The following is a 64820-nucleotide window of genomic DNA, read 5'->3' on the forward strand; positions in this document are numbered from 1 at the left end:
GGCTTGCACACCGAGCAGACACAGGCCACGTTCTGGCTGCAGATTGCACAAGAAATGCCAAAATCAAGATCTTAATCTTTACCATTTGCAAAGCACATGGCTGTGAGCCTGAATTCGGATTCAGGACTAACTTGACCGCCTTTCTTCTGCATTTCCCTGCGGAGTCCCCTTGTCACGGTAGACACCCAACAGGCGCCGGATGGCGAGAGCTTTCCCTTGGCCGTCGCCGAGCCGCTGGTCGGGAGCGCCGGAGCTGCTGGCTGTGCGGACCATCGACTGCTCCTTCCCCAGAAACCCCCTCCACATCCCCACTTCCATGGGGAAAGTTTCCCAGCCTTGGCTTCATCCCATGACTCTTCTGGGTATAAACCATGCATCAAGTGCTGTAAGGAAAGGGACAATGTTAACATATTGGGTGTTACTGTGTTTCTAGATTGGCTGATAGAAAGTATTCCTTCTTTGCCAAAGTGTGTTCATTTCTTCACATCTGATGTCCATTCTCCCTGCGGGTGTTGTATATACATATATATATGTTTTTAAACACTGGCATCAAGAGAGCTAACAGTGTTACTTTTGGCATATTTTATAAAGCTCTTCTCCAAACACTGTCACTGAAGCAGTCACTGGCGGGTCTGGCTACACCCTGCCAACCACCTCCCATCTCACAACCTTCCTCTGGCTATGTTCCCTTACAGTGGGAAAGCACCATCATCTTCCTCCCCCTGGATCCCCCCCATGTGAGGGGGACAGCAGGGGCTGCCCTGCAGAAGGCTTCAGCATGGCAAGATGTGAAGATGGAGAGCTGCGTTTTTCTAACGCTCCTACCCTGAAGTCATTTCCAAGACAAAAATTCTCCCCTTGCAGTCCAACCGGAAGATGAAAACTTAGATCAGGGAGCCTAAAATTTTTGTAGCCCTCCACCAACAGCCTCTGCTTCCCAAAACTTTATCCATTCCAGCCTACCCAGCTCACCATGAAAAATGATTTCCCATATTCCTCACCTCCTGCACTGTCTTAAGGTGCTTTAACTGTCTAACATCTGCTTTCCCCATGACCCGAGATAATGTTCAAACGCCTGGACGGGACACACCTCGCACACCCTCCAGCCTGTAACAAGAACCAGCCGGAGGTGTCCGACCGCACTGGGACTCGCAGGTTTTCCACCGCCTCGTCCTGCGCAATGGCTCGGAGCATCGTCCAGTGACTAACATAGGGATTGCTGCCGGCTAGAAATAGAGTGGGGAGGTATCTGAAGCTCTCGGCTTTATGGCTACCTAAGCAATAAAACTCAAGCAAGTTGTGTATAATGAGAAATAGGAACCAAGCCAGGGAGTTCTGTGTCACTGAAGATCTGAGAGATGGCTCTGGCACGGGGACAAGCTCCAGATGCGCTACTTAACAGGGTGCAGCACCCAGACATGCTTTTAAATAAAAGTGAGAGCCAGGGTGTCAGAGATGAAGGCACAGAGACAGTGCCTCCCAAACCCCGAGTGCCCCCCGCCAGGAGCCGCGTCTCCCAGCAGCGGTGCACCCCAGCGCCCCTCTGCACAGCGGCTCCTGCGGCTTCGTGCCGTCCCATCTCAGGAACCCCTCTCCTCAGCTTGCTCGGAGCCTGCAGCAGGTTTTTGGAGGCACCACTTGTTTCTGTTTCATACCTTTCCCACAAGCTGCTTCCCCTCGTGGAGCACAGCACGCAGAGCTCCGCTTCCACGTGTGAATCCACCGCCGAAGCTTGAAATTCCCCTACCAGCTCCGTGCGAGCAGGGAAGCTGGAATTACCCCGGGCGAGGATGGCTAGGTACAGCGACGCAAAGAGACCGAGTGGTTTGATGCAAAGTCGCACAGGGTGTCAGGCTGGGGCAGGAGTGGAGCATCTCCCAACACTCGGGTTGTGCACAGCGAGGTTCTGCTCTTCACGCTTCATCCCTGAGCCGGTAACGGTCCACGGAGCCAGGAGACGATAATGGTCCATGGGGGAAACCCGCCGTGCCCGGGAATGCAGATCTACCATGGGAAAACACAAAAGAAGCGGTCCTTCCTGAGCAATAATTAGCATTTTCTCCCAAAACAAACAGACCTAAGTTATCACTGGAATGATTCTGTCCCCTAACAAGGAGGCACCATAAAAGGGCTCGGAAAAATGAGGGTGCTTGCAGCGGAAAAATAGCAGATGTGAGGGAAATTCTCACTTTGCCTCCAAAGAAAAAAAAAAACCAAACCAAACCAAATGATACCTGGCTTTCTTCAGCAGAAAACAGAAAAACTTTGTCTGCAAAATGTAGAAAAAGTTGTTCAGAGGAGAAGAGGGAGGAAGCAGGACAGAGGAGAAAGAAGAGGGCAAAGCTATCTTCCATAAATCACCAAAAACTGGACAATTCCTGTGGGAAGCACGTCATTTATACAAATATTTTGGTTTGCTTTCAACCCCCTCTAATCCCTTATATTTTTAAATCAAATGTAAGATGAAAAACTTCACAGGAAGTTTTCTCTGCTCCAAAAAAAAAAGAAAAATCACAAACTAATAATTTTCTCTTTGTTAAAGAAGAAGGTTATGAAGCACACTGCCTAGGAGGATGAACTTTGGAAAGATAACAGGGAAGTGTCAGCCCCTCCATCAGGGCCAGCGGGACAGAGAACACAGCGACCAAACCAGATGTCGTTTTTGGGAAGTCCCACATCACACACACTGCATTCGATTAGAAAAACAAAGATTGACTACCCAAGAATGAACTTTAATTAAAATAAAAGTAGGCACTTCTTTGCTTCCAGAAGTCAGAATATTTAAAGGCTGGAGCATCTCATGATATTTTTTACCCAAGGTGAGTGAAGTGGTTTGGGTATCTATGTCTTAGATCCAAAAGCAGATTTCCCTTTACCTGCTTACAGGCTTGGAAAAAAAAAAAAAAAAGACTTTGACTTAGAAAGATTAGAAACGCTTCTCCACATTTCCTGGGCTGGGCCGGAATGAGAAATTAGAAATACTACCCCCTTTCACTTCTGATTTTAGCCAAACCAAACAGCAAGTACCAGAAATCAAGGTGAGGCGGGGGAAGGGAATGGGACACAAGGTCCCTATGTGAAATTTTCTACATTTTTGTGGTTTTTTGATGCACCAGAAATGTTCAAAAGACTCAAGTACCTTTCAACCAAGCCATCAACAAAATTTAGCCTCCCAGACCTTCTTGGATGGCTGCAGCAAAGCAACATACAGCACCGAGGTTTGATTTCAGGCAGCCTCAGGTGTCAGATAGGTTTGGACACATCTCCCTTGCAAGGGGATACCTCTTGCAGTAACCTCATTTCCTAGAACTCAGGTGACACAAAGGCTTGTGCTCTGTGAGCCGCCCGAGCTGCACTTCGTCCCTCGTGCTCGTTGCCACACTGAAGGCTTTGCTCAGCAGGTGAAAAGATGGGGAAAGTATTGGCGAGGTCCCTGGTGAAGCAGCACGCCTTCCAAGGTGTCTCCAGGCACCCAGGGTACCACGCAACTAGACCAGTTCAGACCCTTTGAGACAGCCATTATTTTGGATGCTTACAGAATACCATCTTAGCGGTCCCCGTCCCCCACCCCAGTGAATCTCTCCACGGGCTCCAAACACCACACTGCCCAGTTTGCAACGGGTGTCACTGGGGTCTCCATCACTTCGCCTCCCCTCCCTGCCAGCGGGAGCAGATGGCCATGTAGGGGACCCCTGACCTAGCTCTTAGTCAAGCTAATGGTGGACTCCAGGATCTCGTTGCCAACCAGCAGGAACACAAATGTGCTCTAACGCGAAGTAAACCAGAAGCACCCGTGCAGGAAGGGAAGACCTGATCTCTTGGTGGTTTCAGTCTTCGATCTACCACCAGCATTGTCCAAGCTCAGGACCAAATCTGAGCTCTTGAAGCTTGCAACATCTCCCCGTCAGCAGGCCGGGTAAGGCTGGAGCCGTGCCTAGTGCAGGAAGCAGAACTAGCGAAGAGCCTGACATTTAATGGCAGAAGTAACCATTGCCTGCACAGCATCTACAAAGAAAGGTCTCGGCCTCGAAACAACCCCTTCTAGTACAGTGATCAAACAGCTCTGTGTCATGTGAGATGGACTAATCATCAGGGCCACATGATCAGATTAATCAAATTTATCTTACTGTTGCAAAAGAAGATAAATCTGTATTATTCTGTGACTCCTTGCTGACTAAATAAACCATTAATTAATTCTGGATAAAAAATAAATAGGCCCAACACTGTCCTATTCTTTCTGGTGTAAGCCCCCACCGCCTCAAAGGCAGCTTAACATGAGTCTCTGAGCTTGTGCGCTATTCATCTCCTGTATTTCTTTTCTTTTCTTAGCATATGCACAGAACTTGATTTAAAGCATTTTTCTTGATGGAAGAAAAGCCCAGTTTCATACCTGCTCCCCTCTCCAGCACATGGGACCGCTGACACAATGGGGCAGATGGACCAACTCCTTACCGACAGGCAGACACTATTCAAGATGGTCCACACGGCTGTGCGTGCGCCTCCCAGAACTCATCGGTTAGAGCTGGGTGTCTTGAACCAAAGTCCTGGTGAGCCACCGGACCACGAACACTTTGGGAACTGGCTCTAGCTTTGGCTACTCCCTGCGACACTGGCTGAGCGGACGAGCCCGCAGCTTCGCCAGCGGCCCTGTCCCAGGGCGGATTTCTACTAATTTAAAATTCAATCTGTGAAGATGAGTGAAATTCTGCAAAGTAGCTCCTCTCCTTTATTTCTGACATTTTCATTCTCTGGAATAGGGAATGTACATAACGAGGAGCAAGTCAGATTGTTCTCGTCCTCCGAAAACTGTATTTGGTATGTATTTCAGATTATTTTCTTTAATAGATATGAAGGCACTGCTTAATGGCATCCTGTCAACAGTCAGCCGGATGTTCCCCCTCCAACACAAAACATGCCCTTTGAATGATGCAATTAATAAGCAACAACCATCAGGCAGAATTATACTGGAAAAATAAAAGAACAAATCCTTGCAAAGCCTCCAGTTAGGGATGCTGGGATAATGATTTTGACGAGTGGCATAAAAAGGCAACCCCTTTCCTAACACCTCTTTTCTTACCAGTATTTCCCACACAGCTGCAACCGGGTGCATCCATCCACCACCCATTTAAAAGTGCTTTTTAAATCCAAAGTGATGGTACCATCTTCAGGACACTTTCATACATAATTTCCACGCATGAACACAGAGGTCCTACAGCACATGCACGTTCCCTGGTTTCCTCAGCCCAGCTCCTCTCCTGTCATCCTCTACATCAAAATTTCCAATATACCTATTTCATAAGTTATTTACCTCTACAAAATATTTAGAGATGAAAGCCAGTATGCCTGCCATTTAGAATCACAGAATTATTAAGGTTGGAAAAGACCTCCAGGATCATCAAGTCCAACCCCCAACCCAACACCCCCAGGCCTCTGAGCCATGCCCTAAAGTGCCATGTCTATGCATTTGTTGAACCCCCCCAGGGACGGTGCCTCCCCCCCCTCTCTGGGCAGCCTGTGCCAGGGCCTGACCGCTCTGGCAGGGAAGGCATGGTCCCTAATCTCCAGCCTAAACCTCCCCTGACGCAGCCTGAGGCCGTTCCCTCTCATCCTGTCACTGGTGACTTGGGAGCAGAGACCGACCCCCCCCTCACTCCAGCCCCTCTCAGGCAGCTGCAGAGAGCGAGAAGGGCTCCCCTCAGCCCCCTCTTCTCCAGGCTAAACCCCCCCAGCCCCCTCAGCCGCCCCCCAGCACACTTGTGCTCCAGACCCTGCCCCAGCCCCGCTGCCCTTCTCTGGACACGCTCCAGCAACAGCCTCCAAGACTTGGAGCTGTGTTACCTGTAAAGGTGGCTCACAGCAGCAGATGGACTTTCCTCACTCGCAGGGTAAACAGTTTCAAAGAGTATATTTTATATACACTTTTTTTTTTGGTAAGTTGGAGTAGTTACTCTGCCAGTAACAAAAGGCAGAGCCACGAAAGAGAAGAGTGGAAACAGCTGATGTAAACTCCAGGACAAGCCCTTGGAGAACCTTGATCACTTCTCAACCACTTACATTTGTCTGGGATTGACTCACGCATTGTCCCGGGAAGCAGCTCCCTTTGTACCCTGTATTTAGAGGGCTTCAGGCCATGTTTAGGCTGAATTTCCCTGTACAATAGCGGTGGCTGGTGTGAGTCCTACTTGTTTATGTAGCTAATGGAAACTCATATAAACTGGCATCGCTCTCATGGCGTCCGTCACCTGCACCTCGCACCCAGCCAACACCATTTAGAGGCATTAACAAGCGACAGGGATCACTCAGTCACATCACGAACCAAGACGAAATCAAATACTTCGATGCGCAGAGCATCGTTTGTCTCAAATAACTAAAACATATTGAAATCTGAGTTGTTTGGAACCTTCCCATCGCAGCACTTTTGTCTCAGAAAACACGATTATATCGAATGGGGATTTCCCACAAGTACATTTGGATTTTGATTAAGTCACCCCATGTAAATATAAAATCAAAATAAAATGTTTCAGTTGTGCTTATTAAAAAAACCCACAGTTGAAATGAGCTGAAATATTTAATATTTGCTCAGCCTAGCTGTGACCTGTGTCCACTCGACCTACCATCAAGCCATGAAATTTCTACATGATCTTTGCACCCTCTGACCCCAGTTCTGGGGTCAGAGTCCTAAGCCAGACAACATCGCTTGTCACACAATCTATTTAACCTTTAATTAAATCTTTGTGCTACCCCATGGACGTTCATGACCACTAACGAGATTGTTCCCAAGGGGATGAAATCTGCTTCCCAACGTACCCTGCCCTTTTTCGCTATGAAGGAGCACCAGGGTGGGAGACCGCCCCCAGAGCGGGGCTCAGTGGAGACTCTTCTTATGCTGTATTTGGAAAGGATGACCAAAAAAACCTGAAAATTTGAATTTTTGTCTTCATACCTGACAAATCCTTTTATCTCCATTAACGCCCAGTAGCACGCTCACAAGATAAGAAGAAAGCGTTGAGACCAACAGTTACATAACACAGGTAATATTAAACAGTTGAGTCAGAGTAATTATGTCAAAATTTCCTGCGGAGATTGTGTTTCATTTGCTTCTGGGTTTGTTTGGTTTTTTTTTTTCCCCAAAGTTCATACAAGTACTTTTTCAAGCCCTCCAAAACCCAGCCAATAAGTGTAAGTTGACCTTCAAACGTGCGAGATGCTAGAACAGGTGAATTCCTCAAGACGCAGCGAGCCCTCGCCAGGAGATGTGGCATCACCTTCCTCCTGTCACACCCTGGCTCCTCACGCTTCAGCAGAAGCCGCAGCTCTCGGGAGCTTTGCTGACCATGATGCAGCCTGGTTTTTGCAGCTATTTTCGGCACCGCCGCTGTAGAGCGGCCAAGTTCACAGACGTATTTGTGTGATATTATTTTTTTTTTTTATAACTTCCTCCAAGTAGGTCTTTTTTTTTCCATACTGAGCCCAACATTTTTACTCTTCCTAGGTCAACAAGAAGGCATCTTGTCTTGGCATCACGCCTATCTGCCCGGCCCAGTTGCAGCATTTCTTACGAACGATGCCAGCTGGCGGTGGAGCAGGCTGGGAGGGGGGGGAAACGCAGCTTATTTGCTAAGAGCCCATCAAAACCTATCTCTGTAGAGCAGACTCAGCCCCTTCAGAGCTAAAAGGACAAGGCTTTGGGTGCTTTCCCACAGGAAGGCAGTTCCCAGGCAGCTTCCCACTGGGTGCACGCTTCGGGGACTGAAGGCGATGCTGTTTTTCTTCCATTTTTATGACTGTTGTTGAGCCTGCGTTGGGTTCCCCATCCTGCTGGGGACTTCACTGAGAGCTTGGTATGTGCCAAGGCTCTGAGCTACTGCCCCGCTTGAAAGCGGAGGAGAAGGTGGAGGAAATGACACCGGCGAGGTGTCAGGGCACAAGCACTGCGAGCAGACACACATCCCTGACGTCAGACATCCTGCAAAGCACAGAAAGCTCCAGCTGCCCTACAGCCCTCCAACTCGAGCCCACGGTACACAAGGTCCATGCAAGAGTCTTGGATGTACAGAAACGGCTTCAGGTTGCACCAGGGGAGGTTTAGATTGGATATTAGGAAAAATTCCTTCACCGAAAGGGTTGTCCAGCACCGGCACAGGCTGCCCAAGGAAGTGGTGGAGCCACCATCCCTGGAGGTGTTTAAAAGACATCTAGATGTGGCGCTTGGGGACACGGTTTAGTGGTGGGCTTGGCAGCGCTGGGTTAGTGGCTGGACTTGGTGATCTTCAAGGTCTTTTCCAACCTAAATGATTCTATGATCAAGTAAGTGCTGGTATCACTCTTACACATGCTGGTTTGCAACAGCAGAGGACTGATCTCTAATCCTCTGCTCTTGTACACTCATAAAAGGCTAACTGTAGGTTTGGAGCCGGTTGGAGGTGCTGCGAGCGCTGCGGCTGAACTCAGGCTCTGAAACCAGCTCTGGGTCCCGACAACCGCAGACACGGAGCCATTCCTGCAGGTTTTTCCCACATGCTAATTCACCCTGTGGGGTCCAGAGCTGCCCCAAGCTCCAGCTCCCCACCCCGAGAGCTCACCCTGTAGTTCAAGTTCAGAGGTTATTAATAACACACGTAAGGGGAGGGTGGAGGGCAAGCCATCTTGTGGGTTGGAAGCAACCAGGCTGAAACGCTCAGAGCATCAAACACAAGTGGACATTTGATGTACTCCAGGGTTTTTCTTCCCTTTTTCAATTGCCACTTTGATTCTTTGACATTTTCTTTTTTTTTTTTCTTTTCCGGCATGCAAATGTTACTTCACGCTCTTCCTGTTCTCACATCATGTGTATGCGGTGAGCTTTCTCACAGCAAAATTAGCTAAAAGCTTTAAAACCTAAAACACAGGGGGGTTGCCAAGGAGGAGAGACTTCGTATGCACCCTTGCCCGACACCCGCAGCTCTAGAAAAACACCCCGGAGGCTCCTGAACCAACCTGGCCCAGCCTTCAGCCAACAGCCCCTTTCCAGAGATGCAGATTAGGTGTTTGCTTTTGGGGCCAGACCACGAGCGCCTAATTCTCAGCTTCACTCACAACACTCGCTTCCTCATCCATGTTAACCACTTTGCCAGCTGCAAAAAAAACCCTAATCTGCTCTTCTTGGACTTGCAGCACTTGGCCACCAAGCCCCCACAAAAACCAGAGCTTTCCGGTTGATTGACACTGAAATCAGTGCGTAACCCTGGTTGCAGCCCCAGGTCCACTGTAACCCCCCCAGCACGGGCAATCCCACCCGTGCATCCTTCCCACGCGAACAAACCAGCCGTGGAATTACAGGGGTACGAGCACTAGCGTTAGAAATCCATTGCGATGCGATGGGAAACGCAGTGTGGTTACCCCGCTGCCAAAAACAAATGACCAAATAACTGAAACGCGGATATTGGCGTCGAGGCTCGCGCAGCCCGCGATACCCGGGGTGGTTGGTGGATGGATCTAAAAGCTCAAGAATCGCCAGCCTGGGAACAGCCCCGCAGACCTGGGGCGCCCACGCTTTACTTCCAGCTTCCTAAGGGATGTGGCTGGGCAAAGCTTTGGCAGACCCTCACGATGCCCTTTTTGCCCTGGGTGGCTTAACCTCAATATTCAGTTATAGTATTGGATTTTGGCCCTCAGGCTCCCGGCCCAGGCTCAGCCCTGGGTGAACTCCCTGTGTCTGCTGGCAGCACCCACCAGAAAGTACAAAAGGCAGGGCAGGGCTGCAGCAGGGACGGGGCACAGCCAGCAGCTGTTACGGCCCTGAGAAATAGCTGAGTCAGCCCTCCACGTGATAAACTGTTGACTCATATTTTCAGTTTCTTTTGGTTTTAATCAAAATGCATCTGTTGCAAATTCACGTGACGCCAGGCTCCCCCACAAAACCCTCCCAGACGGATTTGCATTATTTGGAGTAAAATCCACCCCCCTCCCATATTACCTAATTACCTTAAAATGTCCATTGCAGTGTTTTTCAATAGCAAATGCGATTCCTAAGGTCATGTTTGTTCTAAAAGAGCCCAGATACCTAGTGAGGATACAGATGCCGTCGAGGACGAGCTGAAACCATGGCTCGCAGCTCTGGCGGGCAGAGCACCCCACGAGCAGGGAGATCTCAGCCCTGCGGTTCTGAAGGCGCAGGAGAAAGCAAGAGGCAGTTCAAAGGCAATTAACACGAGAGCAATAATCAGAAATGGGAAACGGCACACATCGAGGGAGTTGACCACAGGAACATGCCTTCGGCGCGACCTGCCGGGACTGCAAATGCCAGCGGGCGAGTTGGAAAATGGGCGCGTTGCTGGAAGCCTCCACCAGCTTCGCAGCACTTGCTCTTTTATTTGTAGCACTTTGCCCTACGGGCCTGATCCAACACACACACGCGTATGTTTTCCTGCTTCCGTAGCAGGTTTGTTTCTATTTGTTTCTATTTTTCGAGACTGCAAAAGACTTACAAACCCCCCGACTCTAGAGAAACCCCTACCCGGGCGTTTCCCGCGCCTCCTCTGACACGCTCCGCATCGGCTCCTGGTAGAGATTTCCAGCAGCTCCCAGAAGCTGCCCAAGTAGCTGCCACTTCTGCAGGCTACGGGGGATGATGGGCAACGGCTTGTTCTGCGAGGCTGCTTGACGAGCTGTCAGCGGTGCCTCTTTGCGGGTGCCCGTGTATCTCTGTGCGCCCGAAAGCTTCCAGCTCCCATGTGACATACCATTGATTTTCAACTGTCTGAAAATTTATGTAGGAATAATGCTTCATCTCAGGAACACCTGAATATCTGATTATCACCTTAATCAAGCCTTGACTCACTCTAGCAATGAAATTAAAACAACAAAGCAAACCCAAGAGTATGGAGAAACCGAGGTTGCCCGACTCTCTAGCTAAGTAACTCCAATAATTTCATTCACCTTAATCATGTGAATCAACAATATAATGAAGGTCATCAGGGAACTGCTGTGCATCAACAGGAAGCTCGATGCAATGCCTAAAGCAGAAGATTAGGATCAGGAAACCTGCCACTATTTGCTTTTCCTCTCTATTCTGTACTTACACCATCTATAAAACAGGAACGCTGACATTTTTCCTAGCCTACAGATGCATACTAAAACACTTCATGAACGTTTATGGGGGCAACCGGAGAGGTTCAGGCGAAGAGGGATGAAGGTAGGAAACCACGAAAGGTTGCGAGTGATTCAGAAGAGCCGGTGCCCTGGGAAGCGCCGAGGGGCAGCGTGAGCGGGGGCTGCAGGGCTGCTCTGCAGGCAACGCAGGCGCCACGGCGGGGGCAAACCAAGCACCACAACGGGGCAGAAGTGCTCTGGAAACGAAGGAGAGAAGGCAAAAAGCTACGGCGAAGTACCTCGGAAGGTGTCCTAACCTGAATATTCCTTTTCAAATTTATTATGCTGCAATGCTGTTAGAGATCCGTAATGGGAAGGCTTTATTTCCCCCTCGCTGCCTCGAAGTCAGACTCACTTGGGCCCTTTCTTCCTATCGCTGGAGTCTGGGACAGGAAAAGATGCTCCACATGGCAACTGGAAGGGTTATTACAGGGTTAAAAGAGTAAGACTAAAATAAAACTAAATTATATAAATAAGTCAAAGAAATATTGGCTGTAATACAACTCTGAAATCAAAGTGCTAGCCGGATTTGTTAAACATTCATAATTAAATCAAATATATCCCCATTAGCAACTCATTATGCTGTGGAGCAGGATTAATTTAGCAAGCTGGCTCAAATTTTTTAGGAGTGCATTTTATAATACCTGGACACCAGAGCAGTTTTCTGCGCACGCAGTCCAGCAGTCAAAATTACCACTGCTGTTAGGTCGCAATTAATTGGGTAGAAAGCACTCTGCCCGCTTCATTGCGCAAGCACGAGGACGAGCCAAAATTTTCCTGTCAATCTGCAATTATTTTTTCGCAGAAAACTAAGTTTTTGACAAAGCAGTTTGCTTGCAGCCATTATTTGCTTTCCAAGGAAGTTCCCTCAGCAATGTCTTTTAATTTTTAGTGCGTTAAACGCTGATGCAGCTTTCTGTAAAAGAATTAAAATAGCTTTGTTTCGCCAGTTTTCTGGCGAAAGGGTATGGACTCGTATCCCACTTTGGGCTTAGTTGTCTTCTTTAGCCAGCCCAGCCTGAGACAGCCTCCAGCAGCCTGTTTGCCTCTCAGCTCTGCACACCTCTGCTGCTTCACCCTGATTTACGAGTAACGATATTTTATATCCTGATGACTCAAGGTTCCCGTAGCACATCATAACTCCTTATTTACGACACGCTGACCCTTTACCTGTCTCCAGCGATACGTGGCACTATCCACCTCGGCAGGTTTAAAGCGACCGTGGATGCTCCTCAGCACTGTAACCCTGATCATCGTGGTTGGGTCTGTTCCTTCAAACCACATGATTTACTCCCAGGGTGTCAAATCCCTGGTTAATTTAGCCTCTCCCATCCCCGTGGCCGGGCTTCCCTCCAGCCCGCCCGCCCGCGCCGAGCTGCTTCTCATTCACTTATTGCCATGTTTCTGTGCCTTCCAAGTTACCGTGAAACTATACAGGATTAGATTACATATTTCAACAGCGATAATGACCAGATCATGGGAGCAAGAATCAATGACCGAGCAGTGATAACCCCAGGCCCATCACCTCGCCTGATTCCTGCCAGCTCTCCATGCCTTTAGGTTCAATTTGCTGATCTGCTTCAAATCAACACTAAAGACAACCCAGAATAGTGCTTCATCCTGCTTTTTTTTTTTTTTCCTATGTTGTTTTTCCTTTCTTAGCAGGATGTTTTTTCCAAGATCACAACAGCAACAAAGGAGAGTCTCTGCTAACATGGACTCGGTCACCAGGGCTGTCTCTGTGTTTCCATCCAATCTGTTCTGAGAAATGGCAGCACCAAGAAAGGAACCAGACGCGTTCACAAATACACGTCCAAATCAAATATGTCAACGTTACAAGCCCTAACAAACAAAAAAACTCACTTGGAAGGTACAACCTCTCCCGCTCAAGGTCATAATTCGGTCGTGTTCCTGGGCTAACCTTGTTCGGACTGAAAACAGTCGGAAAGTCCCCAGCTGACCACGGGTGATGCCAGTGCCCAGCCCACACCAGCAGCCCAAGCCCGGCTCCCGCGGCGGGGCCACAGGGCACATCGGGAAAGCAAAATTCACCCCGGGGCACGCGCAGGGTCAGAAGCGTGGCGGTAAGGTCTGCAAAGCCAGCCAGCCGGTCGGGTGTATTTATAAGGCGCTCTGGCAAGCCTGGCTCCGCTTCTCCGGCTGCCTCCGTTCGGATGGAGTCCTGGATGCTCCAGTCCAGCCCAAATGCCCTCTGATGGAAAGCAGGGCATGAGGAGAAGGGGGGCAGGGCAACAGTGCACACCACTGCCTTGACGTGAAGGAGTCCCAGGAGCAGGACTTGTACAGCCCAGAGTGTGCAGCTACAGACATGATTCCTGATCCAAAAGCTGTATGACTTCAATAAAAAGCCCCATGTGTTAGCCACCAGGGATATTTTGGGTTTTTTTCCCCCCCATCATCTTTCCAAGGCAAAAGAACAGGCGTTATCGAGCAGGTTTGCTGGCTATAATAGGGAAATTCATATCACTGAACACTCATACAGGCTTTTTTTTTTTGCCCTTTGCTCTGTGTATGTTCTTGGTTCTAAACAAAGGAGAACAGGCAAGACAAATTAGGCGGGAAGATGTCCTTCAACAGACATATACTTTTTTTTTTTCCTAAAACTGTCTCGATTCTGTTTATACTGGCTAGGAGACAGCATCCTCCATTCTTCTCAAACGCACCAAACAAAACGCGAGCTAATGACAGGATTCCCGTAATCAAGGTCACAGGCCTGGTTTTGCTGGACCGTGCGGCTGAATGTTGTAGCCAGGGCGGAAGTCAAGACTTCATGTGAAATGGGCTAAGTATCAAAAACTTAAATAATTTGCTTAACAGAAGGAAAAGCACTTGGGGAATGCTTTTCTCCCAGAAGAAAGGAGGAAAATTGGAAAGCTCACAAGTCCTCCGAGTGCTTCACCTAGAGGCAGCTGCAGGCTAAGCTGCGATGCCGCTAAAGTCAACAGCAAAGCTCCTCTCCACCTGGGTGAAACGGGGATTTTGCTCATCTCCTTTGGGCTACAGCCAGCTAGGAAGGAGCGTAATTCAAAGAGAGAAAGGGTGGCTCATTGCTCAAACCCGTCTGCAAAAAACAAAAGTGATTTCTCAGCTGAGAAACTCACCTGGGGCATCAGTACCTTAAAATAGCAACCGTGACTCCGGCATTGCAAACAGCGGCCGCTCCCCGCGCACGCCGCACGAGAGGGATGCACGCCACGGCATACAGGTAATTTCTGTCTAAACAAGGAAACCCATATAAGAGGAGGCTTGCAGATTGGGTTGTTGACACAAGAAAAACATGCTTTAGCTCATAAGTCAATAGGTTGCTTGATACAGAAGAAAACAAACTGCATTTGAACCGAGCAGCCCCGGCGATAAGGCTCGGTAGCTCGGCTGGGACAGCTCGGGGCGTGGACGGAGGGGAGCGCGGGGCGCGGGGCTTTGCACCATGGCTGCGTGGGACAACACGCGGGCGCGAGTCCTCCCCTCCTCTCCCGGCAGCCCGACTCCGCCGCGCTGCCACGCGTGCCGGCTGGAGGGGGATGCCCCGGGCTGGCTGAGGCTCTCCGGGAGGAGAGAGGGGAACGGGTTTTCTGCAGGTGATTCCAGCTTAAGGTGTTTGTGAAACACTCTATCCCGGCAGGAGGCAGAGGTGGTTGGTCCTTCTCGAGGTGAGTTTGTGTGAAGCACACAAGGAAATACAACCATAGAAAACTGGCAAAGCTGAAACTACTACAGAGAGGGCAAATTCAGAGATGGGTTTCTCTTTTTCTGCTCCTAGACCCACGTTCGGGGGTGTGAGTAAGAGCAGCAGAATAGTCCCACGCTGAGCACTCTGAGGAAGACCATGGAGGCACCGGAGGGCTCATTGCCCCTGATGAGCAAGGCTGCACTCGTTTGGAGGACCAGCATGCTACTGCTGACTCTCCTCTTCGAGGCAAGGGACCCTTGCTCTGCTCTCCCCAGTAGACTTTGCATGGGGAATAAGAAGGGAACACAGATGATTTGAGTAATTTCTGCTGATCCAGTAATCAGGGGAAAAATCAGCTTTCTTTTCATCGCTGTATGCAGCAGGAAAGATAAGCAGAAGAAAAAGAAAAGCCACAGGGAATCCATCACAAGTTTCTTATAGCGCACTGCGCTTCATCTGTCAGAACTAATAAATCCACTTACAGCTGCAGGGTACATATTCACACAGCTGGCTAAAACATAACACTGTGAGGAAATACCTCATCAGCACAATTGGAATAGGCTGCGCTTTACTTTCAGACCAGCTTCTAGCCCTCCATATGATCCAGACGGGCGTGCAGGAGCATCCTCTAGGGCAGCCCCCGTAGCCTGCCCAGCACGCTCCGTGAGACCAACGCCTGGGGGCACATACTACGTAGACACAGTGCCTGCAACGCTTCTACACAGCATGACCTAGTTTTACGTGCACTACATTTCTGATATAGCTTAAAGCTCTTTTAGAGATAGGCCTTCCACAGCACCTTCATGCGCTGACGGACCTCCCGTATTTATGCTTGTTATCGCTGGCCCGTCACACACTACACTTTTATTAACCACAATACTTGTTCAGAGGAAGATGATGCAACGGCTGCATGGGAAGTGTCACAGCTATTTTGTACAATGCTGTTTATTGTTTCAGAAAAGAGACTTTCCAAATGGAACGATCACTGCCGTGTTTATTGACCTCCCCAAGAAGGCTTTTGGCCGTGCCCTTTCTTTTCTGAAAGGGAGGCAAAAACTAGCGCACGCCGGTGACGCGGCGAAATCAAGCAGCACTTGTCCCTGACCCATGATCCCCCTCCTCTGCACCCATTCCGGCTTCTCCTGGGGGCTGAACTCCAAGGGTTCAGCAGATAAGACAATCCTTTTTCTCTATCTAATCTCTTCTCTGCTGCGTTATCTCAGCATGAACACACGTTGGTTTCTCCGCTGCTCAGTTCAACTCTCTCGGTGGGAGCAGCAGCCGTGGCGCTGCCTGGGGTGCAAACAGGGCTGAGGGGGAGCTGGCATCCTCCGCCAGACGCTGCTGCCAACGAGCAGAGGTGGCATTGCTCTGCCCAGGAAAGGATCGCGTGGGGAACTTTGATCCGTGCAGGTAACACATGGGGAATTAAAACGTCTGCCTGTTTTCTTCTATGTAGCTTGAGGTTATCCTTCTCTCATAAGGGGAATAAAACCAGTCCAGCTTCATCAGTTCCAGCCGTCTCCATCATCACTAGCCCCACAGAGGCTTGCAGCGTCCAGGCACATTACATCATACATCGATAAAGGAAGGGTTTAAACTTCAGCATATTCTATTGATAAATTTCAGCATATTCTATTGATAAATTTCAGCATATTCTATTGATAAAAGCAGATGTAGGTGATAAATAGTAACTTATGAATGTGCATTAAAGCAGATGGGTAAGACAATAACTAATCAGTAGAAGAAAAGTTATTATTATTATTAAACGAGAAGGCAGGGCTGGGCCTCTTGGCTTTCGTGGGCGGTGGGTTGACCTGCTCTGCTCCGCAAAGGCATTTCCTCGGCGGCAGAAAGCGCACGTCGGGGTGAGCGCCGAGCAGACAGCAGCGGCTGCAGCGGCGTGCTGGGCCGAGTGGCGCGGTGTGAAGGAGCTGGCAGGCACGCCGCTGCTCCGATGACATTAAATAGCCAGTAATGTAACCTTTCCACTCTCTGGCCTGTCTGAGAGCCATTACCTTTTATTGCCCTCTGGAAATCATTAACCCTCTCTCCAAAAGTCTATGCAGACAGAAGCAGGATAAATAGAGACTGGTAGCACTCAATTTTCTCCAGATTAAAACTAAATTCAGTTTTCAGACTTCAAGCGCAGTCACTCTCAAAAGTGAAATTGTGTGGTGGCCGTTCACCCAGAGCTGCTTAATAACTCCTACTATATGCAAAAATCACAATTAGCCTGAGCAGCCACGGAGGCCTGGGTGCAGGTGCACGTGGCCTCCCGCCCCGTTTGCCTGCAGGACCTGCTGCCAGCCACGGCGGGACGTGGACCCCTGCGGACACACGTTCCTGCAGCGGCTCGCGGGGTTTTTGCCCAGACACGCATGGACGGCCACAGCCAAATTTATGCCTTTATTGCGCCTTTATTAAAGGCACATTGACATCACCTTAAAACCAATGTCACGCTTCCAGAAAAGCAACATCAGTTCAGCCCTTCCCACCAGTGGGTATCACTGGCTCCATAATGACACGAGGGTAATCAGCAGGCTGTCCAAGCCCACGCGCCGGCGGCTGGCAGGACCCCACAGCCCGTCTCCCCCACCCCAGCCTCGGTAGTCCCACAGCATCGTGGCTCAGCGGGATTCGGGCAGGGTGAAACTCATGACCCTTATAGCACCTTTAACTTCCATACCACAAGGTATAGCCCACATTCCCAGGAAGGAACGATGCCGTTTTTAAGCTTGCAGAAACGCTGCACGCCGCGGGATGTGGGGGCCACCATATTTCAGTAAGCCCGCGGGTAAGGGCTTTAGGCAGGCAGAATACAGCTCTGCCTTTTAACAGATACTCTGGGAAACCCAGAGAAAAGAGAGCACAGACTCAAAATTTGTCACCTCCGGATTTCCCCGTTCTGCACCTTCCACCATCAGAAGAGGCAAAGGCAAAAGCTGTTTGATCTCTAGAGCCAGGAGCAGGCGAAGCTGCTGAGTCGCACCCAGGCGACAGCAGACACCTCTGATTCACACAGCGCTGCTGCCTTATGAGAACCTCCAATTTAAGACCATCCCTTTCCTGTAAACGGGCGGCAGAACTGGTTTTGCAGCCCTTGGGTCATGTTAATTTGCTGATGGAAAACAAGGTGCTTGTAAGGGAGAGCAAGCAAGTGAGCCTTATTCGGCTTAGTCACGGGGTTAATTGTACACCAGAGGAACACAACTTAAGCTGTATAACTAGTGTAGAACTTCCTAAAGTAGGGTTCCATAAAACAAGAGCCTCTCACCCACGAAACCGTAGCCTTCTCCCCAACAGCAGGTGACTCACTCCCAAGAGCTAGCAGAGGTACAGAGAGAATCTGCCCTGAGGCTTTTCACCATGTAAGATCTATATATAGTCACACAAGGTGTTCCCCCTTTCTCCAAAAGGACACAGTCTCAGCTGGGAGAGACTTATTTGGGCTCTTAAACATAGCAGCATAAGGATAAGTTTGCTAAATATTTTATATGTAATTTATTTTTAAACTTAATTTTTTAAAAATAAAAATTTATTCATTGAATTCATTTAATATTTAGCGTATATTTTGCTAAAACAAATGCAAAGGCTCAATAAGGCAAAGGGGACTGACCCCAGCTCCTCTGAAGTCACTGAGCACTTTTACCGACAGCTTAATTGCTCCTCAGGTGAGGAAACCCCACCTCTCCCTGTAGATTTGCCTTTAGCAAGCAAAGGAAACAGCTACGAGCATTATGATGGACAAATGTGCGTGTTCCTGATCAGGGAAAACTCAAATGCAATCCATGCTGGGGGCTTAATGGGACATTGCATACAGAAAATAATAGGACCGTGCTGTGCTGAAGGTTTCTCAGTTGTTTTCCCAGCCATGGGAAGCGGACAGACGCCTCCGTGGCCATGCAAGGATGGCTGTGCTGGAGGAGGAATAGATTTTATATTGAAGAATTAGCGGGGATTGACAGGCTCATTAGCAGAGTAATTTAATGTGCTCATGAATGCAACGTCTATGCTACACAACGTGAACTGGGCAGCGAAGCGGCGGTTACCGGAGCTCTGTATCACGATGAAGTCATCTCGAAGCGGCGGCTGGATTGCATCTATGTAAACAGAGCTTCCTTTGTGTGGCCTCTGCTACTGACCCGGCAGGAAGATATGGCAGAAGGCGATCCCACAAAGGCAGCCGACGGCTCTGCTCTGCTGGACCTCTGCAAACCGTGGCCTTGGCGGCAGCGCCTGGCCTGGCCAGTAATAGCACAGTAACGAACTGGAGGCATTTTTATTAATCCACTGAAGGATGGCTGCACAGCGAGCGTATCTGAGCTAGAGGGGGAAGAACCTGCTCTTCCGTTCCTCAACCACAGCGCACCAGTGAGGCCATACAGCGCTTGACATCTCCTCGGCCTGTTTCTTCCATCAAATCCGCTTGCATTTTCTCCACCAGACCTGGCCCGCTTCTGCAAACCACTCTTCTGCATCTCACTTCTACAAGCAACCCCCCCCTTCCAGGCTCCCTCCTGCCTCCCAGACGGCAAAGCTCTGCCTGCAGTTGGCGTCCAGCGGTTCCCACACGATGCTCCATAGCGCCTAGGCTGAAAAGCCTGGAGCATTTAAAAGAAAAAAGTCTGTATTTGCTTTTTTTAAGCTATTGTAGCTGGGCTGGCTGCAGGATGGGGCTGTACTTGGCAGATGTCCGTGGCTGCTGTGAAGCGCTCGGCGTGGCTGCCCCAGCAGCTTGCCTTCCTCCGCAGCAGCTCAAGATGAGACAGGAAAGGGTGGGATGGGTGTCAGCTCTAGAACAAGCTGTGACAAACATGAGGCAGGAGACTGAAACTCCTGAGGTACCAGAGATGCAGAAAAGGCGACTGCACACCTCCTGGGCCACGACGGAAAGGAAAGGAAGCCCCACAGATCTACCCGGCACGTTATGGGTCGCAGAGGGGCACAGATCCAAAACCAGTTGTGTTTTTCATGCTTTTCTACATCTTTCTCTCCAGCCATGCTGCAGCCTACCTAAATGCTCTTTGCTGTCACACCATAGACCTGAACCTGACCTCTAGCCCTGGGGACAAACTCAACACAGGGGTGAAGCCAATGGCTTCTGTGCAAGGGTCCCAGGGCAGCTAGGAGATGTGGCTCCCACCCTGCAGCACAAAGCCACTGCTGGAGGCTGACTTCAGCTTCCAGAGGGGGAAAAAAAAAAATGGGTAGAACCAAAACAGGACCAGGCTTTTCAAACTGGAGGCTGGCAGCTGGAGGTTTGGGCCCCAAGGGTAAGAAAGTCATTGTGGGCACAAGCTTGGCACGGGCTTACAGCGGATGGCAGACACTCCCTTGCGCCTGTCAAGACAGCACAGCTATTGTGGATATTGGGATTAAATAAGAACAGAGAAACACTCTGTTGAAGAGCAGCGATTGCAAGCTGCACTTCCAGCAGGCGAGAGAAAAGGAGATGAGTAAAATGAGGTGCAGAGAAGGGCAAAGAGACTGGCAGTGAACCACACGCTCTTCCAAGTGCTCAAGGTAAAGCTCTGGCACAGGATTTTGATCACAGATGGGTAGAATTGAACACAGTGCATACATTTCTTCCTGACAGCTCTGATGGGACCAGCAGCTCTCTACCCTCAACCTGAGATCTTCTTCTAAGACCTCTCAGAGCTGCTTGTCTTCTCCCAGGACTCCTCAGGATCTGGAAGCTCTTCAGAGCATCTGAGTCTTCCACAAGCAGCAAGTGTTGGGGTCTCCTAGCTGAGCTCCTCCTTCAAACCCTTCCTCCAGATGCAGATGTGGAGGCTACCACGAAGTGGTAGACGACGGTGGGTGTCTCCAAGGTCTGAGACCACATGGCCTGATGACCACGGGGCCTCCTGGCTTGCATTTTGAGCATTGTCCAGTCTCTCTGCCTCCAAATCTCACCCCAGAAACCTCCACGTGCTCGTGCTGCACGGGCTCCACGTCCGCACCCTCACACCCTGCCCAGGCAGAAGGTAGCTGCTGCTCCCCTTGTCCTTTCTGTATGAGCACCTGCAAAGAGAGCCTGACAGGCTGCCAGACCCACGTCCTTGGGGGCGATGCTGGGGTGGGCAGGAAGGGATCTATGTGTGCTCTGCAACTGTTTTAACCCATGCCTCGCTTCAGGCGCTCGGAGACTCCTTCCCATGGGAGCTGGCTCCAGCAACCACGCCGGGGGAAGAAAAGAGAAGGCGGGAGGGAAGAGCGCGCTGTGCTTGGTTCACATCGCCTTTTGAGCCGTGCCGATCTTGGCCGTGGCTGTTCCTCGTTGCTGCGGGGCGCGGACCGTGTTCACCATCAGAGCAGCGTAAGGGAAGCATCACGGAGGTGATCACTTGTGTCTTGCCTTGAGTGGACGTTCCCTGCTGCCTTGGCAGAGAGGGCTGGCAGCCCGGAGCCTCGGACACCAGGGCAGCCCCCGACAGCCAGCAGCGAACCACCAGCACAAGCAGTAACTTGCAGAGACCCTCTGCTGAGCAAGGCAATCCAAGCAGAAAGACGAAGACCAGCGAGACACGCAGCGACCCACATTGCTGCCCAGGACCGCCCTACGGCTTCCACCCAGCCTGCCAGGAGTTGCTCTGGGGCAGTTCCCCCAGCCAGCACCCAGGGCCACCCATACTTCTCATGGGTGCCACTGCCCTCTGCAGTCCCCAGAGGAACACGCAGCTGGGACGTCCCTCCGGCGTCTTCACCTCACATGGGCTTCCCTATGAAAGTCCCAGCCTGGAAGATAATTCATCCGAAGAAAATGCATTTATCCCGCAGTGGGAGCACTGGAAATGGCGCTGGGGGCAAGCGGGGGCTCTGACCCCCACCCCGTGCATCGCACCGGCTGGGAACTCCCCAGACGAGCTGTGGTTCTTACAGAAGGTGCTGAGGAATGGCAGAAGCCTAAGTAGAGCGTGTGTTATCCCACACTAATCCCTGCTCGCAGGAAACCTTCCCTCTCACAGCCCGTCCCAAGAATGCAGCTAAATGCACCCCAAGCACCCAAGAGCGGAGCCGTGGCCACGCGTTGCTTCGGTCACGTAGTTTAGGGCACGCCTGACTCAGCACAGAAGTCTCAGTCTAAACTGGCTACTTTAGGCTGTGTTTATAGTCAGCAAAGACTCTGTCAGAGGAGTGTAACACACTTGGCTTGAGCTGGAAGTGGAAGCTGAAGCAGTCGAGATGAGGAGGCAGAGAGCAGTGCCAGGAGGGAACGCGCAGCAGCGGGCAACAGCTTCGGCAACTTGCGTAAAGGTCCTTGTTGAAGCTTTCTAGACCACGGAGACCCGGCTGGGTCAGGATCAGGGCAGGGCAGAGGGCAGGGCAGTGACAGCTCAGAGGAGCCTGAACGTCTTCAGCCACCCATGGAGATGCATTGCTCTAGAGGCAGAGCGGGTGAGCCGTCGGGACGCCTCGAGTCCCTCCAGCTGGCTGCTGAGGGAGGGGGCCACGGCTGGGAGCTCCCAGGGAGCCACAGGAGATGGCGATCCTTCCCCAGTGCTGGGTTTTCCCCTTTTCCAGGCACTGGGATCACGAGGTCCCAGCCAAAAGCATCTCTCGGGCTCTCTGAGGCTTTAGGGAGTGTGGCATCAGGCGGACGCCAGACCCCTGCCTGCCTCGCTGGGTGCTGCCCCGAGCCTCGTCCTGCCCTGCGCCAGCTCTGTGATGGGGGATGCTGCCCCTGCACGAGCCCCTCTCCTTCTGCTTGGCGTTGGTGAACCCCCTGCAAACTAAACCCTGTCCCTGCCACCGCCGTGCCGTACCCCTGCTCTGCAGGGCAGAGCTCCGCGCGCCCAGCGAGCTCCCTGGCTTTCTCCTCGCCCTGCGCCTGAGAAGACACACGCTCCCTGCAGCGCGGCTCAGAGCGAGGACCGGCCTTGCGAGCGCTGCTCCGAGCCCCTGCTCCTCCCCGGGCTGCACGGAGAGACCAGGAGAAATCCCCAGGGAGCCTGCTGGCTGCAGGGGACTGGTTTTGGAGGTGTCCCGGGAAGCACCCTCGCTCCAGCCCAGCCTGGCACTCCTCCCTGGCCACCTCGCAGACTGCCGGCCAGGACAGACCTTGGTCTGAGCACGTTGGCCATGCCGGTGAGTGAGCAGCTATGGTTACAAATAACCATTTCTGCTTTGAAGGCTTTTCTTAGTAAGTCAGTCAGATTATTACATATAAAATCTACACCTTAATGCAAAAAGCGGAAATAGAGCCTCTTATTTTACATGTGCATTAGCACGAACGCTGAGCAGTATTTGCTTTGTAGCAGCAAATTAATCATAAAAGCAGTCTAGCATGTGGCTTGTTTGCAAAATGGAAAGCAGAAGATAAGAAAGGGCGTCTGGGCCACGGGCTCTGGCACCTGAGCACTTTTGACATAGCTCAGAGACTAACACCACCCAACGTCCCCCCGCCACCCCCACCTCCAGCCCCGAGTGCTGAATGCCCCTTTACAAGCTCTGATACTATTGCTTTTATAAACACGACGAGGGTAAGAAAGACAGCGAGGCTGGGCTGATTCCTGGGGGAGAACTGGAAGAAGGATGTTCCCTGGCAGAGCTGGAACTCAAATATCCACCACTGCCCCCCGACCCCAGCGCAGCGCAGAGCACTCAGCTCCCAGTACTATAAACTGGTGCCGATTTTCAAGACCCAATAAGCTGAAGTAGAGCCTGCGGGCCAAATCCACCCAACGTTTAGTTGCGTCAGAGCTCGTACAGTTTTACCAGAGATTAATTGGTATCTTCGGGCACAGAACCATAACGGATTCAAGCACTCGGTGAACAAGGTTTCAATAGAGAAATAACACGATCCCGGTGACAAACTTGAACTCTGAACACTGAAATCCCCCAGCTCGCATCATTACAAGACACTTGGGCAACATACACACGTCTCTATTGTCCCCCGCCTCATCGCCGGCAGGAGATGTATGCTGTCCTCCGCATTGCTCAAGCCTGGCATTCTCTCTGGGCTGGTAAAACCCTGCTGTGGGGACGAACCGCATCGTCTCAGGTACAAGTTGCCAGAATATTTATTACACAGTTCCAGGGCTTGGCCTCGCGGTCTCATTTTTTGGGCCAAGACAGAGCAGTGACGGTGACGCTGCCATTCTAGTGACCAACCTACGCCACCTAATTTTCAAACGCCACCAACAAGCACGTTACACATCCAAAGCTCAGCTCTCTCGCTGCCCCGAGCACTCAGCACTCCTGAAGGAGCAGCTTGTCGGCTGCTGGTCCTGCCTGCACCGTCGCCACCAACCGCCTTGCTCGCAGGGTGGGCTCTGGAGACAGCCGCCGCCTCCAGCTGCTGCTCCCAGAGCTCCCTCCATCCCGGCTCCTGGCCGCAACGCACAAGCCTGAGACAGGGTTGTCAGAGCCACCTTCACTCAGCCACTGCCTGAAGCGTGTACCCGGCCCTGCAGCCTGGCTCTGGCTGTTTCGGTGCCTGCAGGGTAGCCGGGGCCAGGCGCACGCCTGGGGTCAGCACACGCCCTCCGTTTCGAAATAAGCAAACGTGAGCACATGGTGACACCCAGCCAGCGGTGCGAACATTGGCTCGACACAGACTGCCTTTCCACACACATCGTTGGCGGCGTAGTGAAGGGGATCTTCTCCCCAACTGCAGCACCCATTTTTTAGCTTGCCCCAACCTCTGCCCTTTGCAGAAGAAGCAGAAGGGTGTTACCTGCTCTTCACTAACCTAGAGCTGGGCTGTGGGAAAGGTAAGTCCTGAGCGTGACCTGGTCTGTTTGACACGCTGAGGGCTCTGTTCTCAAAGGGAGAGCGGGCAGAGACCACAGATGTTGCGAGAGGAACAAACTGAATTTTGCCTGCCAAAGGCAAGGGTAAAGCCTGGGGCGCTGGGCTCCGGCAGCACCCTGCCTGCAGGGGGACCCCATTCCCACTGGTCTCTATCCTCAGCGGCACCTAGGCTAGCTTTAGTCTAGCCTCAGCCTCACCCCCTTGTCCCAGCCCCCCAGTTCAGAGAGTTTCACACTGGTCTCCTCTAATCCACATTTATTTCCTCACCCTTTTCAAGTTCCTGACCTTGACCTATTCTTCCTGCTGTGGCACCACCAGCAGTGTTTACCAGAGCCTCAATTTATGCTTGACCTGATGTAGAACAGAAGGAAACTAAGCTTATCGTTTACTATAATTGGTGTAAATCAGCTTATATTTGGGCAACAGATCTTTACAAAATCTGTTCTCCATTTGCAAATGCAAATTCCTTGCTTGGAGCAGAGGGGGAGGCTGGGTGGGCAGCGCTGCTCCAAGGCAAGGTCTCAAGAACCACAGCCATCTGAGAGACAGGGGTCAATCCTTGCCTCCCTCTTGGCTGGAATAAAATAAATAAATACAGAAATGAAAGCCAAGCTGAGGCGGACATCCAGAATGGAAAATTTTCAGCTCAAACAGCTAAAGTTGGCAGAATTATAAGCAACTGGAAGCTTGAAAACAGGAACTTGCAGTGAGATAAACTGAATAACCTGAGCAACGGGCAGCGGTGCCCGTGGCAACCTGTTACCCTGGAACACACGCACAACAGAAAACTCCCCAAACGATAACTTGAAGATCAGCCTTTCACAGGTGCCAACTTCAACAGGAGCTCCCAGCAGTCCGAAAATCAGGCCCTTGGGGTGGAGGGCGCCTGCGGGACCCCGGGAGCTGCCGGACAGAGGCGGCGGGGATGGAAGAGACTTTATCTCTGTCTTATCTGTCACACGGGCAGTTATTTCACAGCTTCCCACAACAGAGGAGGAGAGCACGGAGGAGCCAAGAAGGGCACCGGAGGCAGCAGCTCCCCTCCATCCCCCGCAGCCAAACCCTCCCCGCCGGGGGCCGGTACCTATAGATCCACAAGCGCTGCCTCCCGCCGGGATCGGCCCAGCTCTCCAGCCGCACCCGGCCCTTTCCCTTGGCACCCTGACCCTCCGCTCCCCCCGTCCCCAAAAACCCGAGCCCGCCGGGGATGCTCGGGGACCGGGGAAAGGCGCAGCTTACCTCCGGCTGCCGAGGGGATGCTCCGGGGAGTGATGCTCCGAGGGATGGGATGCTCCAGCAGGGATATTCCGGGGTGATGCTCCGGGGGGGGACGTTCCAAGGTCATGCTCCGGGGGTGGGGGGATGCTCCGGAGGGGGATGCTTCGGAGGAAGATGCTCCGGGGGGGGCGATGCTCCGGAGGGGTATACTCCGGGGGGGATGCTTCGGAGGAGGATGCTCCGTGGGGGGCGATGCTTCGGAGGAGGATGCTCCGAGTGCCGGCCGAGCACCCGCCGCCCCCGGCCCAGCCGTGGCCCCACTCCGCAGTGACACCGCGCTGCGCTTTCGCTTTCCCTTTCCCCGCGGAGGAGGGGCGGCCCCGGCTACCGGCCGCCCTCGGGGAAGGGGCTGGGGGTGATGGGGTGGGGGTGGGGGGGCACCCAGCGGCGGGGCGGGGGCAGCCCGGGGGGAGCCCCCAGGGTGACCCGGCTGGGAGCCGGGGGCACGGAAGGTCGGCGGTCAAAGCAACTCCTCACTCACACGTTACAAAGTGAGTTTATTTCTTCCCGAGCTGCCCCAAGGCGATGAGCCCCATCTGTTGCAGCCCCAAGGCAAAGCCCTGCCTTGGCTCTTCACCGGGGAGATCAGAACCCCTGCAGATGTGGCACAGCTGGCCCCTGCCAGGTGATTCACTGCTTGGGACAGGAGGAAGAGATGCTTGGGATGCAGAGAGCACCTTCCTTCAAGGGAAAGCAGCAGCCTCGTAACAGAGGAGCGTTCCTCCTGGCCAACCCCTCTCCACAGTTGCAAGCCGGAGCTGTATGAGCTCTGGTAGCTTGGAAAAAGCCATCAGAGCCAGAAGACTTCCCACAGCTAAGGGCAATTCGTGAATGAATGAATGAAAACAAAATTAACTTGGTTCATCCCAGGGTCAAAGAACCCTCTGGATAACCACAGTTAAGGCACCTGAGGAAGCCTCACTTCCAGCAAGGAGCTGACAAAGAGCCTCCCCACACAGCCACGGCCAAGGGGAGAAGGACTGGGCCTTTCATGATCAATTATCAGGACAAGGAACCTCCTCCTCAGCTGTTCTGCTTCAGTCCTCCTGCACAGCTGCACGCTCATGTAACGACCACACACCTTACAGCTATTTTCTTCAGGAATTTAACCAGTTACCTGGTGCTCTTGGGCATTTCCTGCTTATCACCCTTATTATTTACCTTGCCTCGAGGTAAAGCTAATACAGGAGCTCGCAGCAGGTGTAGCTGCAGTTTTTCAGAAGGCAGGTGATGGAGGTAAGGTCTGCTAGGGTACCAGGTCAAAGATGTATGTGCAGAAAAACTGCCCCCCTACAGCGACGGACATCCACCCCCAGCAACTGCCCAGGCTCAGCAGGGTGCAGTCTCTGGTTTTGGGGTTTTTTTTCTTCTTCTCAGAAGCACTTGTTTCCACGCAGGGGTTTGCAGAATGCCGCTCACAGGCCCCATACAGAAGAATGATTCCAAATCTAAGAAGCACCTCAGCGCACGAGCTGCTAGCGGCACTAAGGATTTTACATTTTTAAAAGGTTTTTTTTTTCTTTTTTTCGCGAGGGAGGGGAATGCCAAGGGGAGGGCTCAGCCTTGGATCCCGGGCAGCAAGGCGTGATTGCAGGAGGGCTGCCGGCAGCTCTCCTCCCGGCTGGCGTGCACCCCGGGGCCTGCAGGACTGCGGCCATTTGGGTGTACGCAGTAAGACCAAGGATCCAGCGTACAAGCAGCCCAAGAGCTATCAGACCAGCTGTTAAACAGCGAAACCTCTCACTAACACTGTGTCAAAGAGGCTCTAGGGTGTATTTCTAAAATCTGTCACAACTGGGTTAAATGAAGCTTGGTATTTGATGAAGAAGCAATACCTTGCCCTCCTCAAATGACTTAGAAACTTGCAGAATGGTGATCCTTATTTTGCAGGTGGAAAAATTGATCTGTGGGAAATATGAGCAGCTTCCCAAGGAAACATTCCCGGAGCCTCCAGTCCCAGTGGGGCGTCCCATGGACTACACAGGTTTCCAAGAAGAGCTTAAGTGACCTGGGAATCCAAGGCACTGCTTTACAGGTGACTTGTTACCTGCATTCTAGCTACTGGGGGGACTTACCGAACCTTCAGATACCTAAATCATAATTGAAACGTGGGTCATGGGACCCACTCGCCCAGGCAGGCCGCCAATCGCCTCAGCAATACCAGGAGGTGCACGCATCAGGGCCGGCTTTACAAAGCACAAGTGCCGGGACTAAAGTTTCAGCCCGAGCCAAGATCTGTTCTTGGCTGCCAGAAGATCTCCTGGTGACACCTGGTGCACAGCTGAGACTTCTGCACCTCTGCAAGACTCTCAACTTTTGTGCTTGATGGAACTGAAGGGGGGAAACAGGGAACTTGGAATCATTTAGATTGATGGACGCAGAGGGAAGGAAGTGTGTGTATTTCGTGATATATTATTCATAAATGCCGTAAAAGACCTGGAGTCCTGCTTCACCCGAGTCATGGTTCTGGGCTTCTCCAGATATACGAGAGCAAAGCATGCTCTTCCCGCTGCTATCACAGCTGCTCAGGACAGCCTCCCCTCACAGGAGAGCCGCACAGCCGTGACCGTGCATCCCATCGCGCAGAGGTGCTTGTGACCCCTCTGAAATAAGTCAGATCTCTTCTACCGCGGTGGAGCTTTGCCTTAAAAGTATCCATTTCTCTTCACATCTCAGGATTGCTGCACTACAAACCTCTGCACTGCTTTGTTTATTTTAAAGGGGAAAAAAAAAAACCCCAAACCCAAGCCAAAAAACAAACCCACCACGAAGCTTTCACACGTTGCCACGGGGGGAATCTCATCCCCTGCGCTGCCCTGGGGCAAACGCTGCTGCACCAAGCGCAGGTCCTGGGGAGGAATGCCTGCCCTCACCTCCCAGCCCTGGTGGTCCTTTCAGACAAGGGTGGGTCTCTTGAAAGGGTTCTCCTCTCTTTCTGCTGGGCCTTGCCTCCATCCCTCCCTGAAGGATTCGAATTAGCAACGCCGGCTACCGACAGCAGGGGTTTATTTGTAGACGGTCAGCCAAGCATTTAGTTCTGTAAACATCTTAAGTAAATTCCTGCTGCCCCATTATCTCATCTGCATACTTCCTTACTGGTTTGCTGCATTCACTTAAAAGGAAGTAAGAAACATACAAGAGGAACAGAAGTGGCCCAGGTTTTAAGGACAGTTTGTGGAGGTTGGTCCAAACACAGAGGAGCTATTTCTTCACAAGACGGGCGACGATTTTTACAGATAAACCAGAAACTGCGTGTATCATGTACAAGATGGGCTAAATGCTGACCACAGAGAGAAAAAAAAACAGGCGATGATAGGCAGAGTCCCTAATTTCTTCAACCTCCTAGCGTATCAAACTCAGCTGACCTTGCCGGTGGTACTTCTGCTTCTCTACGAGCACAGAGCTTAACGCAGCACGCGCGGGGGAACTCCACAAAACCCCAGAGACTGAATCTAGCGACCATGTTCGCACGGCTTGTTGTCGCGGGCCACGTGAAGACTCCCATACAGTTTTCCTACAGACATTTAAGTAGCATCTCTGAGAAACCCCGAGCAATTTTTCAGTAACCTGCCATTGCTAAATCCGTGTTGCACTACCGGTTCTCTGTGTTGCTGACATTTGGAAGATGCTCCACGAGAACAGGCGCCACGAGACGACCTTTCAGCAGACGATTCTGCTGACCGGCAGCCTCTCCGCAGGGAGGAGAGGAAGGAAGCGCCCACACCGCTGCGCCGGCACCCACCTCCCATCCACCTCTTGCACGGGCAGCAGGCACAGACAGGGCTCCGGTTACTAAGACCACCTCTTTGCTTAGAACAAATGATTTTTTAAAAAAAATTATGGAAAAAATACAAGGTGAAGGGTAAAGCCTACAAGACCGCAAACAAACGAAAGGAGCTCTGTTACACAAATAACACGGGAAAACATGAAGATGTAAAAAAGAAATTGTGAGAATGCTTCATTTTAAAGATGATTCCAGATCTGATTTTAATCTGAATTGTACAAATAACAAGCATTTTTCTATAAAAAAAAACTAGGGTAAGAATCAATTTAGTTACAGATAGGAATATTTACATTCTTAGAAGAAATTTCTATATCTTCCTATATACAAGGCTGTGGCCATTACTAGCTTAAAGTACCCCCACAGGCATCTGTACGCAAGGCAGTGTGGTGTCCGAGCCGAGTCTGTGTTTTAAGAAAACCATTTACAACTGCCAAGATTAAGGTTCTATTCTACAAATAGCTGAAATCCGGGTTTATTCGCAGAGATGGTCCCATCAGTTTCCCAACGTGCCCCCGGAGGGCACTAAAAAGAAGAGCCCCTCTGGGTGGGATTATAAAATGGAACCGGCTGTAAAGCAGAGATGGGTTTAACTCACATTAACCTCAAATTCCATGAGATCAGCGATACAGTATTAGCGTCGTCGTGTCTCCAAGTGAAAGTCCGCTGAAGAGAACGGTATTTTTACAGCATAGTCAGGTGCTCAGTGAAGCGTTCTCCAACACCCCTCTTGCGGGCAGCACGCTGCAGGCGGTTGTGTGTACCGCTATGAAGGGGTTGGGCGATGAAAAGGCTATGATTAAGTGTTCAAAACCCGATCCTTGCTTGACTCGCTGCGGTCCCATTCCCTGGGCAAAGCACCACCTCCCTGGGCCGCCTTCTTCCAAATGGTAACTTGGAAACGCGGGAGGTGTTCACGCCTCTTAACAAGAAGAGTGTCAGAAGTCACCCGGAGTTGCCTGCTTCTGAACGGTGAAATACTACGTGATGTCCTGTGAGCACGACATTCGCCGTCAGGAGGGTCAAACAGAGAATCTAACGAATACAGACTGTGGAGCATGAAGGTCACAAGAAATTACAGTGCTTTTTGAGTTAACGGTAGTTCCACGTGCAAGCGGGGAAACTGAAGTCACAGGATTACGCGATCTGCCCGAGATGATGAAAGATGTCAGTCTAAGTGCTGGAAATGACAGGATCCTGGTTCCCAGCTTGAGGCCATATCCTGTTTTCCTTGGTGAAGATGCTGTACTGCGCGTTGTTCTACAGCAACAGAGAATTCTGCCTAACCGGGTAATTCTGTACAACCTGTACTGCTGCTGTAATACAGGCTGTGGGCACCAAAAGCATTCGCTATTTCCCAGGTTAAGGTTAGCCCGCACATCAGCCTGTATTATCTTCCTCTGAAGTACAAAGAGCTCACGGGTTTACCACAACTCCACTTGCAAAGGCAAATTCTGTCCCTTCCTTGTTACAAAGCATCACTCACTTATTCTTTGAAGAAAACAGGAGGAAAAGCACCGGCTTTCCCAGAGAGCAGCACAACAGGTCCTTCACCACGAGCCGGCGCAGTAGGCAAGACCAGGGTTTAGGTGCATTCAAATACTGGTACTAAAACCCACCAACTCTTTACAGAAGGGACAATCTGTGTGTGACTTCACCTTGGGATTCGAGGCTGTGCCGTGCATCCCTCATCCACCCTGAGGCCGAGAGAAGCATCTCCCACGTGGACCTTGACTCATTTCACGACGCTCACAGCACAGCTCCGTGGGGGCGAATGAAACATGTCTCAAAAACGCGTTTCACAGAGGTCCATTGACAGCAGAGTCCCCGAAAGTCGGCCCCAAGCCTGCTTCGCATCAGCGTAACGCAAAGCGACGTGCCAAGACGTCCACGGACGACACCATACGTTGTCTAGGAGTCGGTCACGGCTGAAAACGAGCCACTCGCAGACACCCTTCAAAGCCAGGGCTCGGTGCAGCACCAGTGCCGTATCCTGCAGCCAGAGCCAGGCTTGCTGCTGCAAGCCTTACCCGTTGCCAGCGCCGATGCCGCTCACGGTCAGTTTGCCAACTACGCGGTCAGTCCCTCTCATCTACATCTTATCCGCACAGATCACATCACCTGCCTGTATTGAAGTATTCCCTCCATTTCTTTTGGGAATAGGTATTAGCTGGATTCTGCCTGCCCACTGGAAACGAGCTCGTTTTAGAGATAAACTTGAGAAGAGTAGGACAAAAACTAAGTATGAAATAACCCAGGGTGCTCTATTAAATAGATTCCACATTTCTTGATTTTTGTCTTTAAGAAAGATGAGCAAGGGAAAAAAAAATGTATTTTTTTTTTGGACACAAAGAGATTGCCATTGTGTTTTGTTCTATTAGTCATAACCAGGAAATTCTCCGATTTGGCTGGATTAACAACACAAAACCACAACCCCCCCCAAAAAAAAACCCCATAAATAAATTCAGTAGATATCAGAATATCAAGAACAAAAGTCTCACTGTCACGGCACATACCTGGATAAAACACTGGATAAGAAATTACAGCTAAATCAGACTTAAGTGGACTCTGCGCTTTAGGAGAGGAATTTCCACACTAAATCATGGATCAGGCACGCACGTATCTTACATTTCAGGATATTTTCTGAAACAGTTTACAGGAAGAGACTTATGGGACACGGTTGTTTACCTTGGCAAATTCATTACAAGGAAGTTGCAGCTAAATGTGTTTTGCCTCAGATTCCTGCGGTTATCAGATAATTCTCCTGCAACATACAGAAAAGAAGCTGCTTCTAAACGCTCCAGTTCCTAGAAATAAGGCTGACAAAGAAAAATACCTGTACTAAGTTTTAGAACACATCCTTATGTTTGCAGTGACTATTTCAAAAGAGACGGTAAACCTGACAAATTGTGTCTTTTGGACGAGGGAGCCTGGCTGTTACACGCTCTCTCCTGACACGTGTTTGCTCATGTCAAGGCTATTATATGATGTGCAGCGAGGCTTGCAAAATCCAGATTCTTGACTGCCCTAGCTTCAAATCACATTTTAAACCCGCCTGCCAAAGGCCTGTCAACCTATTCAACAGGAGTGACACCAAACCTGCCCAAATGTTGGGATTTCTCTCCTTGGAAGAGGTGATGACACGACAAAACTATGTTTCTCTGTATCCTCCTCTGACCCCGGTAACATTGACTAGCTTTCTGCTCCATCTAGAAATTAAAATACTAAACAAGTAGGTGAGAAAACGCAGGGGAAGTGGAGCAAACTGTGAAGCTCGAGACACCGGTAGGAAGAGTTTAATAAATACCAGGACAAACCACTATAGTCTATACAGTTTTTCTTTCTTGTTTTGAAGACAGCAGCCTGGAGGGCACGCACCAGCGCGTCAGTCCGACTACTGGAGCTGGCTATCGCGGACAGGATACGGGGCATTGGTGATGCCACCTGTGCGTTTAAACACAGTAGGAAAATGCAAACCTTCCCCGGCCAGCTGCCGCAGCAGAGAGCAAGGGCCCCAGCGGCTCTGCCTACAGAGGTTTAGGTTCTGCTTAGTGAGTCTCTACAAGACAGAACACATACAAACGAGTGCCACAGGAGAGGAATCTTTCACCACTCATGGGTGTTAATGTATGATGTAATGCACGATCAGAACAGCACAGGTGAGACTGAGCGTACATACATATATTGTTTATATTTTAATGCCTAGGGTGCTCCTGCAATCCAAGGAACAATTTCTTGGCAGACCGTTGACAAGATTTGGGTTTTTGTTTTTGGGTTTGTTTTTTTTTTTAAGGACAATTTGAAAACACTTCCCTGATTAGATGAGTTAAATGAAATAACAGCCCTCACAGCAATTGTACAGTTGGCACTTGAGAAACGTATTCTGAATTTTGTTCTCAGCACATTCCACCACGAGGTCAATGCACTGCCATGGATTAACATAAAAATTTAGCTCTAATTATATCAATTGTGTGCAAAGCACAGAAGACAGAATTGTTTCCATCATCCAAATCGCACAGAAGACGTTACAACTGTTCAGACATCAAGTTTCCAACACACAGCGAAATGGAAGAACCCCAAACTAACACCGTTCCCTCCACACAGAGATGAAACCTTTTGCACCATTTAAAATAAATATGGCCCGGGAACAGGCCACATCCGAGGTCAGATGTAAACAACTTCGCCACACAGGTACGGTTGAAAACCGGCACTGAAATCGAGTTAATTTTGTGAGCAAAACTCCAGTTCTACAAATACTTTGTGCAAGACGATCCTTTCCATTTATGTTGAGTCAAGTTAAAACAAGTTATCTAGTTAGAATTAATTCTCAAACTCTTTCTTTGCATCTTTCTGAACTTGCTAACAAATTCGGCACGTACAAAGACATTTGAGTACGACTGCAGAGAGACACGTTCTCATAACCTTCGCTATAATAAATAAGTTTCCTGTCCAGAGACAGAAGTCAAGGCATCAAAACCAATTAGCAGGTTTTTCTGGCAAGTTTTACTTCTTGACGTGCATTAGCTCTGGAGAAGGTTCACTGAGGAATCCAGGTACCCTGCCAGCCCTTGAACTCATTTTCAAGTATCTTTCAGCTAAACTATACACTACAAGTTACAAAGGATTGATCAGATACTGTTCCGTGGTACTAATGCATTAAACCAAGCGTGGCTGAAAAATCTCAGTGAAGGCTATACAGCATTTATGCTCGTAAAAAAAGAGAATGTACGGAACACAGTGTTTAAATTAATAAATAAGGTTAAAATTACAGGAAACCAAGTGTTGCCACTAGCCCTTTCTAGAATGAATTTTAGAAGAGAAGTCCATTTAACTTTCAGTCCGCTGGGAAGTATGGAGGAGTTCCATCAAAAAGCTGTGCTTTTAAAAATCTCTGGATTTTCTTCTTCCTCCTTGGAATCCCTTGTGCTACTAGACGCAGGCCTGTATTCTAATCTGGGGGGGGAAAAAAAGAAAAGAAAGAAAAAAGAAAACAACTTAAAAAAAAGATTACAGAGAAAAAAGATCTTTGATATCCTGAGCCCTATTTGACATTAAAGTCTCCTAATTTTAATATCTTGCTGACTTCAGTCAGACGAATCTTACACCAGGTGTATGCTTATGTGCCCTCTTCAGTCCGAGCTGTGGCAAAAGGGCAAATGCTCTTGATGACTTTTTAGGCCAGCTGAACCAAATTGAAAGAGTTCAGCCCTTCACCAGTACTTACACGACTTTTCTGAACATAGAAAGATAGATTATAACCCACAAAGTGTCCCTATATGTTTATAAAGCAATACACTTTTACAAATGCATTCCTCATATGCACCTTTTATTCAGTCCTCAGATAAATTTGGAGCAGAAAGATGTGCGTACGAACATACACGCTTGGGAACAGAGGCCAGGATTCCAGCCAAGCTCCTACACCTTCAGCAGAGCGCTAACTCCGCTACCGAAACCAGCCCCTCCCTCTGACAATACCTAGGCAAGTCCACTTCTTTTCTCAGAACAGAGAACAGATGTGTTAAGATCAGAGGGCGACACTTACCCTTTCACCACCAACATTTGCTCAATTGTGTCCGGAAGAGGCATACCATAGCTTTCTGGCAGAAATAAAGTCAGAATTCCTGATAACACAGTCAGGCTCCCCATGAGGATGTAAGGCAGGAATCGATCATAGGCACCTAGCAGAATAATAATAAAGCAGCTAGCATCAGCTCTCAGCCTCCAATGATGCTTGCACCTAACTACAGGGCTTTAGCTGTGTAAGATTTAATGCTTTCACTAAAAACCAAACCAACCCCCCTCACAGGCTGGCATTCAAAGCATATGTTGCTTTAAAAGCTGTTTTAGGAACCCAAGACACGGGGAAATGGTATCTATACGAGCCGTCCCAATTGAGTAAGATCGCGAGTCTTCAGAGCACCTCTTTGACAGGGCATAAACCACAATGTGTCTATGTTACGAGCATTGTTCAGAGATGTTGAGACCCCATTTTTACCTGCAGTTTCACAACACACCTGGACCTGGAAACAAAGAAGTCAGCAAATCCCAGTGACCCCCAGAGGCAGGACACTGATCTGGGCAAAAAGCATCGCTTTCCACCCCCCAGCACGGGCACAGACGAGTTAACTTACCGAGGTAAACAAAGTAAGGCGAGAGGATGCTGCCCAGCCTAGAGGCCATGGAACTTGCTCCCACTCCCATGTTTCTCACTACTGTTGGGTAGAGCTCAGCCGTGTAAACATAAACCATTGAAAAGGCAGATGTGATCCCAAATTTCCCCAACATCACCAGTAGAATAGAAAGCGCACGAATATCTGAAATCAAAAGGCAGTAAGGATTTCAATAAAGCTCTGAAAATTCACCGTATCTTTTAGTTCCATTGTGTTTGTGTAACTCATGTCAAATGAATTCCAGTATCTGGAGTCTTTTTTTCTCTGTATGTGTCTACAGGCGTGGGCAACTTTTTTTTTTTTGGGGGGGGGGGGGGGGGGGGGGGGAGTGGGGGTTGTTGTTTTTAAGCAACTAGGGCTCAACATTTTCATTTCCTTGAGAATGGGGCTTCCTGCCAAGTGAAAAATAAAGAGAAGAGAGTACAAACTGCAGAGGTCCTCTCCGATTTCAGGGGCTAGATCTCTGCGATTGCAAACAATGCCAAATATCCCTTTTTAATAAGGTGAACAAAGTTAAACATTTGAAACAAGTTATTTTTTTGTTTCCTGCTCTGGTTGCTCATTAACATTCCCAGCTACAAGTCAATGTAGTTATAGGAAGCCGGGCTGACTTTAACTGGAACAGTTAGATTTGAAAATCAAGATGGACCATATCAGTGTCCAGTTGACTCAAAGGGCTGGAGGAAGAGAATGCAACACGTGTGTTACCTGTACAAACTAAGCAAGGCGCTCCTCGTGCATTCTCTTGTTTATTCTTTGATATGTAAACAAGTGCTAAGCAACAACACCCCCCATCATATTCAACATCATTACCAGTAAGAGTCCTTAACCCTCTTAATCTAACTGGCCTAAAGATACATATGGTTTGCCATCCAATACGTGTTATTTTGTCCTCCTTTCCAGCTGCCAAACATGGCAGTTCAACTACCAAAACTAATTCAGTACAAGCATTTTTGATAAGCAAAACACACAACTCCTCCCTCGAATATAACTGTTTAAACAAGCCACAAAGTGAGTCATTTACAGCTCTTTGGGATGTAAGCTCTGCAGCCTCTTGGTAACCTCCGCCTACCACATTCTAGTTGGTTTAGTCCTGGCTTTACACTTGGACCTCACCAGGGCACCTTGCCAGGGATATACATTAAAGCAAAACTGGACTACAGAGCTGGTCCCAACAGACCACAAAGCCAAAGCGTCTATCTGAACCGAGAGGTTGCGTGAGCTCCCCGTGCAGCAGCGCCGAGAACCGAGGAAGAGGGGCAGAGAGAGGGAACGAGTATCTGTACTTAGGCCCCTCAGGACACTTTTCCTCCACATCTGCCCAGTGCACAGTACTGCACTTAACCTGTCATACTTATTTGAGATCAACTAACGATTCCATACGTGAAGGCACCAGCTGAATGAAGAGAAGAACACAGCCTCCCAAGAATAACGCAGCGGCCATTGAATACCGTCGAGGGAGATTTCGAAGCAGCAACCAGGAAATAATGTAGGCTGGAACTTCAATCACTGCCGAGAGGAAGCAGTTCACGTAGACGTCTCCGTGCAAGTTAGGTGTGTCGAGAGAAAGTCCGAAATAACCAACAGAGATTATCATCCTGAAAGAAGCGGAATAACAGGATGAAACAATTTTCTCTTCTTCCTGAGGTTGCCACGAACCTCTGTCAAGCACAGAAATCACTCCGTAAAGCAAATCCAGCACCTGCCAGATTCTTCCACCTTTGAAGCATCTTAAGTGCTGACTTCAGAAAGAGCAAGGTGACAATGACACAGCGCTGATGCTTTTTAACTTTCTCTTGACTTCAAGGAATAAAACAGATTTTTAAAAAATATATATCCTACTCAGCATTAGCGCAATCAGGTAACCCCAGAGCTGGTGCTAGCCTTGCTGAGGCACAGCCTATGAGCCCACCAGGGCTGGACGGTCCTGCAGCTGTCGTGGTCATACTTCTCTTTTGATGCCATTGCATGACTTTGCAACTGCCCATCCCGCTCTCATTCAGACCTTGAAAGAAAGCTCTGGTTGTCACTTTTAGACACCTCATTTATCTCTGCTAGTCGTGCTGATGGAGCGGGGCTGACTACTTCTCATGTATGCCACCCTATTTCACGTCATCCCTGGGAGATAAGTGATAATCATTCACAATGCAGTGATAACAGCAGTTCCTATTACTAGTAGTTATAGCCTTAGCCTGAAAGTTTGGGCTACTGAATTTTACTGCTGCTGCGGCCTAGACTAGCTTTTCAGTATGTTTACCAGGGAGCTCTGGGTGGAGAACATTGTTTCTGGGTCATTACCCTCCGAGCTTTGCATATAAAGTCAGAGAGGAGGAGTATGGCACCCTGGCAGACCCAAACAATCAGGGATTTTCTCTGCTATGCCCCAAGCTGGCTGGGCAGCGTCCAAGTCACGTTTGCATGGCTTGGTGCCTGGGCTGGTCAGTGTAGCAGGGCAGAGCTTGGTGGCTGGGAATGCTGCCATCGTAACCGTGCCACTGCCAGATGAGAACTGGCTTCCACGTGATCACTGGGAACACACGACTGGCCTTGGAGACAAATCCTGCCATGCCTTGGGAGATGCTGGGAAGAGAGGGTTATACTTCACTCGTAAGTAACACGTGGCAAACAAGGAAATAACAGGCACTGGGGTCAGGATGTGTCCAGGTGCAACGGTGAGGCACAGAGCGCTCAGCACTTCATATCCTTCAGCACCTACATTATAACAGAACCCGGAGCACGACCACCACACAGCACGAAGTGGATCACTGACCAAAGATTAGCTCTTCCTCCTCCTCACTTCACATGGAAAGAGCTTTCACGGTCCAATTGCTTAAAATAAACTACCCAGTGTACCTGGGAAGGTAAGAAGTCATACAGCTGAGGGTAACGCCCCTGCTGCTGTGTGTGCCCTGCCAGCTAAAGCTATTCTTCTCCACAGCAGTTACACAGTGTTTTCCACGACGCTGAGCGATACGCCCAGCCCTGTGCTCCAAGGAGCTGCTGTTCTATACAACAAACCACGCTGGCTGGAGCTCACTTGCAGTAGCAGTTTGCCTTAGCTTATCACATCGGCAAACCTTGATGCAGTTATACATATTCTAGGAAAACTTTTGGGGTAGTTACACATCCCAGGGTGACGAGAAGCCAAACTATCTCCTCCCTGACGCACGCCCAGCAAAGAGATTAGTTTAAAGGCCTGCCACTTAAAATTAACAATGCACTCAGCAACATGTAAAGGTGATATACGGCTGTCTGCAGCCACCCTCTTTTACAGAGCTTCTGTTACAACATCTTTCAATTCATAAAGCAGAATATACCATCGGTATACTATGGGTTGAAAAACCTTGCCGTGGGTCAGCACAGGATGCTTTACATTTTGGGAAATTAAGTAAAAGGAGGTTAGAAAACCGACATGCAAGGTAAAAACAGTGGAAAAATTGCCCAAATCAAGTGAATGCTTTTCTGCAAGAGGAGGCAAGATTGTGTAAGCCGGTTGCACGTGTTCAACTCTTTCTGCCTATCATAAGGCTTCATTTGTCATGTGGTAAGAAGCCCTTCAGCATATGGAATGGATTACATACTGCCACATCACACTCTTTCTCTCAGATGCTTTGTCTTACCAGAAATGCTGTTCAAACAGGTTTTGCATGTTTTCTACAACCACACAGGCAAAATTGCCTGTGCTTAGGAACTTGCTACTGATCTACTCCAAGCAGATGAGGAGAGCAGTGTCAGCTCTCTAGCTCACTTCCAATTAAAGGTGAGAGTCAGCATTTGGACTTGGAAGTAAGACAACAGTGCATGGAAACTATACCGACATGTCCACAAAGAACCAACGTTACTTTTCTTTTCTGAGCCATCTTCTGCTTAAGTTCCTTGCTCAGTGTGTTTGTAGCACTGTGCTTGGTGATGGACACAGGAACCTCACTTAAATACTAGCCAAGTCCTTCGACCCAAAAAGCCACATCAGCTCGTACGCGCTGGCAGCTCAGCGGACTGAGCTCCAAGGCTTTGCCTCACTAAAGCACAGGAACATCGTTCAGTAAGGCAGCACACTTAGTTATCTCCAAAGCACTGAGGGACCTTCTTGGTAAGGACACTGTAGGTACATGCACTAATTAAACCTCACTTTTACAGCCTCTGGCAGGCTGTAAGCTACCCTCTCCATTTTCTCTCTTCTGAGCAATTATAGCTTGGTTGAGATTTCCAGTAAAGGAAAATGGCAACCATTTAATCAAGTTGAGCATACAGTATGGCTCCAGGTAGTGCAAAACCAGGCTGAAGATGGCAGGTGGACAGAGTAGCTAGCAGGAAAGCCTATGGAAATCTCAGATTGGGACTTCAAAGGCAGCTTTACCCCTTTAAGAGACAATACAGAAGAGATGTGAAGATTCTCCCCGTAAGTCAGGCATCGCTGCGTTCAGACCCCTGGGCAGCAGTTCTCTGACTGGGGGACAAAGCATGACTCATTCCCCTTAAAAGACTTTGTTACAGTCAGATGAGGACTCCCCAAGGACCAGTATCAGGCAGGATTCCCACGCATCACTGCCAGCTGATCTGATTCTTGCTCGGTTCAGGATACGCCCAACCGCTTCAGAAAGAAATAACAATCCAGATGTGTTTCTAGACTGTTACTGAAATGAAGAACCTACGTAGCAGAATTTTGTTGCTTCAGCAGGCAGGTCACTGGTTTTTCAGCTGTTTCTGTCTGTATCTCTTCAGAATACCTTAGTGTTCAAAGGGCAGTTTTTAATTGTTTTGCTGCTTTTGTGCTTTCAAGCTCCCGAGCCACACACTTGCTTACCAAAGAATCACTGACATAATTGTGATAGTTAGGATATTTCGGGTTTTCATTAGATCCAAAATGGTGTACGTCTGTTGCTTCTGGGAATTCAGATCTTGCAGCTGGAAAACAAAAAACCAACCATGGGAACATTAACTTCCTGCAAGCAAAACTGCTGTGAAAATAAGTGTCACCCCCCAACTTACACATCAGTATTTGGATATGCTGCAAAGGACCCTCACTTTCAACCAAACACATGTAAGCCGTAAGAGCCAACTACCTGTGAAAGTAGTTGCTCTTCCCTAATTTAAAGGCACTTAAAATTTAGGCTGAAATTTGTAATAATCCTCTCTGCCTGAGGCTCCATAAAACAACTGCTTATTGTTACTTTTATACTTGAATTATAAAGCAACAGCATTAATTTTTGATTTATGTGTCACTACTGGCAGGGCTCTTATATGCAGTTGAGAAGACTGCAGCTTGAGCGTCATGCAAATCATCGGCACCCAGACAAGAAGAGAGCAACGAGGATGATGCGACATTTTAAAACGGTATCTGTAGAAGTCTGAAAGCAAAGGGTTTATTTAGCCTAAGAGCCAGAAGACCAAGGGAGTCTTAAAAGACCAAGAATGGTCTTCAAAGACCAGCATAAAAAGTTATAAGCTGCCCTCTACATCCGCTGCAGACAAGGCAAGAAATAACAAGATTCAACTGCAGCAGGACAGATTCAGTAAATGACTCCTCATGCTGGACCTAACAATAACGTATTTAAATTGAGACTAACTGGCCAAAGAGCTGAAGAGTCCCCATCATTATCTAGTCTGGTTTTGAGACCTTCTTCTAAAGGATATAAGCAAAAAGACAATAAACTTCTCCTTTCCCCCCTGGAACTTCCCAGCTCCTCAAAATAAAACCACTTGCATATAAACAATGCAAAGATATTCATCCATGAAGCATGCAAACAAGTTTTGTGCTTGATAAGATTGTGTAAAAGGAAAGAATTTAAGGTTGGGTTTGGTTTTTTTAAAATTTAGGACTTTAATTTGACCCCTAACAAGGAGTAACAAGGGAGAGATTTTTCAAAATATGTAAAAGGTGATTTAAGAGGATGAGTTCCATTGATTAAAACTATCAACTCTGATAAAGCAACACTATACGGCTGAAACCCACAGTTTTCTAGACATGTCATATTTTTGTTATTGCAAAAGACAGGGTGTTTTCAGGATTTCTCACAGGCTAATTACTCATCAATTTAATGGTATTTTTAATAGTCTTACAGTAAGAACATTAACAAGACTTTGCTCTTACAATCTTCCACAGATATTCTTTTCTTCTGTTAGGATATTTTATATCTATCTGAATCTGTGACTCTATCAACAGTTAGAAATCTAAGCAAGGAACAAACAAGCATCATCTTAGCAGCTCAAAACTATCAAATGAAAAAAAGGTAATACTGAAATATTTTGAATTTTGCCACTTTTTGCATTGTAAGCTGTCAAAACACCTCACAGTATTTAAGCGAAGACTTCTCTTTCCACAACTAGAAGAATCACTCTTGCCTGACAGACCTCTACTATGGCAAACACAATAAACTGTATAGAAAGTTTACCTCCTCCCTTCATTTTTTAAGTCAGCGTGACCTGAGAATGTCAAATTAAATTTTAATATGTTTAAAGACTGAATGCCTTTTGGTGGCACTGTGCACTCCTCCATGGTATGTGCAAATGGTTACCAATAAAAGTAAACTACGGCTGTAGCTTCAAAATAGTGCAATTAATCACTACTATAAACTTTCTGAACTCTTACGCCTGGCCTAACACACCATCCTCTACTCTGTAATACTTTTTTCCCCCTGAAACATCAGGCTGGTCCAGCAGAAGCAGCTGGATGTATTACAGGACACAACACGCCAATAAAGACACAATAGCAACCGTTAGCTTAGCTTAATTCCTCACCAACCTCTCTTCCACACTCAGTGATGTTTCTTTGGCAAGCTAGCTGCCGGGCGCTGATTTGGGGCCCTTAACTCTTGCCCCTCAACTCAAACACGTACATTATCTCCTTGGTGTCTTGTAAACTGGATCTGAGCTAATGGGAACATGAAGTTTATGTAACCCCTGCAGTCAGGTGAAAATTCTTTCTGAGTGATGTTTTGTGCTGAAGACCTGGAGGATACAATAGCAGCCTGATGCTTGTGCATGCCAAACTTCTGTGTATTTGCATAAATCTTCAATTCTACGAAAGGCAAGTAGTTGTTCAGATTAGAAGGCTTTCACTCTGCTTGAAACCAAACCTCCCACCACACAAACTGCAGTCAGCTTTACAGCTCACAGCCCTTTCTCATAAATCACATGATCTTTCCTAAGTACTCTCCAGTTTTGCCACTATTCGTTGCCAAGAAACCAGCAAACAGGAAACAAAAAAAAAGGAGAAAAACCAAACAAACCACAAAACAAAACCAGGAACAGTAATGCTGAGAGAGTCGCAGATGATGAGAAAAAAAGACCCTGCCTTTTAGGAGCTGGATTAGCTGACAACATAATCCTTAACAGGACGGGAACAAAGAGCTATGAGAAGGGCAGGAAGGGTAAAGCAACGATTTGAAGTTAAATCTATCATCCAAACATTTCTGTCTCCCTCAGAGAGGATAATTCAGCCAACCAGGCCCTATTCGCCCTCCGCAGCTTGTTTGCCACCAGTCACCTGCTGGATCCTAACTGGTTTGGAAATCTCTGGGGTCTAAACGTTGCAGGTGGTGCTCTCCAGCTGCTTGGGCTCGAGGAATACTCCAAACAGAAGCCCAGGTTGCTTCTCCATCCACAACTCATGTTCCAACTGCATGAGGGCTAAGGGCCAGCCGGATTTCTGAGAACCTCTCTGCAGCGTAAACATGCCTCCTAAAGACTCAAGGGAGGCTGTGAGGCTTCTGCTTTGCAGCTCTTCAGCAAGCAAACAAAAGAACAGCATAAACAGACCACTGATGAAGATAAGCTTTGCACAGATTTCTTGGTCACAGCATTATTTTTCCCTGAAAAGGTAAAAAGATGGACAGGAGTTCTGCATTTAAACAGTGCCTGTTCATCGAGCTCATTTTCCTTTCAGTGTCAGAATGTTAATCTGTGGTTCTGAAAGTTGACGTGCAATGATTTATCTGTAAATAAGCAGCGGGTACTCCAGCCCACCCTGCTGAGAAGGCAGCGTTTCCCCTCGTCCTTGTTCTCCGGGGCAACACCCCTACTCTTGCCCCTGCCTTCTGCTGCTCCGTGAGCCAGCCCCATTCAGAGATGGCAAACAGATCAGTATTTCTTTCTAAGAACAGGAGGTGGAGGATTCCAGGGACAGTGACCTTAAACAGATGTTGGAGCCAGACTTTATTTTCCGTTCTCCTGCTGTAGTGCTGGCAATGGGCAAGTTTTCATGCCTACAGCATGAGAAGGGAAAAAAAAAACAAACAGGGAAAAAAGCTTGTTCTAATGAAAATCCAGGGAAAACGCTATTTATAAGAAGGTCTGGGTTTTCCCTGCATTCTTACTCTATTCCAGTAAGACCAGGATGTCTGTCCTACTATCTACAAATAAGTCTGGACAAACAGGCTTGTTTGCACCTCAGCTAGCTTCAACCTAAGTGAAGCTGTTTCAATATCAATAGCAAACACACTACAGTTTAATGGCTAACCATTTTCCGCAGTCTAGCACAGATGCCTTGCAAAGCACACGAACATACGAGGTATTTTCACGTAAATGACAAGACAATGTCGATTGTCACCCAGAACACAGTTAGGCAACTGCCCAGACACACTACAGAAGTGCCTAGAGAGGTGCCCATTCTCCTGGATTATGCAAACTGTTTGTCTGTCTGACTTTTGGAGGTGATGTTTGAATGGGTGTGGAACTGCTTCTGCTTCTTAAGGTCACCGACAACTCAGACAAAGGTGGGGGATACCTCGAGGAAACAAGAACATGTTGGAAGAAACCGATGGGGGAAGAAAAGATACTGCTCACTACTCCACCCGAACAGAGCTCAAGCTTTGATCTCCTTAACATGGAGTAGAAATTGGAGTTGAATATGGAATTGAACTAGAATGACATTCTTTCCACTGCCACTGCCCAGGATTAGTCCCGTGTTAGGTTTCTATAGAACCATATTAGACTGCGCAAGCATAAAATCTAGACAGCGCAAGAATTTAGATCACAAAGCAATAGGCATCTCAAATTCATTACCCTCCCCCCTAAACCAGAGTTTAAAAGCAAAAAGGTGGCTGTAAACCAGATCAAAAAGATGTTTGCATTAGAATGCACGCTGGCATTCCCAGGGGAATGGGACAGCATGGGCTTTGCAAATCTTAATGAAGCTGGGAAAGGGTATTCTGCTTTTCAGGAAAAGGACGATCTTTTACCCATTTGAGCAGTACACAATACACTGCAGGCATAACTCAATTCATATGTCCGGAAATTAATCACTTTACGTGGCCATTGATAGGTCCGGCAAACAACTGGACTGCTGAATGAATCTTACCTCATTAGGGTCAAGTATTACATCTGGGGCTGTAATGCCGTTAGTTTTTGCAGCCTTTCGGATGATGTCTTCTGCCTCCTGAAATCTCCCCTGGGAGATCAGCCACCGTGGAGATTCTGGAATGACCCTGCAGAAGAGGTTCAGAATAACTAGCCTGCATTTCCACCGAAAGCACTGCTGCAGGCACCAACACACGTTGTTCCAGGCACAAAGAGCTGGAAACTTGCATGTCTTGCAGACATTAAAGCAACGACAACAAATCAGATTTACAAGACCAGACTAGCATACTGAAAAAGAGCAAGCTAAAAGGCGTTTGTGCATTTTAGAAATACTAAAGAAATAAGCAATGACTCAGGAAAAAAAGAGCAACCAAAACCTTCAAAGTATGGGAAAACAGCTTAATTAAAAAGAAGTTCAGAAACGTGAATACACGAGCAGCACGCTGTACATTAAGAGGCGTATCCTTTGAGGATAACACCTATAAAATTAGTAACTGTAAATACTGTCGCATAAAGGCAAGCCAGAAGGTAGAATTCGCCTGAGCCATTCAACTTTGTGAGAAACCGGATGGAATCAGGAACCTAAATGCTAGTGTAAGTGAAGAAACACCACCACCGTGTGGACTGTTTAAACTTTGCATTCCACCTAAAAGTAGTATCCCATCAATATGGAAGAGAACACAGAACTCTCACAGATGTGCAAGTACTGTTTTGTAGCTCGTCATGTCTATGTCACCCTAGTATTGCCCAGCTTCCCAAAACAACTGGTTTCTCCTTCTGCCCTTAGTCCAGGCCTACTCTTAAAAGTTCATGGATTTCAGCTGGGGCAGAAGGATGAGTTTTGTTGCTTTTATTTTTTTCCTTCGCACATGCATCGCTTAATTTGATAGAAGCCTACAGAAAACGAAGAATAGGCTTTTCAGGCATGACTCAGATCACCTGCAAAGCTATGGACTTGCAGCTAAACGACTGGGAAGAGTAAAGGACACAATGCCCGTTCTTCACCTGCCTGTTCCTGAATTTCATCGGCAGAGGCTGGTTGGCTTGGAGTCTGAATCTTAAAAATCTGCAGACAGGACCTTCTAAAGACTGAAGTCTTTTAAACTAGTTATACTCACCACCAGAGCGGGACGCAGAGCAGCCCGGGTAAAGTAAGTGCCAGCAGCAGCATCCGCCAGTCTCTGATGAAGTAAGCGAACAGTGGCAGCAGCATGTAGCCAAATGCATAGAATATGCAAACGCCTAGCGTGCAGAACAGCACACGGATTGACTTGCCAAGGATTTCTGTGCCTGTTCGAAACAACAGAGTGAAGATTAGTATTTTAACTTAATAGCGGCCAAAAATACCTCTGATTGGCTTGGAAACGCGCTGCCCTGGGTAGTTACAGTACAGCGCGCGCTCTGCCATCCCATTTTAGAGGCACCGCGGATCTGCTTCGTGCAGTGCTCCTGCATCAACCCAGGTAAACAGAGAAGGAAGAGAACCAGGCCATACGGTATTTCTGTAGCTCAAACTAACTAATACTTCTATAATTCTATGTTCTTAGAATCTCCCATTTCACTTGAGGAGCTAAAACCACCCGACATACTACAGAACATTCACAACACTCAGCCTCAGCTTGATCCCTACAGGGTCCTCTCCAGCCGACGGAGAGAGACAAGCTTCTTTAAAGGATAATTCAGAGATGCCTAAATTAGCTTCCTGACCCGTATCACCTTCTGAAGGACTGTTTCGCTATTAGCCAAAAATCTTGCAGTCTTTTGGCGCACGCACGTGGAGGGTCACTAACAACGGCCAGGCTACCGGCAGCGGAATTAAACGCACTAACGGGCCAATGCTTCCCTTTGAAGCTCCCTGGGACCTGCAAATCAAGAGACGTTGTAAGAGCTGTAATATTCCTCATTTCCACAGAAACGGAAGAAGATTACAGAAGTTGCAGCAGGATGTCTGCAGTGAGGTTAGCTAAATGCTGTTTTCACAGCTGCGCTGCTCTTCTTTGGCCCAAAAGGGACTTCTTGCCAACATCTGAGGTCACTGTAAATAATACTAATGAGAAAAGCCCTGATTTTTTAAAAATCTCAGATTCATAAGATAAATCACATTCTCATCTGATCAAATACGGTCTTAGTTAAATTGAAAATATACCAAGCAGGAATCATTATGCCATTTCATTTTTTGCTATAGGCTGTTTTAAGGAGACTTTATAACACTTACTTGATTTTTTTTCCCCCTGTACAAGTTTTTACATCAATTGTGCATTTAGGCCCCAAAACAGACAACACAAATCCATGAAAAATCATGTCTTATCTTTCCAACTGGAAGACAGATTTTGTTTTGAATAATCAATCTCTGAGTTTTTTTGCCTTTTGAGGATGGTAAGCCACAGATTTAATTCAGATTGCACTTCTGTCAACCGGAAACTTCGAAGGAGAGCACGAGTTATCCATGCATGGTCAGGACACACTCGTAACAGTGTCGCTTGGCAAAACAAATCAACCCTAAGCCAGTAATGAAAAGGAGCAGGAAAAGCACAAGACTAAAGAACGCACACTGTGCCCAGCAGGACTTGCATACCGAGAACAAATGCTGCCACGTAGTTCGAGATCTGTCCCATGCCAACCAGCACAAAGAACACTGAAAACATCTCCCAGCTCGTAGAGAAGACCTGTATGAAGCTGAAGCCAGTCTGCATCGCCAGAGTCGCGAACAGCACGTTCTTCCTGCCAAACCTTCCATGGGCAGAAGGGAAAAAAAAAATAAATTATACAATAACATGAATGACATCTTCAGAAACAGGAAAATGAGGTTACTTTTATGCATACTTAGGGAGAGACAAAACATCTGCAAAAAGCAGGTTCAGGAAATGTGACACAGGCACAACTATTCTAAATACACCAAGAACTCCACTAGCCAAGAGAAAATAATATTCCAAGGGTTGCTAGTTAAGTTGCTTTTAGGTATGTGCTAGAACACTATTCCTTCCTTGCGGATAGAATAAGCTGGGACACAAATCATCGGCAGCAAATTATTTAAAATGCAAGAGTATTAAGTGCTCCTTCCCCTCTCAGGAGCTGTTCATGACATAGATCAGCATGGGTAAAAAAAAAAAAGAAAGAAAGGAAACTTCTGAAAGAGAAGTAAAACTCAGGTTCTAAGATGCTACGATCAGTAAGTGATGCCACACTGCAGTCTTCATTCCACTTGGTAAAAAAATGAACCAATTTAAGGGATTCTAGCAATTCTATTGATGAATTATTAATAAAAAAAAAAGAAAGAAAGAAAAGAAATTATATTAAACCCAACCCATCAAGCTGTTCGGAGAGTTAGTGCCGATGCCCTGGCCTGGGCAGCTCTGCCCCGCAAGCAGACTTTGCAGCCCGTGGCAGGACATCTGCTGAGCGCAGGGTCCCACAACTCCATTCTGACGTTAGGCTGGACCGGGAGGTCCACATCGGGTGCCACAAGCCTCAGGTAGATCACAATGCATTAAGAACAGACCGTTACTTGAACCTGCAAAATATTCTGCCAGCCTCACTGTCTCGCCTGGCCCGGCGTGCGGGGCTCGGGCTCGCTGCAGGAATTTCTCTACCAGATGGGCAGATGGCGGCAGCAAAACACTGCGCACAGCCTCGACGAAGCCGTCTCCTCGCCGGGCTGCTGGATGCTCTTGGTGTCCAGACCGTGAGCTCAGTGGCTACGAGAGCCACTGGATGAGCTGTGCTGGTGGCCTCCTTGACTGTACTTGGTGAAGACCAGGGTGACCACGCGAAGGAGCTGCAGGAGGAGACTCCCGTGATGGTGAAGGTGGGAAACTCATGGCTTCTGGCACCAGGAGAACGGCTCCCGCTGGTTGGCCACCGTGGAAGATACCCGGCACCCTCAGAGCAGCTAAGGGGCTGGGAGCTCTGTTGAACAAAGCACCCGGGCCCTGCAGCAGCACCAGGACAAGGCAGCGGGAGACTCCCCAGGGGAAAGAGGGGAAATCGCCCCTCACACGGGACAGCACCTGGAAGGCATGGAGCTCTGCCTGGGGACGGATGATGAGCCAGCCGAGCGCTTATGGGTTGGGATTAGCAGGCAGACCAACGCTAGCACTGCTGTGGGTGTCTGCTGAAGACCACCTCATCAGAAAGAAGTAAACAAGGCCTTCTTCAGACAGCCAGAGGAAGCCTTGTGTTCAAAGGCACTGACCATCGTGCCACTCCAGTACCTGCTGGAGGGACAAGACTCGGGAATTTTCTGAAGTGCGCTGATGGCTACTTCCTAACAGATGTCTGAGGAGCTGATGAGGGGAGACACTGCTGGACCCAGCGCTTGCAAACAAGGGAGAGCTGTCTGGGCACGTAAAGGTCGGCAGCAGCCACAGCCTGCGCGATGGTGAAACGCAGGATCGTGAGGGGAGGAACAAGGCAGAAAACCAGATCACAGGGAGAGCAAACACTGGGCTGTTCAGGGATCTGCTTGGAAAAATCCTGCAGCATATGGCTCTGGAGGGAAGTCCAGGGGAGCTGGTTGGTTTTCAAGGATCACTGTCTTCAAGCTCTAGACTGGTCCGACATGATGAGCAGGGAACCATGCAAAGGCTCTGAATGGATGCTACAAGATTTGTGGGATTATGTTTCAAAGAAATAGAAACTCTACAAGTAAAACAGCAAATTAGAGGACCGTGTACTGTTCTCTGGGAATCAGGAAGACAGCACAGCAAATCTCAGGGAGATAATCACAAAAATTGAGCTTTAAAATTTAAAAAAAAACACCAAACAACCAAAGCAAACCCAAACCCAAAATCAACATCACAGGAATTCGTGGTGTCTTCCATTTTTTCATGTTTGTACTGATAAACAAGCGAGCCAGCGCACTCTGGGACTAGAAATACAGCAAGGAAAAAAACAAAAGTCCCCAAACAAGAAAGCCTTGTTTCTCTGAAGCACAGCTGAAGAGCATTTGTGCTCTGCAGCTTCCACAAACACAGGTCATTGGACTTGGATATTGTATTTGATGAGGAGGAGGAGAAGCTGTGGGTGTTTATAAAAAGAGAATTTTGCATTTGATCTCAAAGGGAAAACAAGCCTCAGGGAACATTCTGAACATGGTCCAAAGTAATTAGAAGAGCATGTCATTGATCTGATTTTTCCAGATGAAAATTTATCTCCTACACCTGTTTTCTGGCATAAAAACAGGTTGCTCCAGAAGTCATCTTGCTGAAAAAAATAAGCAGATAAAGATAACACCCACTAACAATCTTTCTAACATTCTTTTCTACTTCAGATTTACTCCATCTGCTCTGTGTACATTCAGATTAGACACTTACAGAACAAAGCCATGTTAGTAAGCAGAAAGATGCGTATTGCAAGCTTCACGTACAAGAATTGCTTACAAATTGTATATACTTTACTTGTCTGAGAGCTGTCCTGATATGAAAGATCCAAACAGGACGCCCACAAAGAACAGGGAGGTGCTCAGGGGTCCCTTCCAGTCGTTGTCACATACGAGATTCCACTGTGGGGAGAAAGAATGTGAAAGTCTTGTAAGAAACAGGATTTCCCCTCCCTCCTCCTGAACGCCTTGGCTGAGCCCAGATGAAAGCGTACCCTTTGCACAGAAAACCGCCACTACAGAAATTAACTACTGAACTACGGCACAGATGCAGCTCCACGAAAATAAGGGGATGGGATGCTGGGCAGCAGAGGGGAAGGGCCTCTGCGCCACCTCGGGAGCGATCTGGCTGAGGCCCCAGCGCTACTGCCAGGTGTGACCCGTGCGGCTTTCTTTACCCAGTCAATGGCTGTGGTATTTCCCCTACACGTATCTGAGTGACGGTAACTTAATAATTTCATCACGTGCTCGGTTCAGCTCCCTTTCAAAGGCTCTGCAGCCCCTTAAACTCCTGCAATTCCGCTAGTTTTGGAAGGAGTGAGAATAGACCCCAAATTTGATTTCCCTGCACATGGTAAAGTTTGCCATTAAAAATTCACATTTCTAATTTAAGAGAAATTGAACTATACAAATGAGAATATAGGGAAAAAAAAACCTTCCTTCTTCATTACATTTTAATACAGTTTTGAGAGACCGGAGACTCTTCACTGCTCACTGGGAACCCAACTAACGTAAATTATAATCTTTGGAATACAAATTGAAACATAGGCCAAACAAACCAAGATTTCCAAAATGAAAACAAAAAAGACGACGAAAACAAGGTATTTATTAAATGGAGACTGCAATAGTTTCCAATCTCCTGCCCCCTTCAGTCTGACGTTTTTGAAACGCACTCCTGTTATTTTTGTATCTACACCAAAAGCTGTTATTGAAAGAGTCTTGATTTTATTTTGATTATCTGGGGGAAAGAGAGTGTGTAAATATTAGAAGAAAGGACAAAACCCAGCAGGGAGACCTCATCCCCTACCTCACCGCTGTGCTGCGACTGGAGGGGTTCCCAGAGCTCTCCCCATCCCGCCCCGCTCCCCCGCAGCCTGCTGGCAGAGGGCAGGGGGTGCTGCAGCCCCACAGGAGAGGAATTTGGAGGCGACCGATGCTTCTGATGTGAGGCCAAACCCTCCTGAGCTTAGTTATTCAAACAGCTCCCACAGGGCCCCTTTTGATGTTTTAGGGATGGAAACTTTTAGGTTTTAATCTGTATTAAAAAGGTTGAAAACAAAATATTCAACCTGGCCCCAATAATGAATCCCCCTTGCTCCCCAATTACAAATAATTAAGTGTAGTGTTTTCCTCTTGGTTTTTTTGGTTTTAATTTGTACTTGGACACTGTGTAAGACCTGTCCCTGCAGCTGCTGCGTGTCCCAGCTCCGCCATCCACCTCGGCTGTGGTCCCACACACGGAGACGCCAGCGTTTTGCTTTGTTTGCCAGCTCTGTCTCCTCAGCGCTAAGCCTTTGACTCCAGGAATCTCACGGCCCTCAGTCTATTAACAGCTTACACTATAACTACACCCTAGTGTACGTTTTAAGGCTGCGGGATCACTAAAAACCATGTATTGAAATTAGCAACTCCGGCAAGCACCTTCCGCTCCCAGATCCCCGGGGCAAAACTCAGCTGAACCCTGGCTTGTTTCATGGAAGAGCATCCAGTTTTGAATTAGAACTGGAAGTTTTTCTAGTGACGAATGATGCCCATTCATACAGGCTGAACTCCCATCAGCATTTGTGTAACTTTAGCTGCCAACACTTAGACTATCTTATGAATTCCTCTCATCATTATTATATTTTTAAGGTCATGGGAGCAAACAAAATGCACCTTTTCCCAAGGTGTAACTGTATTCAAGTCATTTCTTAACCTCTCCTTTGACAAACCCGATCATGGTTTTGCATCTGAAGAACCTCTCCTTGTATCAGACTTCATAGTCCTCAACGTTATTCTTGCACTTACTCACCAAAGCCTCCCAGCCTCACACCACCTGAGGCACAGACACCAGCACTCAACGCAGTGCTCCAGCAAATCCTCCCAACACCGGCAATTATGCATCGTTACAGAAGCTTCCTTCAGAATCATGGCTTTCTAATGTGCTAACAAATTTAGACCACCCATGGAAGGGATTCAACTTACTACAGTTATCAATATCATCTGGATTAAAAACTGTAACGAACATTCATAATTAAATCCATATTTATTCAACAGAAGCTGTACTTCGTTATAGATGAAAGAAAGTTTGAGCAATTCCGTGAGAACCACAGAGGCAAATCCAGCCAGGAAGCTTCAGCAAAATGTATCTGGCACCTTGGAAATATGCAGCAAATGACTGTTATCAAATCGATACAGGCCAACGCTTTCGGTGGTTATCATAGGCCTTCACACAATGACACTTACCAGGACAACAAATGCCACTCCCGGTACAAATCCTGCATTAACAACGACTCGCCTGCTCACAAAGCATCGTCTTTGTATCAGCTACCGGAGCCAGACGTCTCCAATAACAGAATCTAACCAGCCAAACATTTGGCTCGGTGACTTATAGTCTGTCATTACTAAGTCAGTCATTATCTTCCAGCTGATCACCCTGTGCCTGTTAGTTGTCTCCTTTCATCTGTCTTACACGCTGTACTTTGGCACAAGGCTGCACAACACTTGGCTTTCCAGACAACTGGCACGCTTGTGCCCAGTAACACACAGTTTCTTCAGATGTCTGAGGTAGAGACATTGCTTGGAAAAGTTCAGGGTATTAAAATGTTTTGCACTGTTCTGCCAAAAGCGTTGGCAGGTAGAAACATATCGGTCCTTTAAATGTGGCAATGAATACCACCTTATTTTTCTGTCTGCTCTACTAAAGCAATGGTAGGAGCTGTTATGCTGAAGATCACTTGAACCAGGCACCAAAGTGAACTTCAATATCAAATTTCCAAGGGAAAACTACCTCGGTTGTGCAACACCAGTTATTTACAGACTCCACAGATGCGCAAAAATCAAATCAAAGGGATTTTAAGGTCTGTTACCCCTTGCCCCAGTAAATGAATGCTGAAGTCTTCAACTTTTTAATGACTCACCAACAAGGTCTACTATACAGGCTGTTAGTCAAGGTGACATCGGTTTTCCAGAACTACCAGACCCTTCCCCTAGCTGAGCGCTGCCCCAGAAGTCACCGAAGCATCGCTGTTAGAAGACCAGCATCGCAAAGACAGAGTGCCCCGGGAGTAGTTATTGATTGAATTCTGCTGCTGGTCATGCTGTTGGGACACAGTATACCGTGACCCAGTGCTCTAAAATCATGTGTTATTTTCAATTCTCAGTATCCTTTGAGTTAGCCTGCTAGCTGAGATGGCCTTTGCCCTAGGGAATGAGATAAGGTTAACCTCAGCAAGGCATCGGGGCTCCGAACAGGATAAAACCATTTCAGTTTTGTTTCAAACAGCAGCTGCTGATGTTGCGAAGCATTGAGCTCCTAAACGCTGGTACCCAATGCTCAAGGCATGGCACAGAGAATTCTCACTCAATTTTATTATAAATTTAGAAGAAGACACCCTTCTGTTGGAGTTTAAGCTTCTCTTCTTACTCTGACAGCCGCAGATACTTTAGGCTGTAGCTACTTCCCGAACAGTTCATCAGGCTGGGGGGATGTCTTTAGCAGCAGCCTCACACCTAATAGCAATAATTACTTATGCATCAGAGGCAAGTCCTGTGGTGAGATACACACCTCCACTATGGATTCCTGGCTGATACCAGCCACTGGTGAGGATGGGTGGGAAGAGGGGATGAGGAAAAGAGGACAGGCAATGGAGACAGCCAGAAAATGCAGACAGCGTGGGGGAGGAAGTGGGGGGACAACACAAGGGAGAGGGACTGAAGCAGTTGCTTCTTGAGCACAGGTTTGAGGCCAGGCTACGAAACAGTCCTACGTATTTACAGTCATCACTTAAGTGTCTCTTTAGGAGAGCGCTTCCAAGTTCTGCTTTATCTCTTACGTGGGGAGTCAGCTACCTGGAACCACATCTCCAAATCCCTTGCTATAAGGCAAGCCCAGTTACAAAACTAAGAATAAAAACCCTAAATTACTCCCTCAGATCTCCTGCCTCCCCTGCCCCCCCAAAACACAAGACCCTCCCCAGCCACATTTTATTAACTTCCAGCCTTTTATCACAATACAACCTGAACAAGTATTATTGCAGGTTTAGCAGGAATTACACTAAACAGAGTATGTAGAAGTGTGTCAGTCTTGCTGGACTGGCATTTGCTGCATTGTCTCTTACGCCTTTCCAATATTAAACGGAACATTAATATAACACCTCTATATAAAAAGAAAACTACCCTACAATTTTCACGCAAAACCCAATCACAATGAAATTCAGACTCCAAGGTGAGCTATTCCAATCCTTTAAACTGCAAACTGTGGAACAATTTTCAAAGCATAAAACGACGGTGTCAAACTAAAACTGAGAGGCAAGTTTAGGCAGAGAGGATGCCTTAAGTCCAGCTGGAGGTACTGCCATACCACAGGTAAAAATATTGTTCCTCTAAGTTCTCGAGGCACTTCAAAACATTAAGGGGTAAAGACTAGTCTTGCAAGCCCCGGCTCTGCATCCATTGCACTTGCAGAACAGCACTTGCCTCGAAAGGAGAGCTGGCGCTTCATGAATCACTTAGCAGTAATTCCTGCAATGGCTCTCATCCAGACACTGATGCAGATCCCTTATCTTGCTTCACTTTCACTGCCACTATATCACCTTGTAAGAATGACAAACCAGGAAATAACAAAATTCTAGCTGCTGACAACAAGATGCCTGTCCTATTTAAGCATAAAATTTGCCCCATATTTTCAATGCATCGTAACACGGAAATTGCGAGTCTAATTATAGGGGAGCGCTTCAAAACATCGAAGTTCTTGCGATACGGCGTCACGGCAAACAAGTACGTACCACCACCAAATATACACCGCTCCCAAATATGTTTGGAAAGTTACAGAAGTAGTTGCAAGGCCACCAACCCTATAATTTAGGACCTCAGTTGAAAAAAAGTGTGTTTCTCAGATTACAGAGAACTGTTCCACTGCAGGAGCACTCGCACTTTCCTAACACCATTACTAGAACCCTAAAAAAACCCCAACTATGACAAATATAAAACCTTTGAGAACCTTACTCACTTACACCCCTGGTATATAAGGAAAAGCCTTATAGGAAAAGGAATTTTTACAGCTACAATATATCATGTCCTCCCACTCCTTTATTTCTTTTTCTTTTTAAACTGTTTTCTTTTGCTGAGAATAACAGGCGTGACTGAAAAATGAAGCAGGGTAGTCCCACGTGCTAATATTTTCCTTTTAAAATCAACATGTTAACAAGAATTTTTGCAGCTAATCCAATATCCTGTACTCTCCTACAAGAAGAGGCAGGTTCTTCAGAAAAATCTTGCAGTCTCACAACTGAGTATTTATGACCTTCAGTTCAGAATCTGGGCTTCTTTTATACCCATATAAATATTCTCTGCTTGAGAGCCGAGTGTTACTAAATACCCGTTCCTCTGAAAATAACGTTTGCATATTCCAAATACTTAGAAGTTCTAGATGTTACATTAAAGCTTATTATCTAAATGTAAACAGAAGTCTGCGGCTGAGCAGAATATATATATTTTGTAATTTCTCCCCTTGTAGTTGTTTCAGATTTTTACAGAAGTAAAACTTGCATAGAATAGGAAGGAAAGCACCAAATGTTTTATAATTCCAGTTCAGAAACTTAACTCTCCCCCATACATCCCGTTTTTGAGATGGCTGGAGAAAAAGGACACAGGGCACTAACATCAGAAACGGAGAAAAATGAGCTGAGTTTTAATCTAAAAGTAAAGCCAGCATAATGGGAACGTTGCCCTATCATTAATTCCCCACAGTACCTCCGAAAGAGCATTGTTTCCGTTTTAACAATACCAACTGCAGGCCTGTGATTCTTTAATAATACTAACCCTATTTTATGCTGCAAGGCTGACGGTTGGACTTGATGATCTTAGAGGTCTCTCCAACCTTAATGATTCTAAATGTCTGTACTTGTACAATTCTGAAGAGTCCTGCGTTACGTGCTTCTTAAATCACACCTTGAAAACCTCAGCATTTTAGAAGTACTTTCGTGCATCTGTCAGACATCTGTATTTACTTATTGAATGAAAACTAGACTTACTTTTTTTCCTTCTTCTGACAAGACTATTCATACTAAGATTTTGTACCTGCAAATCACCTAAAGGTCTTTCCATAACTTTATCAGCTCCTGGGGCTGAGAAGCTGTCAGTAAGAACTCCAGCCAGCAAAACAAGCAGGTATTAACCTACAGCAAGAAAGAGGATGCACCTATTTTAAAAGGTGAGAAATAATGGAGGTGACTAACGTTAGTGAAGAGTTTGGCGAGAGCAGAACCTGGATGACACAGGCTTGATTTACACTTCAGCTCCTGGCTCCACTCCTAGGAAAGCCTGGGGAAATGACAATGTCTAATGTGAGCCTGTGTTTTTATTTTGGTAAAGCAAAACAATACATCCCTCCGCCTTCCAATGAAGGGCGAACATCAAAGCCTCTAGTTCGACAGCTGTACCACAGCACCCATTTGTGCCATTCCAGATGTCACCACTGGAGTCTTCACTTGTGTCCTGAAGATCTGGCATAACCCTCTGATCTTCAGGGACAGGGGTCTGACAGTGCGGCAGGGCACTTGAATCCCTGGCGTGCAGGGAATGGAAACCTCCGGGCCGTCGTACCTGCCCAGAACTTTCTCTCCCGGCACGTCCTTACAGGTCGGAGCTCCAGCCCTGCGCTGAGCCTCAGGGCACCTGGCAATTCCCACCACGCGCATCCATCCTCCCCAAAACCAAACAGTCCTTGAAGCTTGTTAAGAGCACAACAGGCGTAGAACACACAGCTCTGGAAGACGCTGCCTGCACTGAGCCGATTTCAGATTGATGAACAATGCAACACATTTTTAGAAGTTGAGGATGAATCTGCATATACAAAATTTGGTGCCTATTTACGTGTTGGTATGCAAGAATTACTCCCGTATGGACTTAAATGTTTTGACTGCTGTATCATCTTCTCATTATATCATATTTCTAGTCCACCCATGCTCTTAACTCCACTGCTCAACTCTATTCCCAGTTATTTAATAAAGCCCCAAAACAGACATGACTGGCAGAAGTCAGCCTTTTCCCTTAATTTCCCCACTTCTATTCCGTTTACTACCACATATGAATCTTTATTACTCCTACATTCTTTCTTTATGGGACTTACGGAGGAATAAGAATGACACAGATGGCTTCTTGAGCCAAAGCAAAGCTTTTCTTGTCCCCCGAGCTCCAGCGTGTCAAAAAGTAAAAGACAGAAAGGGATTTTGTTACACAGGAGCTGGTAAAATACTACAGACTGGCTAATAACAGCCTTCTGTTGTTAGTCTGTGTGAGAAAAGGAAGTCTCTCTTCAAATGAGAGGGAACTGAATGTTTTAAGTCTCCCGTGAAAAGCAGAACCATAAACGAGGACTTTCTCTAGAGCCATGAGAGAGTCAGCAAAAAGCTTTCTTAAAAAAAATTCTCCCCTTCCCCCTCCCACTGTCGGCTACGGAAAACTGGGACAAAGGTCCTCATGATTATTCAACAAGTTAGAGATATGCAACCAAACACAAGATTAGTGAATCATAAAAGCAGCAGCACCCAGCCAAGAAATTAAACACCTTTAACACCGAAAACCAGCAAGTATGCGAAAGGCCACAGCTCTTGCAAAATGCCCTCAGAAGCGTTAATATTACAGGGAGAAAAAAATACTGCCTCAGTGCATGACGTCTGGGCAGCCAAACATTACCTCCCACAGACACAAAACATCTGCCAAACCACACACGCCACAGGCCAGGGCTGCCGGGGAGCCTCAGCAAAACGTCGGCAGCTCCTGTTTCTTATACATTATAAGACTCCTTGATGATTCTCTGGTAGCTCAAGGCATTTTAATTTGCCATTTAATTTACCATTATGGTAAGGCACTCGGGACAAAACCTGTACGTTCACCTGTGAACGGGACTGCCCCGAGATGCCCATCGCCTCACACTGCCCTAAGAGCCTTTCGCGACAGCGCATTTCAGCAACAACCAGGGTCTAGAAATTCAGAGCAGCTTTCCTCCCCAGGAAGACAGCGGTTCTTTAGAAACAGGAGAGGCAATGCCTTGTGCCGCTCGTCAGCATCACTCAAACCCCTGCTGCATGTTCAAGGGAAGTTTCCAACAACTCCAGCATCATCATTTCCATCCTCCCTGTGCTGGCATGGCCCTTCTCCCATGCTCCCTTCCTCACCCCAGTCCTCCCGAGGAAGATTTCTGTGCTCAGATCAGCTTATGGTCATTAAGTACTCACACCCATCACCATCCAAACACCCATCACAACCCATTTTGCAAAGAAAGGAATGAAGGCAAATACAGTTCCAGCTCTGTAAAACTCGACCACAGGCACAAACAGGCAATGGGAGCATCCAAGTAGTTTGTAAGCCTTCTGAAAAAAACCTATACGTGTTTTGAAATTCGAGTATTCCTCAAAAATCCACTTCCTCCTATCTTAAGTCAGCCAGCGCATGTGGGTCTGTACAGCTTCCACCTGAAACAAGAGGGACAATCAGCACAGCTTCAACTTCAGCTGGTTGCCCTGATCACAACTCCAGGGGTGTCTTTGAGCAGCCAGGAACCTGCCCGAACCCGGCAGGTGAGTGGGGAGACCCAGGTGGTGGGCACGACCCGGGCAGAGGCATCATGGGCACAAACTTCAGAGTCCTCTTTGACACAGCATCAAAGCAGGGCTTCCTACCTGCTGCACCCTGCACAACTCGGGGTGACTTATACTGCCTCAGGGTGACTTCTACTCCCCAACTTTTTTTTTTTTTTAAGGAACCAAAAAAACCCCTTTTGGTCTTCTGAGCAACAGGAGGCATCTCCGGACCACCGAGCACGCTGACCCCATCGTCACCGTGCTGACCCTTGCTCCGAGCCCCTCTGCCGCTCCCAGACGAAGCCGTCTCCGTACACGTGCCGTGCTGCCTAAGGAAAGGCGCTGCGTGAGACCGCTTTCGCGAGTGGAAGCAAACAAAAGATCTCAAAATAAACACAGCCAGACGGATTTTACAACAGGTGGATGCCCAGGCAGGGACCCCAGGCCACGGGGAGAGGTGCAGGAGAAACCGGGGCTACGATAACCGTGAGCTTTTCCCCCGCGCCTCCTGCTGCGGGCGGGACCCGCTCCCGCCGCCCCCCGCCGCCCCCCGCACCTCGGTGACGATGGTGGAGCGGTAGACATCGCGGCTGTACTCCCAGCCGTCCAGGCACGGCTCCAGCTCCACCGAGCCCAGCTCCACGTCGGAGCCGGGCCGCAGCCCCAGCGCCGAGAAGTTGGCGAGGGCGGCCAGGCGGTAGCGGCGGCAGCGGCTCGGCGCCGCCCGCCCGTCCCGCAGCTCCAGCGGGATGCTGGCGTTGCGCCACTCGCCGCTCAGGTTGGCCCCGCGGGGCACGGCGCACCGGTGCTCGGGGGTGCCGGCCAGGAAGACGATGGAGAGGCCGTTGAAGCCGTTGGGGACGATGCTGGCGCTGAGGAGGAAGAAGACGAGGCGCTGGAAGCGGCCCCACTCGCCCAGGAAGGCGGTCACCTCCTCGTAGTCGCGCATGGCGGGGCCGAGCTGCGGCCGCCGCTACCTGCGGGCCGGTCTGGCGCGGGCAGGAAGCGGCCGCCCCGCGCCGCCCCGCAGCCCGCCGAGCGCCTCGCCATGGGCCGGGCCTGGCCGGCGGGGGAGCGGCCGGGGGTGGGGTTTGCAGGCGGAGGGCCCTCAGGTGGGGCCGGCCGCCGCCGGGGATCCACCGCCGCCGCTGCCACCTCGGCCCGGCCCGGCGGCTCCCGGCGTGCCCCTCGCCCGCCCTCCCGGGAGGCGCGGCCCCAGAGGCGCGGCCGGGCCTGGCGCTCGGAGCCCCGCCGCCACCGCGGGGAGGGGGGCCGCCTGGGCCGAGCCGGGCGGGCCTTCTGAGGCCTGAGGGAGGGCCCAGGCCCGGCTTCGGCTGCCGCCCTGGGCTTGGGCTCGCAGCGGCGGCTGGCGGAGGCGACCCCGCTGTGGCGGAAGGCGCCAGGCAGCGCCCAGAGGCCCGCGGCCACAGAGGCCTGCGGGCGGGAGCTCTGCCTGCCCCACGCGGCGCTCCCTCCCCAGGCCCGGCTGGCCGGCACGTCCCCTGCCCGCTGGTGACTCCTTGTCCGGAGCAGCCCATTAATCCAAGCGTCAGGTCCCTTATTTACTGCCCGAAGGGTTCAGAAACCAGGCCTGAGCTGAACTGAATCATTAATCAGCTGCCCCCCACACGCAGGATGTAGCCACATGTTGCAACACGCACAGGGATCTTCCATAGGGCCTTGCTTGGGTTGTTACCACATACCAGCCGAGAGCCTTCACCGATGGTTTTGCTCTTCCTGCGATCAAAGGCAGGCAGCTTTCTGCAAGTCCAAGCATGAAATGGCTCTCACCTTGCTTCTGGCTGCAGCAGCACCTTCCCACAGCTTCCATCATCCCTTCAGCAGGGCTGTCTACGGCTGCAAAAAGGTTTTGCTGCCAATAATGCTATTTTCTGAGGGAACATGTACTAAGTGTTTCACAATTAATAAATATAATAAGTAATATTCTATTCTTAGGCCAAAACCCCCAGCTCATGACCTAGCGGCACTGTCAGGAAGATCGTGTGTCCCGTAGAGCTCAGTTAAGAAGTTGCCTGATCATCACTGCAGAAATTGGCCTTGCTCTTTGTAAGGCTAATTCACATTTCAAACCCACTTTTTGTGGCTGATACTTTCTCCATCTCCAACTGATAACAGCCAAATGTATACCTTCTGCAGCGTTTTTGAATGCTTGTATTTAAAAGGAGTTTTCGTTCCGTGTCTTCCCGTGTGGAAGAGCTTATTTTAGGGTTTTATTTTCACACTTTATCCATGCTAAATACATTTTAAATTACTTCTTTAAACTTATTTGCCCAAAGTTTTAAAGTTAGGACACTTTATTCTTCAATCACAGTCCACACAGAAAGCAGGTTATACAATGCCAGTGCACATTTTTATTACAATGAAGAGGGAAGTTAATGAGTGACAATTACTACAGTTTCATAGATGCTTTTGCAGATGCAATAAGCCAGCTGAGGATCAAAGGTTGCACAGAGAGACCCGAATAAACGTGACAGACGAGGCACAGCACAACGGCCGCTGCGGTGGTCCGGGGCAGTGACCGAGTTGTGCTTCCCTCCCGTCCCCGGGTCAGAGCCTTACAGGCACCCCCCAGCTGCAGGTGAGCAGGCAGGTCCGTACCGAGCCCCACCGAGCATCTCACCCACAGAAAACTCAGTGAAGATTATTGCAGTGAGAGGCTTAAATAGCTCACGAGCAAGAAATCTGATTTGGGCCAATAGCTACTAAACCAGTGCTGTCGTCTTCAGCTTTACAACTAAAAAAATAGTAACTTGCCAGAAGTGGGCACTCCTGCCCTCCAGATTCAACCCTGTTTGATTCTTCCACAGACTTGCTCTCTGGGTTTTGCCAGAAATCCCTATTTGAGCCTGGGAAAGATATTGGCAGAGGACAGAAATTCTCCTTGCAAATGCTTCATCAGCTGAAGCAATCTCCTTTTCTCATCTTTACTATGCTCAGACACCGTAAGGCCTTATAACATCATCACGTACTTTTCAGAAAGGCATTCTGCTCTTGTGAAAGGTTTTCCTTTTAAATCTGCCATTAAAAACACTAAAATGTGGCACTAGCTTGAGATTAACTAGCTTGAGAAAGAAAAACGGGACTGATTAAAACAAGGTATTTAAAAAAACCAGCAAACCCACAACCCTTTTTCTTATTTAAAACAGGAAAACTAGGTTTTAAGATACTACAAAGTTCAAGAGTACAAAAATATGTACCTTTTAGAAATACCCAAGTCTACGATCATATAAAATAAGTATCAACTTAATATAAAAATCTTCATAAAAATATGGCCACCTATATTTAACCAAGTCCTCAAACCTGTCCTACGCTGATATAAAGGCTTTGCTGAGAAGTTTAGTTATGTCTAAGCAGCTATTTTATAGATTAACTTTGTAATAGGTAAAACCAAGATTAAATACTGCTGCTGTTAGAGAAATTCCAGCTTGAGAAGGGACGAGAACATCAGGGGTCACAGGATAATGGTTGCCTCATGCCACATTATGGCAAAAGCCTAACTGCAGAAAATTAATATGAAAGTAAATAGTATTTCCGCATCCCAAAGAGCAGCTTGAAATAATTCACAAGGTCCTTGCATTTAAATGTTATAAAGCTTTATATCTGTGCTCAAACTTCCAGGGTGCCGCCTCACTCCTGTGCCAAGTGCCGGCACACGACACCTTGCCACGAACCTCACGTTAGAGAGGAGACAGCGTGCTTTTGTCAGCCCTTACAGGAGGTGAAGCACGGCTAACTTATTGATAGAGGATAAAAACCAGTCTACCAGGTCTGATACGTTATGTGGCCAAGAAGGGCATGCACAGCCAATAAACAGAAAAATAGAAGGTATTATACTTTTTTTTCAAACTATGTAGTGTTTGTAAAACAGTAGTAGCACAACTCTAAGCTCTACATTTGAGTTTCCATCCCAACTAGCTTTGCTGAACTTTAAAAAAATACATACATAACCCGTAGGATTTGAAAAACAAAACACTGTCGTTGTTGGCTTTATTTGTTTGTTCTGAAAAAACTTGTGGTCCCAAATTAGTCCTTTTGCATTTTTAACAGCTGCAGGTGGACATCTCCGGTACAGAACATCAGCTTTTTGCAAGCATCAAATCCTCTTTAAATTTGTAAATGGTACAAAGGTTTTTTGCAGAGGCTTTTGAAACTGCAGTGTGCTTTCTCTGGAGGTACTGAACAACGTGGTATATATTCAAAGGAGAAATTAAATGCTTTGAAAGAAAACCCCAAAAGATCTAAAGAACTGCTTATGCCAATGTACCGTGAAAAACGTGAAAGCTAAACCTGCATGGCACGTTTGGATAAGGTCACTGACTTGCTAAAGCCCGCGTTTCTTTTGAAAGCGGGCATGGCCCATGAGAAGGTCAGCAAGCAGAGTCCTTACTCGGTGTTAAAGGCTTCCCCCATCCCCAAAGACACTGAACATTCACGAAGCCTGTGGGTTTCAGTGGGCTTTATGAAAAAGCATCAGCTTTTACGGGGACAAGTGGATCAGACATGGATCCCAGGTCCTGGGAAAAGTGAGTGCATCAAAAGATACTCTGATATCTTGTTTAAAAAACACGTCCTTACAGTGAAGTCTGTGTCTGCTTTGCTACAACTAAATTCTGATCCCACTTAGTCTATCAGGCTTTGGCTGCAGATTTCAAAGGAGGCCGGGATCTTTCCTTTAGGGGCTCATGCTGAGATTTTCAAAGACAGACACCCAGCTCCCCTTCATCCAGTCAATACACACAGTGAGAAAAACAACCAGCATGACATTTGCTATCTTTTTTTTCCCCTTTAAGCAGCTTTCATTGAGTACCTGACTCACTGGAGGCGTAGCTGTATTATTCCTAAGGCTCATTTCTAGCCTAATCCTCGAATCGTGTTTAGCACAGGCAGGTCCCTGTTTCTCAACAGGGACTGTATTTGCTGACAAACCCCAGGTATCAGGACACTGAATTGCAGAGTAAAAGTCCTATGGGAGCAGACAGCGTCTGCTCAGTAAACTATGTGTTTGGGTACAGTAGCACAGGGGATAACTATGGTGCAGTAGCATTGACTGTTGGGTTTTGTTCGCTTTCCTCTGGCAGAAAATGCATTTTGAGAAGATCTTGTTCTTCTTTCAGCCCCTCTGAGAGCGTGCATTGTTCTTCACAAGGGTGTTACCAGAATTCTAGGACTCTCCTTTGAATTCCTAATGCCAGTGGTTTGTTGCCCGTTCCTGAAACTGAAAGCAAGTAAAAGACTGAAAAGCTAGAGAACATTTTACAGGGTGTTATCAGACACTTCTCCCTCCTAATTAGCACCGCTAAAATAACCATGTTACTAATACAAACATCAGAACAAAATCCGAGTGCTCTGTAAAATAAACGTGCCTTTCCAGACGGCAGAAGCGGTGCAGCTTGGAACTTGGAACAGCAGAACAACACTTGGAACCTGAATGTAATTCAGTGACTGTAATTCAGTTACTTCAGTCTGTTTATGCAAGAAGCCTGCGAAGGGGATCTTCACAGATTTGTGGATTGCATCTGGTTTGACTCCAGGA

General features: G+C 48.2%; 2 protein-coding genes and 1 long non-coding RNA gene across 7 annotated transcripts in view; all 3 read right to left on the reverse strand.

The window, feature by feature from the left end:
• The window catches only part of LOC135314640 (uncharacterized), a 10407-nt gene extending 2550 nt beyond the window's left edge, over window positions 1–7857 (reverse strand). The window contains exons 1-4 of one of the 5 annotated variants that reach the window (XR_010374139.1): window positions 7190–7857; window positions 3140–4748; window positions 1656–2004; window positions 1–383 (exon numbers count right to left, since the gene is read on the reverse strand). The exon at window positions 1–383 is cut by the window's left edge and continues 2550 nt beyond it. This is a non-coding gene — a long non-coding RNA (uncharacterized LOC135314640). Of the gene's footprint in view, window positions 384–1655; window positions 2005–3139; window positions 4749–6943 lie in introns of all 5 variants that reach the window. The other 4 variants (XR_010374135.1, XR_010374136.1, XR_010374137.1 and 1 more) reach the window with 4 other exon arrangements.
• A 25543-nt stretch (window positions 7858–33400) lies between these two features.
• LOC104045021 (organic cation/carnitine transporter 2) lies at window positions 33401–60449 on the reverse strand. The gene is made up of 10 exons (XM_064458278.1): window positions 59823–60449; window positions 50503–50606; window positions 47682–47836; window positions 46225–46396; window positions 45108–45234; window positions 40614–40714; window positions 37193–37407; window positions 35771–35953; window positions 35182–35317; window positions 33401–34592 (listed from the first exon to the last, which is right to left on the reverse strand). The coding sequence occupies exons 1-10, from the start codon at window positions 60213–60215 to the stop codon at window positions 34505–34507; spliced, it is 1674 nt and encodes a 557-aa protein (XP_064314348.1). The 5' UTR covers window positions 60216–60449; the 3' UTR covers window positions 33401–34504.
• Window positions 60450–61544: 1095 nt separating this feature from the next.
• Window positions 61545–64820, reverse strand: part of LOC104049698 (solute carrier family 22 member 4) — a 26852-nt gene continuing 23576 nt past the window's right edge. Inside the window, exon 10 of the mRNA XM_064458279.1 lies at window positions 61545–64502. Within this exon, the coding sequence (XP_064314349.1) occupies window positions 64427–64502 (76 nt within the window). The 3' untranslated portion in view covers window positions 61545–64426. The remainder of the gene's footprint in view (window positions 64503–64820) is intronic.

This window comes from Phalacrocorax carbo, chromosome 8, assembly GCF_963921805.1.
Source record: "Phalacrocorax carbo chromosome 8, bPhaCar2.1, whole genome shotgun sequence".
Classification (NCBI taxonomy): Eukaryota; Metazoa; Chordata; class Aves; order Suliformes; family Phalacrocoracidae; genus Phalacrocorax; species Phalacrocorax carbo.

Bases quoted from the DNA above. Each gene is read 5' to 3' on its own strand.
- LOC104045021 (XM_064458278.1), bottom strand. From the start codon at position 60,215: ATGCGCGACTACGAGGAGGTGACCGCCTTCCTGGGCGAGTGGGGCCGC. The intron at 50,607-59,822 runs GTGCGGGGGGCG...TTCTCCCCACAG, and splicing joins GCTCCACCATCGTCACCGAG to TGGAATCTCGTATGTGACAA. The intron at 37,408-40,613 runs GTAAGCAAGTGT...CGCTTCTTTCAG, and splicing joins ATTATGTCAGTGATTCTTTG to GATGATAATCTCTGTTGGTT.